Raw genomic sequence first — 72089 nt, forward strand, 5'->3', positions numbered from 1 at the left:
ACAGTTGTACAGTGTTCCCCCCCCAACCCCTCCCTACCTAACCCCCCCCCCCCCCCCCCCCCCCCCACAACCCCACCCAACCTCCTCCAATGTACAGTTTTTACGTCAAATGTATATACTCCCTTTTCTGGACTCTTTTTGTATCACAAACAGTACTGTATTTGCAAATCTGGTATGTCAGAAATGTATAGATGTAGCAGTACTGTCTATCTGTATGTCATGTATGTCATATATGTCCAGATGAATTGAAAATGGGGGACCCTGATGTAAACAAGACGAAAGTCTTTCTCTGGTCTGCATCCCCTTAACAATTGTGTGTATTGAGCTGTACTGTATTGTACCCATTCTGCAATCTGTTAATAACGTTTTCAATCAATCAATCAATCAATCAATCAATCAATCAATCAATCAATCAATCAATCTTTCCGGCCATCACCACAGGATGTCCACCACTCCGGTCATCACCACGAAACATCCACTCACAGGGAGACAGGGAGACGGGGACAGGCGTTTGTGTGTTTGTGATGGGCGTACATAGCAATAGATACATGTAGTAAGCATATATGTGTGAATAGAATCAGAGTATATAAGAGAATAGCGAAATCAAGTAATAAATAGAACTAAGAACAACTGCAAGCGCAGGATGGGATACAAGACGATGGCTCAGGGCCATATGCCCCGGGATTGTGGGGGCCATTACATTTACATTTAGTAATTTAGCTGGTGCTTTTATCCAAAGCGACTTACAAGTTCTGTATGACAAGTCATCGGGAAGGGCACAACTATCAGCTGAGTAACAATGTTCATCAAAGTGTTGAGTGAGTCCTACAGTGTAGGTTAGTATATTAGGACAAGTGCATGACAGTAAGGTTAGTTAGGGTTATTATTATTATTATTATTACATTTACGACGGCGAAAGATTGGACGGGTTTCGGCTGTCCTAACTGTGGTGGGCAGTTCATTCCACCATTGTGGGGCAAGGACTGAGAATAGGTGGCTTCTCCTTGATGACCCTCCCGGAGCTCGGATAGGGGTGGGTCTGAGACGGCCAGAAGTTGAGAGCGTAGGGGTCTTGAGGGTGTGTAGTTAGAGACCATTGACCGGAGGTAGGCGGGAGCGATTCCCTTTGCCGCACGGCATGCCAGGTCGAGGGCCTTGAAGCGGATTCGCTTTTTCTCCTCCTTTTTTCTGTATTTTTCTCCCATCCCAATTTAGTCATTATGCCAATCCCCCCCCCCCCCTTGTCATTGCGTGCATTTTCCCCCCACTTGCTGTCTAAGGAGGGTTGAAGCCTATCACATATCTCCTCCCATACATGTGGAGGCAGCCATCCGCTTCTTTTCACCTGACAGCGAGAACTCTCATTGGGTGAGTGTAATGCGTGGGAGGATCACACTACCTCACCCAGATCCCTTCCTCGCTGAGCAGGCGCCCCGACCGACCTGTAGGAGTCGCTGTTTACAACGACCAGGGACCCACCCCACCGGCTTCCCACCCGCTGACACTACCAATTGTGTCAGTATGGACGACCGACCAAGCCGTGCTGCAGAATATGTCGAGCTATTCTTCACATGCCTCCAGTCATGAATATCTAACAAGAGAAGAGAAGACTGAGGCCTCAGTGGCCGAGAAAGTGAAGGCCACAATCTAGCGGCAAGGCGGGATCGGGGTGCTGGTCCTGAGGGGTCCTGGGGTGGGAATGGGGGAAGAATAGCCTTTTGTTGTTTTTGTTTGTGAAATGTCTTTGGATGTAGTTTTATGTTTATATTATTTTTCATATTCTGTTTTATTCAGCTTTTTATTATTTGTATTCTATTTATTGTCATTTTGTTGTTGTTGTTGTATTGTGAAGTCTTGTTTATTATTATTACTGTGTTGAGTTTAGCCTTGTTTTGTGTGAAAAAGAAAGTGAAATAAAAAAATGCATATGAAAAAAAAGAAGAGTAGACTGAGGAAACTCCTAATATTGTGTTGTTCGAGTGCATCTTGTGTCCCCACTCAGCATCCCACTGATGGAAATCTTTGTCGGTTGAATTTTTGGTCCATAGGCCAGTATACTATACAGTAGACCTATACACCAAAGCTCATTTGACATCGACCTACACCTACACCCTTGATTTTCTATCTATTCAAACAGTGCTGATCCTTGGCTGAAGCTATTCACTATTCAAGTCTGAGCCAAATCAGATGATACATGCGGAGTTACGACATACAACGCAGACATGAGTAATTACAACAATACCCCCTATTTCCAGAAATGCTCATGAATTCCTGGTTCCTGGTGCCGCAAGCCTAATTCAACTAAACATGAGTGACGGAGGTGCCCCAAAGCCAAGCCCCGCCCTCCCCGCTGATAGCCCACGAAGTTGCAGCTAGATGACTCACCTGCGCTGCTGGCAAATGGGGACCGACGTTGACACAATGGTGGCCATCTTGCCACAGGCAGCACGCCCACTCATAACAAGAATGTCTATGGTGCATGTACTATTGAAATATCCACAGCTTGCTCAATTTTCAACCGATTTTCAAACGGTTTGGTTTGTTATAAACATCAGAGATGTAGTTATCATACTGCATACTTATAATGGACTTTTATGAAAATAATTTCAACATGTCCAAGCATCCTGAATCATAGGATGTTAATAATGTTAATAATAAACCAAACTGTTTGTAAATCGGTTGAGAATTTAGCATGCTATGGTTATTTCAATAGTACATGCACCATAGACATTCATGTTATGAGTGGGCGTGCTGCCTGTGACAAGATGGCCGCCGATGAACTACGCTGGAGACTCCACCTTGCACCATCTAGTTATATGGTTATAGCTATTAAACCAAGTAGAATACCTGATTTTGATGGAGCACTAACACCTTAATGTTTTTCGTAGGGTGAATGCTATGCCGTTTCTTTTATTTTTGTATTGTTTGACACCGCATCATTGTCTGTTTAGCTGTTATCTATTTTATGTCTGCACTTTATGCATTGCTCTTGATCTGCCAATTTTGTACTCATTTTATGCCCGTATTTTACAGATGTGAAGCACTTTGAGCTGCAATACTTTTTTTTTTATCTACTTTTTTTCTCCTCCTTTTTCTCCCATCCCAATTTAGTCGTTATGCCAATTCCAATTCCCCCTCCCCTTCCTGGTCATTGCGCGCATTTGCCCCCCCCCACTTGCCGGTCTAGGGAGCCCTGAAGACTATCACATGCTTCCTCCGATACATGCAGAGTCAGCCAGCCGCTTCTTTTTCCACCTGACAGCGAGGACTCTCACTGGGGAAGTGTAATGCGTGGGAGGATCACGTCGCGTCACAGTTTATTATCGTGTAACATTGTTTTGGATGGTAAAAACGTGCAGGGGACAATAACTGCATTCTGAAAACATGCAGGGGACATGTCCCATGTGTCCCCCCCCATAATTACGCCCCTGAGGCAGACGCTTAGTCTGCTGTGCTACCCGGCCGCGCCTTTGAGCTGCAATTCTTGTATGAAAGGTGCTATATAAATACAGTTTTATTATTATTATTATTATTATTATTTATATTTATTTTGTGTTATTATTAATGTATTATCTATGATGATAATTTTGTGTGTGTGTGTGTGTGTCTGTGTGTGTGTGTGTGTGTGTGTGTGTGTGTGTGTGTTATAACTGTGGCTGCCATGTAATCTACATTAGACAGATGTCCTAACTAAGGAATGGTGCAGGTGGGACACTTTGACTGACAGTGCCGAGACAGAGGCCCGGTGAGAGAGACACACCTTCCTCTCTACACCACATGCTCTGACAAGCATGACAGCTTCATGAAAAGACGGAGAGAGGGAAAGAGAGGGGGACAGAGAGGAGAGTGAGAGTTGTTACAGGGGGAAGGAGAGAGTTTACCGAAGAGGAAGAAAGACCAACCTCGCCGCTAGCTTAGAACCAGCGTTCTTTTAACTGGCCCAGACGTCGATGATTCCGTTTCTCTCTCCGTTGCCATTCGGTTGATTTAAAGGTGAGTATACGACTCGTTCTCTCACTCCTTACAACTGTCAACGAGCGTTCGGGGATGGGGGGGGGGGGGGGGGGGGGGGGGGGGGGGGGGGGGGGTTTGATTGGAAATTGTATTAACAGATTGCAGAATGGGTACAAAATACAATACAGTACAGCTCAATACACACAATTGTTAAGGGGATGCAGACCAGAGAAAGACTTTCGTCTTGTTTACATCAGGGTCCCCCATTTTCAATTCATCATAATTTCGTCTCTGTGTATAGAACAGCATCCAGAAACGGACATCGGATCTATAAAGACAAAAATAAACAGAGTGGAAACGAGATAAATTGTGTGCCACATAGATGTGAACAGGCGTGTTCGGTGGAACTGTGGATGAGTCACGTTCAACAGCAGCACACCTTTTTTGTTTTGTCAGTCAGGTTTTACAGGCAGTTGATTACAAAGCCCCGTCCTGTGTTTTTGATGCCGTATCAGTGTAAGGGATATACAGAGTTGACTATATATCAATGGTAAATACGCAATTTGTAACTTTATTAACCCATTGTAAATCAGAATATAGATCTGTCTTACTCCAGTGTTTATAAACATAACCGGTTACAGCCACACATTACAGCGAATACAATAAAAACCTCTTGCCTATATTAGTCCTTGTATCAAGAGCCAAGTCAATCAAACTAGTCAAGTCAAGTCAAGAGTTTTAATTGTCACGGCATACAGGTATACAATGAAATGCGGGTGGTCTTGCCCGCAACGATGTGCAGTACAGTGGTACATATAATAGAATCAAAAGAAGGAAACAACATTGTGCAGTAACAGGTAGCAGGTAACATGGAGTGACATCTCGGTATCTGTACATAGTTATTTACAGAGCATGTGGGACATGCTAGTTAGCTTTGGTAGTGCAATACACTGTTCCTGTTATTCTAATTTAAAGTGTCCTTTCCTTTGGCCATAAGTGTGCGTGTGTGCGACATGAGTGTGTGCCCGCTCATGTTAAAGTGTTAAGTGGCTGCTCGTGTGTGAGCGTGCACAGTGTGCGTGTCGTGTGTGTGTTCATGTGTGCTTGTGTGTGGACAGTTCAATGTTCTGAGCACTCAATGTTCATTGTTCATGGCAAACTAGACTTATTCCTTGTGTTTTGGTTATGGGGTCTATCCCTTTGTTTATGTTTGGATCACTGATGCGGCCTTTAATTAAAGCTGCTCCCACTCTCAGCCCATTCTGAGCATTAAATCTCTGCTTTTCTAAGGTAAAGCCATCACTCAACAAAATTACACAGTATCTGTATATCTGCCCCCCCACCCTCTCTCTCTCCTCTCTCGCTCTCTCTCCTCTCTTCTCTCCCCTCTCTCTCTCTCCTCTCTCCCTCCTTTCGCGCTCTCTCTGGTTTGGTTAGGAGGTGTTTGTGTGTGTGTGTGAGAGAGAGAGAGAGAGAGAGAGAGAGAGAGAGAGAGAGAGAGAGAGAGAGAGAGAGAGAGAGAGAGAGAGAGAGAGAGAGAGAGAGAGAGAGAGACAGAGGGAGTTCAAGATTGAGTATTGTCATGTTTGCATGCATATGGCTGTAGGGCGTGTTCTTTTAACAACGTAATAGTTAAGATATGTTGGACAAGCACTGACATGCTACTAAGAACTAGTTCTTATGGCAACCAGTATGTGATACATGCAAATACGTATAAATTGATGTACTGCAAAAACATCCTGTATACATTTTGCTGTATAATTCATTCAAACCTTTATTTATTCTCAAAGGACAATTGAGGTCACCCTCATTTTCAATGTCGTCGAGACTTTACAGACATTTCAATGCTTACATTTATAAAAAAAAAAATACAATATAATAATAATAAATAATAATAACTATCTAGCACCTTTCACACATGGACCGCAGCCCAAAGTGCCTCACAGCAAATAGTATAAAATGAACATAGGTATAACATTTGTATACAGTTGACAGAATAAAAATAATGCATGAAGTGCAGACATAAGAATAGGTATAAAAAACAATAATAAGAGATCTGGAGATCTATCGGGATTTAGGATAAATTGGCCGAAGTCGGCCTTCCTCCCACTTAACGCCCCTGCAAAAAGAAACATAACCCTTCCAAAAGAGATACAGATGGTAAAACAATTTAGATGTTTGGGAGTTGAGATATTCCCCACCATAAGCCAAACGGTGAAGCACAATTACATAAAATCCAAAACAAAATCAAATACGACCTTGTCAAGTTCAAGTTCAAGTTCTTTAATAGTTGTCATACAGAAGTACAGAATACTTTCATACAAAATGCTTCTTACTGTTACGCTCCAGAGACTGTGCTAGACAAGATAGTATCAAATAACATAATAACATAATATAGCATGAATTTAGAAGAAGAAAATGAGGTCACAGTGTTCGGTATAGACATATGTACAATGTTCTGAGTTACCATATAATATACAATACACAATACTATGCAGTGTACTAATGTACAGTACTATCTAGTGCAAAGCAGAAATGGGACGAGGCACAATTTTAGGTACAATTTACAGTAAGGTGTACGAGTTGTAGTGCAATCCTTCATCCATAAATATAAAGTGTGGGGAGTGGGTGCTACAGTGTGTTTGTTTAAAGTGGGTGTGTGCTATAAGTGTGTGGAGTGGGTGCTACAGTGTGTTTGTTTAAAGTGAGTGTGTGCGTGTGGATGTGTGTGCTATGTGCGTTTGGTGGTTGTTGTTGTGTAGTGTTCATTCATTGTTCGTTTAGCAGCCTGATGGCCTGGGGATAGAAGCTTCTTCTGAGTCTTTCTGTGCTCGCCTTGAGACTCCTGTATCGCTTGCCTGACCGCAGCAGTTCAAAGAGGCAGTTGTTCGGGTGACTGGAGTCTTTAATGATTCTCTTAGCCTTGCCCTTGCAACGCTTGTAGTAAATGTTCTGGAGGGTGGGGAGCCCCCCTCCAATTGTGCGTTCGGCTGAACGTGTCACTCTTTGTAGTCTGCTTTGGTCTTGTGCAGTGCTATTCCCAAACCAGGAGGTGATGTTGCCGGTCAAGATGCTCTCTATTGTACATGAGTAGAAGTTCTTAAGGATCTTCTGGCTGACTTGGAACTTCCTTAGGCGCCTGAGGAAGTAGATGCGTTGTCGTGCCTTCTTCACAACACTGTTAATGTGTGTGGTCCATGTCAAGTCCTCGGATATGTAGGCTCCGAGGTACTTAAAGCTGTTGACTCTCTCAACCGGTGCCCCGTCGATGCTGAGGGGGCTGTAGTCCTTGACCCCCGACCTCCTGAAGTCCACAATCATCTCCTTTGTTTTGCTGACGTTCAGGGAGAGGCTGTTTTCCTGGCACCATCCCGCCAGGACCTTGACCTCTTCCAGGTAGGCCCTCTCGTCGTTGGCAGAGATCAGGCCCACCACCACTGTGTCGTCAGCAAATTTGACGATTGTATTGCTACTCCGCTGAGCCACACAGTCGTGTGTGTACAGGGAGTAGAGGAGGGGACTCAGAACACAGCCCTGGGGGGCCCCTATGTTGAGGGTGATGGATGAGGAGGTGCAGTTGCCTGCTCTCACCACCTGGGGTCTGCCAGTCAGGAAGTCCAAGACCCACTGGCAGAGGTCATAGCCCAAGCCCAGGTCCCTGAGCTTGGCTATGAGTATGGAGGGGACTATGGTATTGAATGCCGAGCTGTAGTCGATGAATAGCATTCTCACATAGTTCCCCTGCCTCTTGTCCAGGTGTGATGCTGCTGTGTGCAGCACATGGGATATGGCGTCCTCCGTGGACCTGTTGGGGCGGTATGCAAATTGCAGGGGGTCCATGTTGATGGGGAGGGAGGAGCAGATGTAGCCCTTTACTAGCTTCTCAAAGCACTTCATGGCTATGGAGGTGAGAGCTACAGGGCGGTAGTCGTTGAGGCAAGCAGGCTTGGATTTTTTGGGTACAGGGATAATAGTGGACTTCTTCAGGCAGGTGGGGATGACAGCCTGTTCTAAGGACAGGTTAAATATGTCAGTGAATACTGGGGCCAGTTGGTCGGCACAGACTTTTAGGACGCGGCCGGGGATGCCGTCTGGACCTGCTGCCTTCCTGATATTCACTTTTTTAAAGGTCCGCCTCACCTCATGCTCTGTTACCCTGAACACTGCGCCTCCATCAGCAGCCGACCCCCCCCCCCATTGCCGAGGCTTGTGAGCTGGTGTTGTTATTACCAGCATCAAACCTCGCATAGAAGGTATTGAGGTCATTTGCTAAGGAGATGTCACTGTTCAGTTTGAGGGAGGCGCCTTTGTAGTCTGTCATCGTTTTGAGCCCCTGCCACATAGCTCTAGAGTCAGCTTGTTCAAACTGGAGTTCAATTTTATCCCTGTAGCGTCGTTTGGCCTCTGACACTGTCCTCCTTACGTTGTATCGCGCCACCTTGTGGTCATTCATGTTGCCTGCCTCTAGGCCGTCGTTGTATGCTTTGGTGCGCTCTCTCAGAGCTTCACGGACGGATTTGTCTACCCAGGGTTTTTGATTTGGGTAAACTTTCATTTTGGTAGTGGGGATTGTTTCTTTCACCCTAGTACAAACATAGTCCAGCACTGTCTCCGTGTAGACATTAATGTTATCTGTGTCGCGGAACACATTCCAGTCTGTGTGGTGAAACACTGACCGGATCGTCTCCTCTGACGTCACATCCCATTTCTGCACCTCTCGCGAGACTACGGGAGTACTTTTAATTCTCTGTCTGTACTTTGGTGAAAGAAAGATGGATGCGTGATCTGACTTACCAAAGCCACTATCAGAATGAGCCTTGTCAGGTGGTCGAAACTTAAAAACTCATTACAGGCACGTATATCAATAATCAAGATGGACGTCCTACCTAGAATCAACTTCTTCAGCTCAATGCTACCGTTACCCCCTCCAAAGGGTTACTGGAAAGAATTACACTCCTCCACATACAAATTTATTTGGAATAACAAACCACCACGTATAAAAAGATCCACCGCACAGAGAAACAAAGCAGACGGAGGTATGGCATTTCCAGATTTCTACCACTACTTTAAGGCGTACACTTTAAGACCACTAACAACATGGTTTGATCCCCAAGCATTAGTATCCTGGAGAAATTTAGAAGAAAATATAGTAGCTCCACATAAGCTGAAGGGCATAGTATACACCAAATTACCAATTAAGCAATGCGAACGGAAATTTGGCCCCATAATCACTCATGCGATCCGGATATGGCGCGAAACACAAAAAAAGGATTCTACCCTACATAAATGGCATAATCATACTCCCTTATTCAATAACAATGCACTCTGGATAGAAAAACAACCTATAAGATTCCCTAGATGGGAAAAGCAAGGCATACACTCATTAGGAGACGTCTTCAATAAACATGGTTTTTGTAGTTTCAATGAAATACGCAAAAAAAATTATCTCGCCAAGTCCACATATTACTTTTACGCACAGTTATTGGCATGTTTGAAGGCTCACGGTGTTCCATTAAATATACCAATTGTACACCACAGATACCACAAATTCTTCTATGAAAGAGAGACATCAAGAGGTTTTGTTTCAGATTTTTATCATCAATTACTAACGTCCTCATATGAAACCCTCCACCTAGACTCCGTCTGGAGGAGGGATATACCAGACCTGGAAAGTGATTTTGATTGGCAAGAAGCCTGGGCAAATATTCGATTCACATCAAGGAACCCGGACCATCAACAAATCAATCTTAACTATATTCACAGGACATACTTGACTCCTATAAGACTGAAAAAAAATGGGTCTTATACAAGACTCCAAATGCTCCTTATGTACAAATGGGGACGAGGGGACATTTATGCACATGTACTGGGACTGCCCACCAGTTAAGATATTCTGGAAAGAGGTGACCCAGCAACTATCAAACCTCTTAAATTGGAATATACCTGTACACCCCTCTGTACTACTGCTGAATGATGTTTTTGAGTGTGCAGTACATCCACAGCTAAAGAGGGTATCACAGTGGCTAAAAAGCTGATAGCATCACGATGGTTCCAACCGGAAAAAAATTGCCGAAAGGTCTGGATTATTACATATCTCGATGTGATCTATCAAGAAATATCTACAGCAAGAATTTTGGGTCTCAATGAATCCAAAATTACATTGTGGTTAGAAGTGGTGGAGAAAATAAAAGCTAGCATATAATGGTAATGTCTGGTTAGGAGCGAGGGAAAATGGATGGATTATCCAATGGGGGGTCCGGAAGGGGGGGGGGGTACGAGCTGGAGCATATGTGTGTAGGTTTTTAGATAACAGGTATTAGGGGTATATCCTATATAAGACAATTAACTAAAATGTGATTTCATTGGATGTGCACTGACAACTAATGCTTGTATATCTTATCGTGTGTTGTCATGTTTGTTTATGTGTTTGTTTAAAAAATAATAAAAAAATAAAATACAAAAAAAACAAAAAACAATAATAATAATATATTAATAAATGTATATATATATCAAAATGGTGAATGGCTCAGCCCTTGAATTTAACAGCCCTCATTACCAATATGCAGAGGTCTTTCATGATCTGGGGCGGTAGCTCTCACCTCCATAGCCATGAAGTGCTTTGAGAAGCTAGTAAAGGGCTACATCTGCTCCTCCCTCCCCATCAACCTGGACCCCCTGCAATTTGCATACCGCCCCAACAGGTCCACGGAGGACGCCATAGCCCATGTGCTGCACACAGCAGCATCACACCTGGACAAGAGGAAGGGGAACTATGTGAGAATGCTATTCATCGACTACAGCTCGGCATTCAATACCATAGTCCCCTCCAAACTCATAGCCAAGCTCAGGGACCTGGGCTTGAACTATGACCTCTGCCAGTGGGTCTTGGACTTCCTGACGGGCAGACCCCAGGTGGTGAGAGCAGGCAACTGCACCTCCTCATCCATCACCCTCAACATAGGGGCCCCCCAGGGCTGTGTTCTGAGTCCCCTCCTCTACTCCCTGTGTGGCTCAGCGGAGTAGCAACACAATCATCAAATTTGCTGACGACACAGTGGTGGTGGGCCTGATCTCTGCAAACGACGAGAGGGCCTACCTGGAAGAGGTCAAGGTCCTGGCGGGATGGTGCCAGGAAAACCGCCTCTCCCTGAACGTCAGCAAAACAAAAGGAGATGATTGTGGACTTCAGGAGGTCGGGGGTCAAGGACTACAGCCCCATCAGCATCGACGGGGCACCGGTTGAGAGAGTGAACAGCTTTAAGTACCTCGGAGCCTACATATCCGAGGACTTGACATGGACCACACACATTGACAGTGTTGTGAAGAAGGCACGACAACGCCTCTACTTCCTCAGGCGCCTAAGGAAGTTCCAAGTCAGTCAGAAGATCCTTAAGAACTTCTACTCATGTACAATAGAGAGCATCCTGACTGGCAACATCACCTCCTGGTTTGGGAATAGCACTGCACAAGACCGAAGCAGACTACAAAGAGTGACACGTTTAGCCGAACGCACAATTGGAGGGGGGCTCCCCACCCTCCAGAACATTTACAACAAGCGGTGCAGGGGCAAGGCTAAGAGAATCATTAAGGACTCCAGTCACCCGAACAACTGCCTCTTTGAACTGCTGCGGTCAGGCAAGCGATACCGGAGTCTCAAGGCGAGCACAGAAAGACTCAGAAGAAGCTTCTATCCCCAGGCCATCAGGCTGCTCAACGAACAATGAACACTACACAACAACCATCAAACGCACATAGCACACACATCCACACGCACACACTCACTTTAAACAAATACACTGTAGCACCCACTCCCCACACTTTATATTTATTGATAAAGGATTTGCACTACAACTCGTACACCTTACTGTAAATTGTACCTAAATTGTACCTCATCCCATTTCTGCTTTGCACTATATAGTATTGTATATTAGTACACTGCATAGTATATTGTATATTATATGGTAACTCAGTTACGTCTATTCTGCATCGAACATTGTACATATGTCTATACTGAACACTGTGACCTCATTTTCTACTTCTAATTTACATGCTATACTATGTTATTTGATACTTATCTTGTCTAGCACAGTCTCTGGAGCGTAACAGTAAGAAGCATTTTGTATAAAAGTATTCTGTACTTCTGTATGACAACTATTAAAGAAACTTGAAACTTAAACTTGGGGATTCAAAATCATAATTGTAAATGGGAAACTCAATCAGATTTTTTATTCTTGAGGCATTTGACTATCATGTACTGCTAATCCCTTTAGAGCGAGTACAAAAGCTCTGTGTATACGCACGTGCACGTTACACATGGGTTTGTGCTGTGTGTAAAATGCTGTGTGTAACATGCTGTGTGTAACATGCATGTATGAATATGTATTAAAAATAGATAGATAGATAAAGAAAATATCTTCAGCATCTCTAGAATATTTGCTGCCACACGCATGTCTGGTCTCGTTGTTAAGGAATTAGGGAGTTCTCGTTTAAACCTGTTCCACTTGCGCCACCCTCCCACTCACTAATCGGAAATGTATACTTCTGTTGTTCAGAGGGAGATCTATGCCCAAAAAATAATAATAGTGTCGGGATCAAAATCTGTGATGTCCTCTCATTTGGTTTATATTTAATCTGTGGCTATCTACTGTATCTACCTACCTCCCTCTCTCCATCTCTCTCTCTCTGTGGCTATCTATCGACCTACCTCCCTCTCTCCATATCTCTCTCTGTGGCTATCTATCGACCTACCTCCCTCTCTCTCTCTGTCTCTTTCTCTCCCTCTCTCTCTCTCTCTTTCTCTCCCTCTCTCTCAACCCCATGCTTGGTGTGTTTGCTCTAGCACTGACACATGCTTCTTGCGTGTGGCCATTCCAAGGTTATTATAGTTAACTCAAATGAAATTAGACCTTAAAAAACAAAACAAAACAACGAAAACTAACTGGAACGATATAGTGTACTTACAAGACTAACCAAAATAGAATGAAAATATACAGAAAATGTCTTTAGTTTTGGTCAAATTTGTCACCACGGCAACCATGGGGAGGCATTGGTGCATGATACTTATAGAGACTGAGACGTCTACATGACGGTTAGTCAATTGCCTTCACAAAGTGATGTGTTTGTATGACACAATACCTATTCTGAATACCCCTCATATCACACAAACAACTAAAACAAATACTGAAACTAATAAAAACTCAAGGGATAAAGACAAAGCTAACCCACTCTGGAAACTGAATTGAAAACAAAACAAAAATAAATAAACTGTAACTGAGGGGTTACAATACCCTGACTGTATTAAAGATTGTGATAGATTAAACCACTGCTAGGTATGTACTTAATTACTGGCCAGACAGTACATCGAATATAGATGGTGAACACTCATAAGAACACGGCATTGACAAAGAAATAGTATTTGAGGGTATTTTATTATTATGCAACATTAGGTTACAGAATGAGAATTAGGGTCGCGCTTGTATGGTGAAGAATATGCATAAAGTCAGTCAGTAGCATGAGTCACTGGGAATAGCAGGATTCCTACGATGGGTCTAGGTTGACGCCACCTGGCGTATAATAGCAATTATAGAAGGCAACGCTGGTACCGCCTGGAGACACTGGGTTCCTCTCAGAGTTGTAAGTTCTAGAGGATAAAGGAATGTTCGGATACTCAGTCTGATTCAATGAAGAATAAAGGGACTCCACGTACAGAAGTCAGTCCTTGTAAATCCAACGATCAGCAGCAAAAGCAATAACTGTAATCCAAAATAAATGCTCGATAGCAATGATGACAGCTAGCCGGCCTCTGTCCATGAGGCCAGCCCGAGTGCAATCCTCACGAGGTTGAATCCCAAACGATAGTGGAAATCAACGATGCTCTTCTCCGGGTAACACGCTCCAAATCAATACAATCCAACCAGCAATGGTTCTGCAATCGCCGCCGCTGGTTCTCCTGTGCACATGTCCAACGGCTCTCCGACTAGGCCTCCCCGGGTGCCGGCGACGTACCTAGGCCACACACCCTGGCTAAGGTTCACTAGCTAAACACGACGAACCGCCGGGTGATGCTACACACGAACGAACTGGGTTGCACGACATACAATAAACGAACGACCATTTACCTCACACTAAACTAGGTCGAACTTGACGTTACTGCACCAAACTCCGACACCCCACCATTCTATTCGCACATGTTCTCAACGCACGGTTGCTCACTTCACACAGACAGACTTTAGACGAACTGCCACACTGCTTGTTTAGACGAACGAAGTGCTGCTGTGCGCACCTTGCGCCGTATATATACTTAAGTGATTATCTAGTCCCAGACCTCAGTTCTTGTCTGGGATCAATACGCTGTCTCCGGGCATGTTACGACATGCCTGAGCTTGTCTTTGAACCTGACGTTGGGGGCTTGCGAGCTGGCGCCTAGGGCGCTATCCAATAAGGAGAGCGAATATTACTATGGTTCGAACGCAGGTAAAGGGATATACCGTGTATATATAAATAATATACAAAGTATATAAACAATAAAGGTAGATTCTCAGCTTTAATCTGGCCCTTCACAACAGCCGCCTCCTAATTAGTCCGCACCTAATTAGTTAAGGGAGACAGATTAATAGTCCAGTCAACTGCTCAATGTCTGTTGTGAGGAGTAGGGCAATCTACAAAGTCAGTGGGTCATGATCGTCATCAGGGGAGTCAGGGAGCCTCGGCAACTCTATCAGCCTCGCCACGGGTCGGGTGTAGGTCCGCCCTTGGACAATAACTTCTGCCGCTCTGACCTTCCCGTCGGCACCAGTGATCACTTTGCTTACGCGGCCGGCCGGCCACATAGCTCGGGGTAGTGACTGGTCTATGATCATAACGACTGTGTCCACTTGTAAGTTGTCTCTGTCCTTTACCCACTTCTGACGGGTTTGGAGAGACGGTAGGTAGTGGAGGAGGAAACTGTTCCAAAACTTGTCAGCCAATATTTGACTGTACCTCCACATTCTTCGGCCGTTCGCTTCTTCAGGTCTGTACACCGTCTGTGGAAGAGCAGGGTCCAGCCACCCCATCAAGAGAGTGTTGGGGGTGACTGGGTCGACATCTGCTACATCACTTGAGACGTAACCGAGGGGCTTTGAGTTCAATACTCCCTCGATCTCCGTGAGGACTGTCGTGAGGACTTCTTCCGCCACGGTCTGGGCCCCAAGCACGGCGTACAGAGCTGTCTTTATGGAACGTACTTCTCTTTCCCAGGTTCCCCCGAAGTGAGGGGCGTTCGGGGGGTTAAACTGGAATTCGATCTGATAGGGAGCGAGGTGGGTCTTAAGTTCTGGGCCCATGGCCTGGAAGCTCTCTCTCAGCTCTCTTTCTCCGCCTTTGAAGTTTGTCCCTTGATCAGACAACAACGTAGACGGTTTTCCTTTTCTTGATGTGAATCTCCGGAAGGACATGAGGAATGAATCCGTACTCATGGTCTGAAGGAGTTCTATGTGTACTGCTCGGGTGGTCATGCACTTGTATACAATGCCCCACCTCTTCTCTGTCCCTCTTCCTTTCTTCACGTAGAGCGGGCCGAAGCAGTCCACGCCCGTGGAGTGAAAGGGCTTCTCGCCGAGTCGGAGGCGGCAGGGAGGCAGGTCGGCCATCATGGGTATACTGGGCTGTGCTCGCCACTTGCGACAGTCTAGACAGGTCCGCTGGAAGCGTCGTAATGCTTCTCTTCCTTGCAGTATCCAGTAACGACGTCGGATCTCAGCGAAGACTCTCTCTGCCCCAGCGTGGTGCACATCCTCGTCGTATTTCTTTATGATGAGCTCAGTGACCTTGTGTCGGCTGTTGAGGACGATAGGATACTTGACGTCATCCGCTAAGTCCGGGGCCCGTCTCAGACGACCACCCACCCTGATGAGGCCATGGGTGTCGCGCTCAGGGGCCAAGTGGAGCAGTCTGCTGTCTGAACGGATTGGCTTTGTTCCCTGCAGGCAGTCTAGCTCATCGGGAAACGAGTCTCTTTGGGCTCGCTGTAGCAGAAGGAGTTCTGCCTCTGCGTAGTTCGATGCGTCAATGTCTGTAGTGGGGGGAACCTCAGGGTGGTGCCACAGGAATGTTTTTAGCTGCGCACTCTCAAAGGTTAGGCAGTCGTCTATGTTAGGGTCAGTGGGGACTGGGATGTGCGTCAGCCCACAGAACATAGATTTCTTGATCTCTGCCTCCTCTTGACTAGCCTCCCGTGGGGTGGGGGTAGGCCACTCCTCCTCCGGGAGCTTGAGGAACTCAGGACCGTCACTGTAGATATTGGGACGTGTGAGGTCATCTAGGGACATCCCCCGTGTGATGACATCGGCTGGGTTCTGTTTGGTGTCAACGTACCTACAGCACGCTGATCCTACCAGGTCTTGAATCTCTGTGACTCTGACTCCCACGAAGACCTTGTATCTACAAGAATCGGACTGGATCCATGTGAGTACGGTCATGGAGTCTGACCACAAGATTGTTCTTTGCACCGGGATGGTGAGTTCACGTTGGATTAACGTGGCGAGTTGCGCGCCTACCAGAGCTGCGCAGAGCTCTAGACGCGGGATCGATTGTTGCTTGCGGGGGGCTATTCTTGAGCGAGCCAGGATGAAGGCTGTGTGTATTTCTCCTCCCTCCTCTCGGGCCCGCAAGTAAGCCACCGAACCGTAGGCTACTTCCGAGGCGTCACTGAAGACGTGCAGGTCCATCTGGCACGTCTCCAGCCGCACTGTGGGTGGGAAGTAGCTCCGGCGTATGTTCACATTTTGGAGCGAGCTGAGTTCTCTCTCCCACTCTCTCCAGGTGGAAGCTAGGTGGTCAGGTATGGGGTCGTCCCAGCCCTGTTCCTTGTCCCACAGCTCTCGTACAATCATTTTCGCCCGAGTGGTGTAAGGTAGGATACACCCCAGCGGGTCGTATTGACTTGCGAGTGTTCTGTATACGCTCCGTCTGGTGGTCGGTAGAGGGGTCGACCTTCCCTGCTCCGGGGTCAGGGGTGTGTGCTTGTAATGGAGCGAGTCTGTTTTGAAGCGCCAGACTAGGCCCAATGTCATTTCCTGTGCTTCACCTGGGGTGGTCGCCATCCAGGTCTCGCTGCTTGCTGCCTTTGTCTCTGGGGAGAGGCTGCGAAGTACTTGAGGGTCACTGTTGGCCCACTGCCGGAGATCAAAGCCGCCTTTGATCAGTGAGGCGCGGAGCTTGAGCAGGAGGGCTTCGGCTTCTTCTGGCGTCGAGACGCTTTGCAGACAGTTGTCCACGTAGAAACTCCTCTCTACACTTTGTCTGACCTCCTCGTCAGCTTCAGGGTCTTCTGTCACATGTTTTTGTAGTGCGAATGTAGCACAGCATGGACTGCATGTGGTGCCGAAGGGGAGGACCTCCCATTGGTAGATGGATGGTTGCTCATCGTTGATCCTCTCTCTCCATAGGAACCGCAGCAGGGGCTTGTCCTCCTCCACTAGTCGCACCTGCAGGAACATCCCTTTGATGTCGCCGCTGATGGCCACCTTGTCTTGGCGGAAACGTAGTAGTATGCCGAGGAGAGAGGGGCCGAGTGTCGGGCCGGGCAAGAGTTCTTTATTCAGGTTCTGTAGTCCGATCTGGTAGCTGCAGTTGAATACAATGCGATCCTTGCCGTTGTGGTGGACCTTGTGGTGGGGCACGTACCAGGATTCAGTCGTCTGGTCGGCCTCTTGATTGTCAATTTTCTTTATGTGTCCCGCTGTGATCAGCTTGTCGATCTCAGCGCGGTACACAGTGGCTTGAGTGGGGTCCTTGGCTAGACGCCGCTCGGTGTTCAGTAGATAGCGTTCTGTCGCTTCTTTTGAGGCGTGGAGGGTGGGCATCCCCTCTCGCCTCAAGAGTGGAGTGGCGTATCTCATCACTCCGTCGACCTCGACTCTCTTTGTCTTCTGCTCGAGGAGGGCTATGGCATAAGTGTCTTCCTTTGAGCGAACAAGTTTCTTTTCATTCTTAAAGGGCATCGCGTCTAATGTCCATAGCCTCTCGACGTGCTGCAAGAGGGTGGTGTCGTCTTCGTTTATCCTCGTGTAGAGGCAGCGAGTGACAGGCCTATGTCGTGGCTGGTGAAGGCGTTAGTAATGCTATACCGCTTCTCGGGCTGCTCGACCGCTGCTATCGTGAAGGAGACATTTTCACCCTTTATGGTCTTTAGGTCTCTTCTAATGGTACGGATTGTCATTGTTTCTTCGGTACCCCACAGACCCAGCTGGGCTGCGGCGGATGCGAGGAGGAGAGTCTTTTCTGACCCATCATCTAGGACGGCGTAAGTGTCCATGACCTTGTCCTCGTAGCTTAGGAGCACTCGGACCACCTTCAAGAGCACTCGGGAGCTCCCGCTCTTCGCAGGGTCTATGTACATGACGTTCACTCTCGAGCTGCTTTGGGGTACGGGTCTCCTCTTGTTGCTGTCGTGCAGGACCTCCAAGTGGGCGCCGTCGCACTTGCTGCATCTTTTCTTTAGGCGGCACTCAGCTGCCATATGGCTGCGCGCGCAGCGGAAGCAGCGGCGGTTGGCTTTGATCCACTGACTCACCTCTTCAGCGGTCAGCTTCTTGAAGGTGTCACATTGAGACAGCCAATGTTCATTTTCACAGTACTGGCATGCAATCTTCCACTTTCCCTTCACGTGGGGGGTGCTGTGGTTCTTGTGCTGCGGCACTGACTCGGCCTGGTGCATAACTGTCACTGACCGGCGGTTATCATTGAACCTCCGCGGTCCATCTCTTGGGCTAGAGCCACTCCACACAAATGTGTCCAGTCGTAGACTGCTAACTTCCCTTGCGAGGAAAGCAGCCAGGTCTAGGAGGGATGGTTCTGGGCCGTTGGGGTCACGGTGGTCTTTCTGCCGCCGAAAACGCTCTTGACGGGCTGGAGGGAGCTTCTCCAGTAATCGCTCCACGTTAGAATTTGCATACAGTTCATATCTCCCCTTCTCCTTTTGGGACCCCAGCATCCCCACGAGGGATTGTACCTTGATAGAGAGGTCATCCAGTGCTCTATTGTCTTTGGCTGGGGGGAGGCGGTCGATATCTCGTATTTCTTGGATCACGTAATCCCATATGCGTCCATAGCGCGCGTCGAGGGCCACCAGAGCAGCGGAGTATGGGGTGCTTGAGTTGGAATATGCCAGCGCTATGTTATGCGCTCTGGGCACCTTGAGATGCTTGAGGAGGATGGCATATTTGTACGACTTGTCGTGGACATCGGACATTATAGTCTCTAAACACATGCGTAATTCTGTGTACTGTGCTCTGTCCTCGCGCGTAAAGTCTGGGAACGTCGGTGTGCCAAGGTAAGATGCCATGGATGGCTGGGACACCGATGAGCGTAGGGGGAGAGGCCTCCTGGGCGAGTCTCCCCGTACGGGTGGTCGTGGGTTAGTACTTGGTGGGTACCAGAGGCCGGGTCCCCAGGTGCTGTTCCTCGGTGCTGACTGTACGTCAAACTCACCCTTGAGTTGGGTCGGGGGTTTGTAGTGCAGTGACTCGGGGCTGAGGTCGGGGCTGTACTGGGCCTCCTGGTCCAAAGTATGTTCGTGCTGGTGGGCTTGATATCCCTCCTCTTCCTCTTCTAGGTCTTGGAGTCTTCTAGTTAGTCTCTCGGCGATGTAGGCCGATTCTTCCCGTTGGCTGGGTCTCGTATGGACCGGTCGGGGAGAGGGCTCGGAGACGTAGGCAGGTTCTTCCTGTTGGCCGGGTCCCGGGTTGCTTTGTCGGGTAGGGGAAGGTGCCCTAGACCCTTGTCGTGATGATCTCCGGGAGCTCCGTGCGGAGAGAGGGGGTGTCGCCCTGGCGATCAATTGTTCTATCATCTGCGCCTGCAGCCGGTCGCGCTCTGCTTCGCGCTGTGCATTGGCGTGTTCTCGCTGGATGTTCTCTTCCGTCTGAAGGCGCCTCTCCTCCAGTCTGATGCGGTCGTACTCACTCCGTTGTTGCGCCTGGAGGCGCTCTCGTTCCGCTGCAGAGTGTTCGCGCTCGCTTAGTTGTTGCGCCTGGAGGCGCTCTCGTTCCGCTGCAGAGTGTTCGCGCTCGCTTAGTTGTTGTGCCTGGAGGCGCTCTCGTTGTTCGCGCTCGCTCAGTTGTTGCGCCTGGAGGCGCTCTCGTTCCACAGCAGAGTGTTCGCGCTCACTTAGTTGTTGCGCCTGGAGGCGCTCTCGTTCCGTAGCAGAGTGTTCGCGCTCACTAAGGGCTTGTGCTTGGAGTTGCGCGTGGAGGCGCTCTCGTTCCGTTGCAGAGTGTTCGCGGTCACTAAGCGTCTTTGCTTGAAGCCGGTCGCGCTCACCCTGGAGTCGGTCTCTTTCGGTTGAAGCTGTCAGCGTGGCGATCAAGGCTTGCGCCAGTCTCTGGTCCGCCTCGCTGGGGGATGACACTGACGGAGGTGATCGGGTGCTGACAGGGCTTGGTGGAGATCTGTTCTCCTGGCGCGCTCCGAGGTCTATCTCCTGAGGGCGGTACTCTTCTCTTGGTTGTGCGTCGGGGTCTATCCCTGGAGCGCTTTCTTTATCCTGGAGCGCTCTGGGGTCTATCCCGGTGACGCTGTCTGGAGGTATAGTCACGTCATGTCCCACTTGGTCCCCCCCGTGAGCTAAGTCAGTTTCGTTTGAACCCACTGGGGTCTCTACTGGCAGGGCCGCCAAGTCGATAGGATTGGGCATGCTTAAACTATCCGTTTTATCCGTATTTAACCCTTTTAGGTCGCAGGGCTTGTTTGGACCCGTGGGCGGAGAACAAAGGGATTTAGAATGACTCATAAATGCTCTGGAAGTCGCGCTTTTCAGAAATCTGTAAAAATAGAAAAATTACAATTTCGAGTGCTTTGAGATTTACTATATATGTCTCCTTACTTGCTAAACATAATACGATTTGTAAATACGTTTAATTCTTGCTAGATGGTATGCTTGTAATTATCTGCGTTTGCCAGAGAACTACAGCGCGTCACGAAACGCACGTCACGCACGCGCGCACACACACAAGAGAAGCGTGTGCGCTGTGAATAGGTGTTAGACCCCCGTGCAGAGGTGAGAGGTATCAGAGACTCGCTACCCCCCATCCAAATTCTAAACAACAGATCGGCATCGGCTTTTCATAATATGTATGAAATATCTCTTGCAATAATATCCACGGGACACTGAGCTGCTTCGCAGAATAATGTGGTGTGTGTGTATGTGTGTGTGTGCGCTGAGACGCAGCGTCAAGACGAAACTTGTGTCGAGTCTGCTTCTATGTGCAACAGAAACTCTGCAGCATCCTCGACAGTCCTGTATACCCACGTCGCGCTAAACATTAACTAAGTATGGCAGAGTGCGTTGTGTATATGAGTTATGAATAGCATCGATGCGCTTTGTGAAGGAAAGATGACGTCGCCTCTCTCTCTCTCTCTCTCTCTCTCTCTCTCTCTCTCTCTTCTGTCTGTCTGTCTGTCTGTCTGTCTGTCTGTCTGTCTGTCTGTCTGTGTCTGTCTGTCTGTCTGTCTGTCTGTCTGTCTGTCTGTCTGTCTCTCTCTCTCTCTCTCTCTCTCTCTCTCTCCTCTCTCTCTCTCTCTCTCTCTCTCTCTCTCTCTCTCTCTCTCTCTCTCTCTCTCTCTCTCTCTCTCTCTCTCTCCTCTGTTGTGGGTGTGGTTTTCAATTGCAAATATAGCACTTAGAGGGAAATACCAGAGTCAATGGCCCATGATTAGTTATGCAGATAGGTGTATATTTTCTTTGGTAAACAATATTGTCACAAGGAAAGATGCAGACCAGAGAAAGACTTTCGTCTTGTTTACATCAGGGTCCCCCATTTTCAATTCATCAGGACATACATGACATACAGATAGTCAGTACTGCTACATCTATACATTTATGACATACCAGATTTGCAAATACAGTACTGTTTGCGATACAGAAGGAGATGTTTGAGTAGAAAGCCTTGGTCCAGTAGAGTATCCAATGTAATAAAAAAAGTAGAGAGGTGAATACATACCTGTTTTCCCAGTTGGAATGTTCTTATTATGATGCCACTGTGAAGCAGCTTAGATTAGACTCTCTGCCCAGCATCCCTCATAGTCATATTTCTCTGAATCCATCCATGTGGTACTGATACAATAGTGCATATTCAGAGAGAGATATAGGGAGAGGGAGAGAGAGCAAGACACACACTCTCTCGCTCTCTCTCTCTCTCTCTCTCTCTCTCTCTCTCTCTCTCTCTCTCTCTCTCTCTCTCTCTCTCTCTCTCTCTCTCTCTCTCTCTCTCTCTCTCTCTCTCTCTCTCTCTCTCTCTCTCTCTCTCTCTCTCTCTCTCTCTCTCTCTCTCTCTCTCTCTCTCTCTCTCTCTGTTGTGGGTGTGGTTTTCAATTGCAAATATAGCACTTAGAGGGAAATACCAGAGTCAATGGCCCATGATTAGGTATGCAGATAGGTGTATATTTTCTTTGGTAAACAATATTGTCACAAGGAAAGATGCAGACCAGAGAAAGACTTTTGTCTTGTTTACATCAGGGTCCCCCATTTTCAATTCATCAGGACATACATGACATACAGATAGTCAGTACTGCTACATCTATACATTTATGACATACCAGATTTGCAAATACAGTACTGTTTGTGATACAGAAGGAGATGTTTGAGTAGAAAGCCTTGGTCCAGATCGACAGCAGCCATACGCTGGAATGAACCCTGGAAAACAGAAAAGGACCACGACACAGCTCCGCAGCCTATACGGTTCACACCAGCAAGAGAACCTGGACATAAACTCAACCCAAGCTGCAAGTATACACCACTGGACCTATTCAAATTGTACATAGACAACGATGCAGTGGAAACACTTGTCAGGAACACAAACAAAAAAGCTGCAAAGAGCAAGGCAAGTGGCAAAAAATATAAATGGACTGACATCAACACCAATGAGTTGTACACATTTTTCGGACTGATTCTCTACATGGCAATTCTGAAACTGCCAGGAGTACAACAGTACTGGAAAAAGAACACCATTTTCAGCATATCATTTCCACCCACTGTCATGGCAAGGGACAGGTTCCGAACGATATCTTGGAACGTCCACATGAGTGATCCGGACGAGGATGTTGTGAATGACAGAAAGAAGGGGACAGCAGACTATGACCGCCTGTTCAAACTGAAGCCCCTTATGGACACCATCAGGTCTGCATGCAAAGCGCTCTACCACCCCAGGCAAAACATTTCCATTGATGAGAGGATGGTTGCAAGCAAGGCCCATACTTCTATGAAGCAGTACATGAAAGCCAAGCCAACGAAGTGGGGCTTCAAACTTTTTGTTTTGGCTGACAGTAGCAATGGCTACACTACACTTCGGACTTTGCTGTTTACGCCGGGAAGTCAAAGTTCAAATCAGGCATTGGACTGGCGTATGACTCTGTCATGTCCCTGATAAAGCCAGCACACCTCAAGCAAGTACCCATGGGCAAGGGATATCATTTGTATGTCGATAACTTTTATACAAGTCCAAAGCTTTTCAGGGATCTGCATAGCCTAGGTGTCGGAGCATGTGGAACGTACAGAGACAACAGAAAAGAATGCCCCCGCACAGAGGTGAATGCTCTCAAAAAGAAGGATGCTAGGGGCACCATCAGGTGGCTACGTGATGGCCCACTGGTCTTTGTGAAGTGGATGGACACACGTGAAGTCTCTGTTTGCTCCACAATCCACGAGTCATTCGCTGGAAAAACTGTGCTGAGGAGAATAAAAAACAAGCGCAGTGAGACCTGGTCCATTGAGAACATTGCATGCCCAACACCTGTCCTGGAGTACAACAAGTACATGGGAGGCGTTGATTTGTCTGACCAACTCATCCAGTACTACTCTGCACACCACAAGACCATGCGATGGTACAGGACTTTGCTCTATCATTATCTGGACATTGCCGCCACTAACTCCTACCTTCTTCACATGGAGCTGTGCAGAGAGCAGCAGGTGCAGCCGATGACCCACCTGGTCTTCCAGCAGGAGCTGGTAGCTGAGCTGTGTGGCATCACAGTTGTACAGGTGCCAGTGGACAATCTACCCACAGCACCAGTGGACCGCCTACCAAGGAACCATTCACCTGTTGCGATCACGCAACAGGCAGATAAATCCCAGAAGGCCACGGCTGGCCGCCTGTTTTGCGTACATTGTAAGATGAAGACCCCCTGGAAGTGCGGTGAATGTGGTGTGGCCCTCTGTCTCATTCCAGACAGGAACTGCTTTTTCACATATCACTTAGTGTGATACAAAACAGGCAGATACAACCATGAGGAGACACCTATTTTTTTTTATACATGTGCATAATTTTATTTTTTTTGAGATTTTGCCTAAATTCATTGTGGTCGCGCTCTCTGCCAAATATCATATGAGGCACCTTGTATTACTATTGTAATCCAAAAGTGATATATAGGGTTGTTCATTGTACAATACAATTGATACAGTTGATGTTTCTTGTTGATTATTATTCTCTATGTGTTTTTAATAAAATTGTGTGATATTCTATTCCAGTTGTCTTTGGTCTTGTTTTCTCTGGTTATGATCATGTTATTAGTGTGTGTGTGTAAAAAAACTAATTAATAATATAATTATTATAAATGTCGCTCTCTCTCTCTCTCTCTCTCTCTCTTGAAATCTACAGTTACACATTGCTGTATTTAGTGAGGTAAATGAGTACAAGACATGTTTCACAGACACACACACACACATACACACACACACATACACAGACAGACAGACACACACACACATTTACATTTACACATTTACACATTACATTTACATCTAGTCTAGTTTGCTTATTTTTTTTTGATATGGTACAGTACTGTAGATACAGACACAGACACACACACACACAGAAACACACACACACACAGGCTAGGCCTCCTGCTGGGTCCATTCACTGGAATAACAAAGGAATGACTGGGCCTTTGCTCAGGTGTGAAATGGTGCTAGTGACAATGATCACATTGAATTCTGGGAGTGTAGTTCTCTCATCAGATAGCTGAATGAACTTGATTCTACTTCAAGTCCTATATTGAAAAGGTGTTAGGATTTTACCAGAATGTTTGATAGGACATTGATTGAAAACTATCGTCTCAAATTTGACAATTGATGGCTTATTTTGAAGGTATGAATCTGTAATTTTATATTATGTAACAAAAAAAAAGGGGGAAATTCTCAGGAGGAGGAGCTATTTAGGTTAGACTTCTAAGGGTTAACGTCTGTTTAGATAAGCTAGGGGGCAAAACGAAAGCGAAGTCCTCCAGATATGGAGGTAGCCGACATTTGCGCTGCGGGCGTTCTAGCTTGGGGGAGCCGCCTGGAGAGTGTTCACCGCTGGCCATGTCAATATTAATATTATATTAAATATTACTGATACCCTCCGGCTCGAAGGACCAATTGTAACTGAGGGGTTACAATACCCTGACTGTATTAAAGATTGTGATAGATTAAACCACTGCTAGGTATGTACTTAATTACTGGCCAGTAACTCTCCGACTAGGCCTCCCCGGGTGCCGGCGACGTACCTAGGCCACACACCCTGGCTAAGGTTCACCAGCCAAACACGACGAACCGCCGGGTGATGCTACACACGAACGAACTGGGTTGCACGACATACAATAAACGAACGACCATTTACCTCACACTAAACTAGGTCGAACTTGACGTTACTGCACCAAACTCCGACACCCCACCATTCTATTCGCACATGTTCTCAACGCACGGTTGCTCACTTCACACAGACAGACTTTAGACGAACTGCCACACTGCTTGTTTAGACGAACGAAGTGCTGCTGTGCGCACCTTGCGCCGTATATATACTTACGTGATTATCTAGTCCCAGACCTCAGTTCTTGTCTGGGATCAATACGCTGTCTCCGGGCATGTTACGACATGCCTGAGCTTGTCTTTGAACCTGACGTTGGGGGCTTGCGAGCTGGCGCCTAGGGCGCTATCCAATAAGGAGAGCGAATATTACTATGGTTCGAACGCAGGTAAAGGGATATACCGTGTATATATAAATAATATACAAAGTATATAAACAATAAAGGTAGATTCTCAGCTTTAATCTGGCCCTTCACAACAAAACAAATAAAAAATACAAAACTATAATAACCCTGGCATTCTGCCTCTGCTTCCTGTCTGTTTCACGGGTTAGACCTACTGTCTGTTTCAGGGGTTAGACCTACTGTCTGTTTCAGGGGTTAGGCCTACTGTCTGTTTCAGGGGTTAGACCTACTGTCTGTTTCAGGGGTTAGGCCTACTGTCTGTTTCAGGGGTTCGACCTACTGTCTGTTTCAGGGGTTAGACCAAGGGCGTAAGCTCTGTTGTGGGGGGGACACATTTGGGGGCATGATCAGTGGCGGAGGGGTGCTACGTATAGTTGTATGGTCGCGGGGGTGGGGGTAGAGTGGGTGAAGGGGGGGGGGGGGGGTCCCCCCCTTTTCGTAGATTTTTTTTAAATCAGTTGTGCAAGTCAATTTTGGTGAGTTGTTTCTATATAATTCACTTATGACAAGTCATAATGCCGTGCGAGACTCGGAACGTGCGTACTACGTTGTGTGTGAGAGAGAGAGAGAGGGAGAGAGAGAGAGAGAGAGAGAGAGAGAGAGAGAGAGAGAGAGAGAGAGAGAGAGAGAGAGAGAGAGAGAGAGAGAGAGAGAGAGAGAGAGAGAGAGAGAGAGAGAGAGAGAGAGAGAGAGAGATCGCGATCGCGATCGCGCTATTTATCACAGTTTCACACCAAACTGGGGAGGGGTGTTACAGTATGTAGCCTTTTTGAGCACACCTGAATACTGGGCTGTTGTTGATATGCAAAGACAGCTGTGGTACTTAGCGCCGGGTGCTCACCCGGCTACTTGACTTTGCATGACAATGGCTCAGAGATGGCCAAGCAGCCGTTTTCCTATAATAATAATAATTTAGGACCTGCTCCGAGGTCACCATTTGGCACACATGCGAACCATGCATACAATGCGTATCTGCGATTAACCCATCCCGTCGTCCTTCCCCCCCAAGGGCAGCCGGGAGCAGACAGGCGCCACGTGAGCCGCGCCAGGGGACCAATCCAAGTGCTCCTGTCCGTCTTCGTCAAGGACGCCACAGCGTTAGCGATCTTGTTGTTGTGCATGTTTTTCCATTGGGTTTGTCTTATCGGGGGGGGAAACCCTTGCGAGCACGGGGAGAACATGCAAACTCCACACAGAAAGGCCTGGGAGATACCCCACCTGGGTAACTGGCATCATGGAAACCTGGTCCCCAAGCGGGATTCGAACCCTGGACCTTCTTGCTGTGAGGCGACAGTGTTAACCACTACACCACCGTGCCGCTATCACGTCGCGTCACCGTTTATTATCGTGCAGGGGACACTAACTGCATTCTGAAAACATGCCGGGGACATGTCCCCGGTGTCCCCCCCCATAGTTACGCCCCTGGGTTAGACCTACTGTCTGTTTCAGGGGTTAGGCCTACTGTCTGTTTCAGGGGTTCAGCCTACTGTCTGTTTCAGGGGTTAGGCCTACTGTCTGTTTCAGGGGTTCAGCCTACTGTCTGTTTCAGGGGTTAGACCTACTGTCTGTTTCAGGGGTTAGACCTACTGTCTGTTTCAGGGGTTAGAACTACTGTCTGTTTCAGGGGTTAGGCCTACTGTCTGTTTCAGGGGTTCAGCCTACTGTCTGTTTCAGGGGTTAGACCTACTGTCTGTTTCAGGGGTTAGGCCTACTGTCTGTTTCAGGGGTTAGGCCTACTGTCTGTTTCAGGGGTTCAGCCTACTGTCTGTTTCAGGGGTTAGACCTACTGTCTGTTTCAGGGGTTTAGCCTACTGTTTGTTTCAGGGGTTAGACCTACTGTCTGTTTCAGGGGTTAGACCTACTGTCTGTTTCAGGGGTTAGAACTACTGTCTGTTTCAGGGGTTAGACCTACTGTATTTTTTTTAGGTACTGTAGCATTTTTAATTTTTTATTGTTTGTGTAAAACTTTTATTGTGGGGATTGTATTGCATGTATTCTTGTGTTTTTATATTGTATGTCTGTACTGTATGTGGCACCAAGACAAATCCCAATCAACCATGTGTTGAAATGGCAATAAAGTTTTCTATTCTATTCTATAATTAGCACCGTGCAATCCATTCTTTGTGGATCTAGCCCTGAGACTTGTTATGTGCGATGCTAGTCAGTCTCTGAGTTGTCTCGGAATGGATTTGGTAGCTTTTTTCTGCGTCTCCGTAGACCGTGCCGCCCCACCGTTTTAATGTCTTAGTGAAGATTGATTTATATGAAAACCGATTTATGTATAATTTAGCTAGCTCGCCAACGTTACTGTGATTAAAGCAAACTTAAAAAAAAGAATAAAAAAAGAAAAGAAAAATAATGTAAATTTTTTTAAATACATTTTTTTATTATTATTATTTTTTCTGGAGGAGCGGGGCGTCCCGTTGGCAATGGTAGGGGAAACACTGATACAATATACAATACAGAGTAAAATGAGTAACAGTGAGGTACAATGCAGAAATGAGATGAGGTACAAAACTTAGGGTAGGGTGATGTATGAATGTAGTGCAAATCTCTTTAATAATAGATACATATAAAGTGTGTTAAAGTGTCTAAAGTGAGTAAAGTGAGTGGTAAGGTGAGTGTTTGTTTAAAGTGAGTGTGCACATGTGGATGTGTGTGCACTGTGCAGTGAGTGTAGATGATGGGTTCTTACATAGTGTCATTGGGTCTCATTCCCTAACGAATTTAAGACAAAAAATTTCCTCTTAGGCAGATTTCTGCCCATTTAAGACATATTAGGGCTGGGAGCGCGAGTCCCCAAATTTTCCTGAGATCAGATTTGAGCGTGGCTGAGAGCAGATTTAAAGGCCAACTTGCAGGTTAAACCCTACTCTGCAATTATGGGTAGTTTACATCATTGGTATCTAATTTAATTATTTATTTTCTTCCATTTGACGCCGGAAATGCCACTCAGAAAGGGTTAAAAAGGTCCATGCACGAATAACATGCACGAGCAAATCTAAAAGCTTATCAGACGCTAGCACAGTCGTGACGTCACTTCAGGCAACTTATGCCTTATGCCCGTCCGGGTCATAGTACTACTGGATATATGGCGCTGGCTAACGTTAGCATTATGTCTACTGTCGTGAACCATTTTAGATCGGGGCATGTAGAGGAGTTTGGGGAACGAGTAAAATCATGTGCAGGTCCTCTTCTCAGACCTGTGGGGCAGGCAAAGCACTGCACACGCATCATGCAAGCTACACGTCGCTGCATGTTGATCAATAGTAGCCCACTCTGTGCATCACAGTCAGTGACTGTGATGCACCGAGTGGGCTACTATTGTGCTAACAACATGCTGCGACGTCTAGCTTGTTAGCCGGCATGAATGCCAGATTTAAAATGGTTCTCTCCTCTTTGTATACCTTTGTCCTCACAAGTAGTCTGCCAGGGAACTTATGGACACAACAATAGTAGTAGTTATAAGGTGTTTGAGCTTGTAACGTTAGTTAGCTCATAGCTATCGTGGTACACATACCAGATTTGCAAATACAGTACTGTTTGTGATACAAAAAGAGCCCAGAAAAAGAGGGTATATACATTTGACGTAGAAACTGTTGGAGGAGGTTGGGTAGGAGGGGTGGGTGGGGGACACTGTACAAGCAAAACTGTACATTGGAATATTGACAAAACCATACTTGGTAATTTACTGTACATTGGAGGGGGTTGATATTGCTATAAACCTGCATTCCTTCGAATATATCATTAATCAATTAAACTTATATTGAAATACACTATATAGCCTATACATCAACACTGAAATGACAGTGGATAAATAAATAAATAAATAAGAACTAAAGCTAATCGCATGGAAATAGCAAGTCTTGTGTGCGCGGAGAGTCAGCATTGCCTTGGCTCGGGCTGATCGCTATACTAACTCGTTTGGCTGAGTTAGGGGGAGGGGAGCCGTGGGTGGGTCCTGGGCGTTGTGGACAGCGACCCCTACAGTTCGGTCGGGGCGCCTGCTCAGCAAGGGTAGGATCTGGAGAGAGGTAGTGCGACCTTCCACACGTTACACTCTCCCGGTGAGAATCTGCGCGGCCAGGCTGGCTGCCGGCTGGCTGCACATGCGTCGGAGGAAAGCATGTGACAGTCTCCGGCCTCTCGGACCAACAGTAGGGGAAAGTGCGCAACAACCAGGAAGGGGGTTGGGAATTGGCATAACGACTAACAGTGGGATGGGAGAAAAATCGGAAAAAGAAGGAGGGGGAAAAAGATAATAAAAAAAAAATAAGTCTTGTGTGCGCCAGTATGGCCTACGTGTCTAATGAACAGTATAGGCTTAATATATTCTAGTTACTTGTTTCATTAGGATTTAGTAGATACTATATATGCTCTGCCTCTGCCTTACGTACAGTATAAGTACAGACTGTACTGTACTATACTGTATGTAGCGCAGAGCATATAGTATCTACTAAATCCTAATGCAACAAGTCATTAATGGAATAATAAGCCTAGGCATTAATAGAATAATAAGCCTATACTGCGTTCATTCATTTCACCGTAGGCATTAATGAAATAATAAGCCTATACTGCGTTCATTCATTACACCGTAGGCTACAGTATACTGCGCACGTGTGTGTGTGTGTGTGTGTGTGTGTGTGTGTGTGTGTGTGTGTGTGTGTGTGTGTGTGTGTGTGTGTGTGTGTGCGCGCGCGCTGCGGCAGGTGTACCACAAGCTGTATTATGATGACAATACATTAATCTAATCTCATTTCGATGGGTCGCAAGACTTGCAAAGCGCTTCCGCATCCATTTCCACACAGCTGCGTCATTACTTTGCCTTATAAGGAGCTCTGGAGGCGTTGTTTTGTATGCAAATGACCTGATCGGGAACGCGCTTTTGAGTTTAAGACAGAATCACATTCGCCAAGCAGATATCAGATCATATCATTTGTGCGACCGTTTCAGCCACTTAAGACATATTACCAGCACGTTCGGGAACTTGTCATTGATTCTGTCTCAGTGGTTCCAAGATAAGTCTTCCAAAATAACTCTTTGAAAAATTTTGGAGAATGAGACCCATTGTCATTGAGCATCCTGATGGCCTGGGGATAGAAGCTCCTTCATGTGTTGTAAATTATGTTTAATGTGAAATGATTCATATCTTAATACAGTGCAGAGCTATTGTTTTATCTTTTTTTTTACCTTAATGAAATATCATTTCTTATCTCAGGTATATTATTTGTCTAAATAAGTTTATATATTTTACAGCAGATTTAGGCTTAATCTACACAGAAAAGGAGAACATGTACAAAAACAAATCTAGCTTTATTTATTTAACCCTTTCACTACCACACTACAGAAGGTTAACCTTTCACTACCACACTACAAAGGGTTAACCCTTTCACTACCACACTATATAAGGTTAACCCTTTCACTACCACACTACAGACGGTTAACCGGTCACTACCACACTACAGACGGTTAACCTTTCACTATTTAAGCATTACATCACGCGCAGGAGTGGTTTGTGAACAATAAACCATGCCTAGGGGTGGTCGTTAGACCCCCCTAGGCATGGTTTATTGTTCACAAATCACGACTGCAAGTGGTGTAAAGCTTTTATACAACTGCCACATTCATCCAACCTTATTTCTATACAATAAACACACATTAATCGAAGATTTATTGAAAAAACCATCCGCCAGAAAAAGTAGTTCCCACAACTACAAAAAAGACAATTTGCCTCCATGTGGAAGCAGATCGGAAGTGCATCCAACCAACTAACACATCCAACTGTGTATTATTGGAATGATTGAGAGAAGTTGCCTCATGTGGAAGCAGCTTGAAGTGCATCCAACCAACTAACACATCCAACTGTGTATTATTGGAATGATTGATTGAAAATTTTATTACCAGATGCAGAATGGGTACAATACAGTACGGCTCAATACACACAATTGTTAAGGGAATGCAGACCTACTTTCCATAGAACTTCATTCTTAGATGCTTCTATAGAAAGTAGGTAAAACAAATTAAAAAGTTTTCTTTGCCCTATAGGAAAAAAACGTTTTCTTCGCCCTATTTTTTTATTTATTTTTTTAAACCTACTGTAGATGGCCTAAACTTAACCAGTTGGAAACCAAGCGTACAGTAATAAAATTAGCAATCAATCAATCAATCAATCAACTCAATAGGCCATGCTCACTAGAACAGCGCAGCACCCAGCTCTCTCTCAGTCTGACCCGCGTTGCAGACAGGAGTGTGTGTGTGTGTGTGTGTGTGTGTGTGTGTGGGGGGGGGGGGGGGGGGTGGCGGTGGGTGGAGACTAGAGCTAGCGCTGACAGTCAGAGAGGAGGAAAAATAAATTGAAAAGAAAATGTAAATTAATCAATCAATCAAATCGCGATTTTTCTTTTGTTACACAATTATTCAAGACCCATCAATTACATCATCCAACATTGTTTAAACGACTAAGACATTCGCTGTGACAGAATCGCTTGATATTTAGTCGTTTAGTCGCTATCAACATATCCATTTGTAAAGATTATTGTCCACCTTCTTGTGATCCGGCGGATTGATGTGATGTGATTCGGTTGTGGGCGGGTCCTGGGCCAGCAAGCGTGGACTGATCGCAATACATACGTGTAAATGGACTGTTTCAGCCAATCAGAATCGAGAAATTTGCATGCCGTTGTATAATTATGGTTAAAACAGCTTTTTATAAAGCAATTGGGATGGAGGGTTTGTCCTCTTCCGAGACCCTATTACTGGTTCTCGACGGGTTCCCGTTCATGTCTGGGGGATGTTAGCGGAATGAGATCAAAACATAGGTAGAGGGGTCTCACGCCCTTGGGGTGGGCCACCGTGACGGTTCTCTCCGGTTGTCCGCCGGGGATGCAGATCTGCTGTTCGGGTCGGCCCAGGGTGTCACAAGGTTGGGCGCTATAGAGACCCTTGTTGGGTACACTTTTTTGTACCTGGCACTATCATAAGGGGCTGGTTCTCTCTTTTTCTTCGCTCCTCTCTCTCTCGCATGGCGGAGGGAGGGCTGTTAGGGTGGTCTTCTGGACCTCCTCTAGTAACCCTGTGTGCTTCCCGAGCCGCCGGGCCCGGTCCGAAGTAAAGTTTTGTTGATACCGTAGACCTGGAATAACCCTTTTTTGAAAACTGAAACACTTGTACTGCGGTATAGCCAGTGTATACCTGCAGGTGTGTTTTGGAGTTTTTTTCTTGAGGGGTTATAGGAACAACCACCGCATGTGGTCATGGGGGTGGTTGGTTCCCTGGTGTGTTGGAGCAGAGTCAACTCCCGGGTTGCCCAGTTGAGTGTGCCCCTGCACGTTCATGACGTCTGCCAATCATGTCAGCCTTCTCTGCCTCGACCCCTCTGGGTGGGTTTTTTTTTGATAGAGGCTTTGTCATGGTGATCAACAACGCCAGCATGCGCCCCTTCCGCCGGAGGGGCTGTTTTCAGCTGACTCCTTGGCGCCTGTCTCGTCCGCAGTACTCCAGGCTCAGGTTACAGCCTGTTGCCTGGTTTCCCCGGTGCGCTGCCTGCTTCCGTTGGTTAACCTTTTTTGTGTGCTTATGGCCATGCTGACTGCCTGTTCTGCAGTGTCAGTGTGCCAGGCGGTGGGCTATTGGGGGGAAAGGGCCTGCTCTTGGAGGGACCCTATCCGAATACGCTGGCGATGTGGGGGGCGGTGTCACTGAGTGACCGCCTGGTGGGGTCTTAATGCCTGGTGTCATTGACCTCTCCGGGCCCCCTTTTTCCAGGGGATCCAGTCCCTTAAGTGGGACTGGGTCTTCCTTCGCGCTCCGCTGCTACGGCCTTGCCACAGGGTTGGGTTTGCTCTTGACCCCGTGATTTTGGGGGCAGTAACAAGGTTGTTCCTTCGTTCGTTCCCGGGTGGCATGCGGGTTGTGCGTGTGTGTAGTCGTGGGGTCAAGCCACGGTCTGCTCACCCTGTGCGTTGGGTTGCTTGAGTGCCTCTTCGCACGGTCGGATCCGTCGCCCTCCTGTGAACCTCCAATAGGGGGGGTATCCTCCATTAGGGAGGGTCGGGTGGGCTCGGTCCTCCCCGGTCTGATGGTTGTGGGGGGCCTCAGCGGGGTACATTTGTCGGGCTATGGCTCCCGCTCAGCCCCTGTTGCAGACAGGTGCTGAGCAAGCCATTAACGACATAGAACGGAGGGTTATGTATATAACCCAGTTCTATGAGTTATGGTGCGCTCAGCACCTGGACGCCGCTGCGGCCCTTGATCTCACCTTGTGGTGAAAGTTTGGGAAGGAGGCGAGTAGGTGACCACACACCTGCTTATGAAGGTAAGCGGAAGGGGGTGTGGTCAGACGGATGTTGGGATGTAAAGGTACATGGTGGAATTTTTTATTCAGTGCTCGTGCACGAAGTGAAGTACAGTGCAGACAGGTGCTGAGCGCACCATAACTCATAGAACTGGGTTATATACATAACCCTCCGTTAACCTTTCACTACCACACTACAGAAGGTTAACTCTTTCACTACCACACTACAGAATGTTAACCTTTTCACTACCACACTACAGAAGGTTAACCTTTCACTACCACACTACAGAAGGTTAACCTTTCACTACCACACTACAGAAGGTTAACCTTTCACTACCACACTACAGAAGGTTAACTCTTTCACTTGATTTTTCTTGTTTATATCAGGGTCCCCCATTTTCCTTATAATACATTTACATTTAGTCATTTAGCTTTTAGACTTACAAGGTCTGTACGACAAGTCACACTATGAAACAAAACACAGTTATTTTGATGTAGCCTTTCCTTCCTGGTTCAGCCAATACCTTGACCCCCAACATTACATGGCTTATGTGAGGCTTCCAACAAATTGACATAACAAAAGAGCTTGACGCAAGGTGTTAATGTCCCCAGAGAGAGGGGGGCCATCGAATACAATGCATTCTGGGTAGGGTTGTAGTTGTTTAACTCACCGGTGTGAAACTCTCCACAAAGTTCGAAGGCCATTCATCTCTGAATGCGTTTTCTGATATCACCATGATTCATAGGAAGTAGCTTGAAAAGTATCCCACCAAAATGTGATGGCTTATTTTGAAGGTATGAATCTGTACTTTCACAATATGTAAAAAAATTAAATTTGACGTTGCCTCAACAAGTCCCTCCTATCCACGGCTAGCCGTATTTCTCTCCCACCCAAACGTCTTTCTCTGGTCTGCATCCCCTTAACAATGTGTATTGAGCCGTACTGTATTGTACCCATTCTGCAATCTGTAATCTGAATGAAAAATAAAGTTTTCATTCATTCATTCATTCATTCAGAGAGCTGATTACCAGCACATCTGTGTTCAAACGATGTAACTTCATATTGAATATGTATTTCAATGAACAAATTAATTCAAATAAAATACTTTATATTCCAGAAAGGCCTGCTTTCAGTCTATGAGCAATGTTTCATCCAACTTGGCCCTGTAGTTGGCACCACCCTGAGATTAGCTGTGGATAGAAACATTCAGTTACAGTATGTTGTTATGGATGTGTTACTACACTATTATTACAATGTTACTACACTGTTATTACATTGTTATTTCACAAGCATAATAACCTTAATGGATGGGTAACGAATGTCTAGTTAATGTAAGTCATTACCATTTATTTGACATGGGAGAATGAAAAGGGAGCTAAGAGAGGGTTAGGTGAAAAGGGTTTTCAAGGGGCTGGGGAGAGCAAGGTATAGCTATGTGTCGATGAAGGACTGTGGGATTCAAAAAGGAGGCTATCCGTGGAGTCGTTGAGTGGAAACTGTGTTGTTTTGTGGGTGAATCTGTTCTGTATGTGAGTCACTGTGTAGGTGTCACACAACTGCATCCCACTCACTCACACATTCACACACATTGACGGCGGAGTGCAGTTAGGGGTTAAGTGTCTGGCTCAAAGAGGGGAGGAGCGGGAATCGAACCGGGATTTCCGATTACCAGACGACTGCACTACCTCCTGAGCCACTGTCGCCCCGATGTTGCACACACACACACACACACACACACACACACACACACACACACACACACACACACACACACACACACACACACACACACACACACACACACACACACACACACACACACACACACACACACACACATACACACACGAATGAAAGCTTGTGATCACTGAGGTGACAACATGACAACACGTTGTTTGTTTTGCTCACAGGATGTCTGGAGTGAACGGCAGCGGCGGTCTGACCTCTCTCCAGCCCCCCTGTCCGCCTCAGGACAACGCCGCCTCCAGCAAGGTGGGGGCGCTCATCCTCGGGCTCGTCTTCCTTGTGGGCGTCCCCGGCAACTTCTTCGTCATCTGGAGCGTGCTGGTGCGGGCGCGCAAGCGCTCCGTCACGACCCTCCTCATCCTCAACCTGGCCTGCGCCGACGGCTCCCTCATGGCCCTGACGCCTTTCTTCATCGTCTACCTGTACAAGAACACGTGGGCGTTCGGCAACGTGCTGTGCAAGGTGCTGTTCTACCTCTGCCTCGCCAACATGTACGCCTCCATACAGCTCATCATGCTGATGAGCGTCCACCGGCTGGTGGCCGTGGTCTGGCCCCAGCGGCTCGGCGCCATCACTGGCCGGAAGACCGTACTGCAGGTGCTGGTGGTGGTCTGGCTGCTGGTGCTGACCGCCTCCGTCCCCGCCATCGTCTTCAGGGAGGCGGTGCCCAAGTGCCACAACCGCTCTGTGTGCGAGTCGGTCCACTATCAGGATAACCACGTGAGTGACTGGTGGGGAGGGGGGTAAGGGGGGGAAGCTTAGAGAGCTGACGCTAAGTTCCATTGCAACTCGGACAAATGGAATGAGCCTCGTCTGAGTTCTTATAGTGTCAGATCCCCCGCTGGGGCTCGAACCGGGGGGTTTCAGATTCAGATTCAGATTCAGTTTTATTGTTGCATCTTGTCACATTCTCATACAAAAAGAGCAAAGTTCTTGGGTCTTGCCCCCTCAACCTACAGCATGTCAATAAAATACACAATAGAATACACACGAAATAAACACAATAAAAACCAGCATAATAATGATTTAAGAAAAAGCTGAGAGTGGTGATATAAAAAGTGCAACAGTAGAATAAAATGTACATACAGTACTTAAAAATACTTTAAATACTAAATACATTAAAAAAAACACAGGGTCAAATCGAATTGTTTAGGTATTGTTCATGAGTCTGATGGCTTGATGGTAGAATGAGTCCTTGAGCCTGCTGGACCTGGCCCTGAGGCTGCGGTAACGCCTCCGGGAAGGCAGCAGTTGAAACAGACTGTTGTTGGGATGGCTGGGGTCTTTTATAATCCTCCGGGCCTTGCTGATGCACCGGTTGTTGTAAATGTCCTGTATACAGGGGAGCTCACAGCCGCAGATTTTGCGGCTATAAGAACTCAGATCTCATTCCATTTGTAGGAAGTCGGAATTTCCGACATGGCCGCCCACATCGTGTAAACGTTAATGTATTTATTGGCTGTTTTACGAGTACATTTGTCAGTATATTAGCTATCTGTCGTTGTAAACCGTCTTTGGGAGTTGTAGTTCATGCGAGAGAGAAATTATAGGGAAAAAATTGCTAAAAAGGTTTAGCGTAAGCTGACGGAACAAATGCAGCGTTATTATGAGTCATGCTTCATAAGTTTGGCTTCACATTTCAGAAAAAACAAAACATTCATACTCTATACATTCATACACATCAATAGGAACAGATTAAGCTCATAATAATTCTGTATGCCGTATATAAATATAGTATATAGTGTACATCCAAACAAAGAGTCTAGTAGTTCGCCTCCTTTTTCAAGCTGTTCATTTGAACTAACACCTCATTTAGAAAAAGCCACTCCCAGCTTCTGAGTTTTGTCAGACCACAGTAACTCAGGATGTTTGCTCTGCATTGCATCATACATTGGTTGGTGTCAACTTGTCATATAAAGTACAATAAAACATAATTACCAATTCCTTTTCAATATCTCCAAAGACCATACACATTCACTTACAGCATTACACCTGCTTCTATAGCCAGATGTAGGATACTGGATAGTGGTAGAACGTTTGACATATTTAGGTATTTTCCTGGATAACACCATGAGCTTTATAGCTAACACAGAAATGTTATAGGGAAATCACAAAAACAATGTAGCCTATGTATTTCGGAATAGGGACTCAGCAAATATTGTCTGATCCTTTGCATCCCCTTCATGGTGAGTTTGACAAACTTCCATCTGGAAGGCGCTATAGAGTTCCTCTAGCCCCAAAAACATATAAAGTCCTTCATCAACACATGCCATTGCTCTGATGAATTATTTTTAGATTTTAATTTTAACCATGGTACTGGTTAGGTACCTGCAGCTCTGTCCCTGTTTTTGTTGTTGTTGTTTCTCTTTTTGTCTATGTATTGGGCTGTTTTGGACCAATGTCTTTTGTATTGAAATTATATTGAAATTCTTTATTTGGAAAACCACTTGAGATACAGTATCTCGTTTTCCAGAGGGTCCCACATTTTGTGCAATGTAATACAGTGTAATTTGTGCCTGCGTGGTGTTTGTACTGTGTTGTCTTGTTGATTGCAACCATGGTGAAGCCAAAGACACATTTCCATGAACGTGGACAAATACAAATATCTATCTATCCTACTTGTATAGCCAGAAGTAGGATACTACTTCTATAGCCAGGTAGGATAATACTTTTTTTTTTGCCTTTTCTTTCTCCCATCCCACATTTTGTGGTTATGCCAATTCCCTTCCTGGTCATTGCGTGCATTGCCCCACTGTCGGCCTGGGGAGGGTGTAGAACTACCACATGCCTCCTCCGATACATGTGGCCAACCGTTACCTGACAGCGAGGAGTTTCACTGGGGGAACGTAACGCGTGTGGAGGTTCATGCTATTTCCACCAGATCCCCTCCCTGCTGAACAGGCGCCCCGACCGACCAGTAGGAGTAGCTGTTTGCAATGACCAGGACTCATATCCCACCCGCGAACACTGCCAATTGTGTTCGTAGGGACGACTGACGAAGCCGGAGTTACCGCTGACAGCTGGATTCGAACCGAGAGTCTCTGCGGTGGTAGGCGAGTGGTTAGACCTCTACGCTACCCCACCGCACCTATGTTTTCATGCTCTTGACATGTTTTGTCATTCACTATTAACACCCTTCCTCTCACCTGCTTCCACGCAGGTGATCCTTCAGTACACCATGGAGCTGGTGTTGGGGTTTGTGGTGCCCTACCCCGTGATTGTAGGCAGCTACATTGGAATTCTGCGCAGGATCAGACAGACTAAGTTTCAGCGTCGGATACGCAGCGAGAAGCTCATCCTGGCCATCGTGGTGACCTTCTGTGTCTTCTGGTTGCCCTACCACATTATCAACCTGGTGAAGGTATTTGTCTTCTGGTTGCCCTACCACATTATCAACCTGGTGAAGGTATTTGTCTTCTGGTTGCCCTACCACATTATCAACCTGGTGAAGGTATTTGTCTTCTGGTTGCCCTACCACATTATCAACCTGGTGAAGGTATTTGTCTTCTGGTTGCCCTACCACATTATCAACCTGGTGAAGGTATTTGTCTTCTGGTTGCCCTACCACATTATCAACCTGGTGAAGATATTTGTCTTCTGGTTGCCCTACCACATTATCAACCTGGTGAAGATATTTGTCTTCTGGCTGCCCTATCACATCTGGTGAAGGTACACAGTAAATTTCGCAGAGTAAATTTTATTCAAACTGAGTCCATTTGAGCCCAAGTGAGTAAAACTTTACTCAGTTTGAGTAAAATGTACTCAGTTTGAGTCAAATTTACTCAGCAAAATTTACTGTGTATTTGCTTTCATTCTCGATGACATTTGCGCCACCCAATCAAATTCAAACACTATCAAATCCAGACACCTCTTAGCATGCAGGGGGCGGGTTACTTGGTTTATCAGTCTTAAATCAAACTCTTTGGTTTAACCGCGGAATAATCACTAGATCATAAATGCTAGGATAAGATTTGGAACAGATTCAAACGTAGATACTTAAAACCTCTTAACATGCAACGGCAAAATCCATTCAGCGGTTCTCGAGTTACATGCAGATATGTGAGGCATGCGCCGAAGTAGACGGCAGACTTAAAAAAAAATCAAATACCACTCCAGACTCTCGAGCCTCTACCTCCGTTAATCATTTGGCGATGATTGGACAGGGTTGTAACCAATGAGTAGGGCTTTCCAATGGTACCCCACATGGGAATGAGCGAATCAGGGATCTAGGTGAAAAGTCACAAGCCAAAACAGGAAAAGAATTCTCTGTCGAATGCATTGAAGTCTATGAGAAAATCGTTTTCTGAGCTTTTACCAAAACCGCTTCTAATCCCTCATTTCTGAACGGATTTGTATGAAATTTGGACATGTACTAGGGTGTTTTTTCAGCCATACCAATTATTTTTGGAAATACTACTTCTGGACTACTAACTACTACAGAAAAACGTGAGTAACAAGTTTTTCTACAACTCAAGTTCAGACCTATGTTACTCTATTTCATTAGCACTATTTATTGTATCAGAAACTTCAGAATATCATCTTTCAGAAGAGATCAGACCCATGCATGTGCTATAAGTATAAAGTATAGTATTTTGGTTTGCAAAAAAAGTATGCAGTCCTCAAAAACGAAAACTAAAAGGGCCACTTTTGTGGGCGATTGTTAAGAGGTTAAGATGTCACATTTTCAGAGGGGCAGGGCCCTAGCTAAGATTTTAGAAATACTGAGGTCATGGGTCGTAACCCCGCCAGGGGCATGCTCCCCCGAGAAAACATTGAAGACTATATTATAAATCTTTTTATACTATATTTTAAAAGTAGAATCTGTAATGCAGCATAATGCTGTCAAACTGTTTGAAATGTGATTTGGAGTTTCGTAACTTATCACACTGTGGATTTCTCCAGACCTCTCTTGGCAGAGTCTGATTTGTGGCCCAGCAGTAGCAACCCCTCCCCCCAACCTAGACATCAGACCAAAACTAAACAATGTAAATGTGAACAAGCAAGGGAAATAAGGAATTTGAAATGTGGTGCGTTGCTGCACCCACCAGAAATGACGTGTTCAACACAAGGGAAGAAAGAGGTGCTGAAAATATAATAGAAATATATACTGAGAAGACATTGGTGTATAATGTTCATTGTTCATTCATGATTTTTGCAATGTATTATAATAAACAAAACGAATTCTGAAACCAATAAAAACGAAACCAAAACTATAGCAAACCCACTTTGGAAATGAACTGAAACTAAACTGAATTGAAAACAAAAAATGAAATACAAATAAAAGACGAATGAAATATACAAAACTATAATAATAACCCTGGTCAGAAAAAAACAGTTGAAAGGTCCCACGAGAAGCGCTTCCTGTATCTGTGTCAAGGATCCTGATCCTTCAATCCGTCTTTCCATAGGTTGCATCGGCACTGTGCCCAACGCATCCCATACGCGACCGGTAAGTGATTGGAGAAAATGTAATATGTGTTTTATTATAGTGATGCCAAATGCCATAATACATCCTATACAAACCAATCAAATCATCTGCATTTCATCCACATTATCCCCTTTCAGAGGGAATCCATTTTGAGGGGTTCTTCTCAGTCTGGTAAAACAGCTCCGCTCTGGGAAAACCACGAGCAGGCTGACTATTCACCTCAGGGTCTCGGTATACTTGCTTTTAACCGTGCGTACGAGTAGACAAGCGACTGCGTTGTAATAATACATACAACATTCTCGTCTGAAAAAAGTAGCATGGCATAATTTTTTTGTCACCATGATGACCGTAGAAAATGCCATGATATTACCATTGGTGACCAAAAAATTTTGCCATGCTACTTTTTTCAGACGAGAATGTTGTTTGTATGTATTATTATTGTGCTTGTATGTGTATGTGTCTCTTTAAAATAAAACTGGATAGGAACTCCGCAACATGTTCTCTCCACTCTTAAATGTTCTCCTCTCTCTCTCCCCACGGTCCTCTGTCCGCTACAGCTTGATAGCCATAGCGCATCGATTCCGCCCCATCACCTCCGCCCTGGCTTTCATCAGCAGCTGTGCCAACCCTGTGCTCTACACCTTGGTCGGGAAGTCCTACATCCGTCGGGACGGCCTGTCGTTCATGGCCCGCCTGTTCGAGGGCACGGCACTGGACTCAGGGCTGCGCAAGAGCCGACAGAACAGCCAACAGAACAGCCGAGAGAAATACAAAGACGCAGACGGAGTTATGCTCAAGGAGAGAGACCCGGACTCCTCGGCTAGCGCCAACACCAGCTCCAGCCTGAAGATAACCGTGAAGAACGGCAAATAGGGGACAGAAGAGGCAGCAGCAGGATGCAGTTGGGTTTCTTTTGGACACATAGGATTATTATAGGATGCCAGGAGAGCGGGAGGCTTGGCGCGCTATAGGTCTTCGATGGGAGATGTCCACCCGTGGCCAGAGGATCCATGAACACGCGCATGGCCTTTGAGATGCCCGCTGGCCATGCGCTTTGTGTAAAAACTGAACCATCTTCCTGTCGGTCAGGGAAACTATACAAGAAGGAAGGGTCATCACGTCAGAATACCAGCGTTCTGTGCTCTGCTTGGTGCCAGACTTTGGTGCCAGTTCTATACAAATTCTAAATATACAAACTATCTGAGGAAATATGCATCAACCAATATATCAAACGTTAGCTAGTTAACAATGCAACAAATTACAGATGATTCTGACATCCGAGGTAATAACCTGTTTAAATTACAGGTTTAAATGTCATTCAACTTAATGTCAGCCAAACTGAAGGTTTCCACACGTTCACGCGCTACACAGTGACATGATGACCCATCCTTCTTTTATAGTTTCCATCTGGTGTCAGTGCTGAAAACTAGGATGATCACACCCTGATTCCTTTTCAGTAATGAGACTCAGAAGAGTGGTTCAATTAATTGATTACACTTGGGAAGTGCCTCGACTGCCGGCTGCGTCATTCAGGCCAGATTGTGAGGTCAGCTGTTGAGCTCCTTGGTTTTGGAGGGAAATCAAAAACCACTTGCCTTAATTGCTCCTGCAGTTTTTCAGTCGACCACTAGAGGGCAGTACTAGTCATAGATGTGTTCACTGCATGAACCATCCTTGTGGTGGGACTTTTGTGTGTGTGTGTGTGTGTGTGTGTGTGTGTGTGTGTGTGTGTGTGTGTGTGTGTGTGTGTGTGTGTGTGTGTGTGTGTGTGTGTGTGTGTGTGTGTGTGTGTGTGTGTGTGTGTGTGTGTGTGTGTGTGTGTGTGTGTGTGTTGTGTTGTGTGTTGTACTTGAATATTTTCATTTGATGGAACTTTGTACTTTTACTCTACATTTGAAAGGATGTATTGTACTTTTTACTCCACTGCATTTTTCTGAAGCCATCAGTTACAGTACTAGTTTCTTTGAAGAAAATTATTTTGCATAAAAAAACATGGCAGAAATGTATGAAGATAATGTTTTTTCAAATCTGAAGCCTGCCAACTTCCAATGGAACAAGGTTTGAACACTTCCAAGCACTGGAATACACAAACATCACGTAGAACATACTTTTACTTTAGATACTTAAGTACATTCAATATTGAATACCTCTCAATAATATAATTTTGAATGGAGTTACCTTTACCAGAGTGCTATTTTATCTGGGTATTTCTACTTTTAGATAAGTAAAGGAACTGTGTACCTCACTGTGTACCTCTTCCACCACTATCAACAAGACACGTGTACATGAATACATGGTCAAACCCTTCATAACAGGTACTGTGCTGAATCTAACAGGATCCTCACTGTTGTGTATTGTATAAAGACCAGGGAGAGCAACAACTGGACACCCCCCCACCCCCCCCACTGCAGAGTGCTGATCTGTGGTCAGTGACCAAGGAAAATTGGTCTAACTGGTTTGTATGCAGAAATGTTATAGATAAATAGAATATAATTCCAATATAAGAAGATTACTTTATTAATAATAATAATAATACATTTGATTTGTTTAGCGCTTTTCATTGAGCCAAAGTTGCTTATTGTCAATGTACACAAGGCAATTCAAATGTGTCTTTTAGCATATCCCTCCTAGTTACACAAACACACAGTCCACCACGCGTTTCATCATCTGAGACGTCAGAGCGCAGGTGTAACGGAGGTACCGCAGTATATCCACAGTCACGAGGTACAAGTCGTGAAGTGGCTGTGGACGTTAAGCGGTACTGCAAGTAAACTCACTCCCCAGAGGCATCCAGACCCGGAAGCAAGAAGTTAATTCACTTCTTGCTTAGTGGTCTGTGATGCCGCCCACGACGCGGGCGTCCGGGGTTCAACTCCCACTCAGGGCGATCCCTTAACAGGGGTCGAATCGACTAAACACACAACGCAGACAAGATCACACCGGCTACATGTGGTGCCGTTAGACCCGGATGCCCTGGGTGGAGTGAGTTTAGAGGGGTGAGTGTAACGGAGGTACCGCAGTATATCCACAGTCACGAGGTACAAGTCGTGAAGTGGCTGTGGACGTTAAGCGGTACTGCAAGTAAACTCACTCCCCAGAGGCATCCAGACCCGGAAGCAAGAAGTGAATTCACTTCTTGCTTAGTGGTCTGTGATGCCGCCCGCGACGCGGGCGTCCGGGGTTCAACTCCCACTCAGTGCGATCCCTTAACAGGGGTCGAATCGACTTAACACAACGCAGACAAGATCACACCGGCTACACAGGGTCGCATGCAGTGCAGCGCCCCCTGGAGCAGTTTTGGGGTTCAGTGCCCTGCCTAAGAGATGGCAGAGATGGTGGGCAGTTCGGCGTATTTAGACCACTTTCACTGGGGCACGTGCCCCAGTGTTGATTGTGCCCATGGCCGTAGCCAGCTATGAGGTCACCGAGGTCCGGACCTCGGTAACTATTTGCTAGTGGGCCGTTTGGTCAACGACCGGGGCCGGCCCAATAATCACATCTCTTACTAAGCCCCTCCCCCACTAGGCTGGGAACAGCGGCCCATTATGCGTGCTGCGGCCCAATCACATCTCTTAATAAGCCCCCCCCCCCCCCCAATAGGCTGGGAACAGCGGTCCATTATGCGTGCTGCGGCCCAATCACATCTCTTAATAAGCCCCCCCCCTCTCTCACCTGTTTCTCGTGTTAAAAGAACAGATGCGGAAACAGGAAAAATGGAGAAACAGAACATGGAGAAATTGCCGGCGGAAAAAATCTGAAAACTAGAGGTGGTCGTGGATGCTGACAAATATAATAAAATAACAGACATGTTTGCTGCTTCAACGTCGTCATCCACAATAATACTAGTGTTATATTGACAAGGCTTAACCCGAGGTTCAATAAGATTCCTTTATTGACTCGTTCGTATCTGCATCCATTCATGTCGCTCACGTCTGTCACGTTCAACTTGTCTGTCTCGCCTTCCTGGTGACGTCACAATAACAACGGCAATCAAAGAGGTTCAAACCCGAACCTAATACATCACATCCTTCTCTTTAACATATTTTTTTTTTCTCAAACAGAACTTAGTATTCTACCTTTGTTTAGCTTGAACTCTTGCTAACACGTCCTATTTCGCAAAAACAAACTTAACAAACATTTCCCAACTTAAATGTTTACTCAGAGCATCCACCTGCTGTAAATGAAATAACAATGTTAGTCACAGACAACTTTCACTTTAAAGGATCCTGTAACTTAAACTTTTTTTTTTTTTTTTTTTTAATTGATTGAAAACTTTATTAACAGATTGCAGAATGGGTACAATACAGTACGGCTCAATACAAACAACTGCTAAGAGGATGCAGACCAGAAAAAGACTTACATTTACATTTAGTCATTTAGCTGACACTTTTATTCAAAGCGACTTACAAGTTCTGTACGACAAGTCATCAGTGTTATATTGACGAGGCTTAACCCGAGGTTCAATAAGATTCCTTTATTGACTCGTTCGTATCTTCATCCATTCATGTCGCTCACGTCTGTCACGTTCAACTTGTCTGTCTCGCCTTCCTGGTGACGTCACAATAACAACGGCAATCAAAGAGGTTCAAACCCGAACCTAATACATCACAACTAGTGCAGCCGGTGCAGCAACAAGTTCAACACAGCCTCAGGTAGCCAGCCAGGCAGAAGGGCAGAGGAGGGACGGTGAGCTGGAGGAACCTGAGGTAGTTTGTGTGTGCCATCTCTCTCTGCCATGGTGATGTTGATAATAATATTAATTATAACGTTATTTGGTGAGCATCGCGTTGGCTAAAATAAGCCCAGGTTACTGTCAGTGACCGTCACATCTAAGCTGATCAGCACTTCTAATGAGCCGCTGCCCCCTAGTGGCCGGCTGTAACAAACAAGCACACCATTGATTTAATTGCCATATAACTCGCATACAAAGATCTAACTTACTCCTCTCTGAGCATGAATATAAAACAAACAGGTGATAACTGTGTAAACCTTATGCAATATTCATCATTGATATTTGGATACTTGAAATCTGTATGAACTGAGTAGTTAGTACCAAATGAATGAATGAATGAAGTTAGTATAAAATGGAACAGCTCCATGCATTAATTGAATAAACAACTATTTGCTCATTACCAGTATGGTATTGTTTAAATTGTACAGCTTTTTGCACATATTTGTCAGGGAACTCCAACAATTCTGGACCTGAATGTACCAGTTCATTGTAATCATCTCTCTCTCTCCTTAATGTCTAGTCAAGCCAGAAATGGACCTCCCTAATTTCTAAACCCTGGCTGGGTGGTGTCCGACCGATTATAGTGGGCCGGTCTGGGCCAAAAAAAAAATGGACCTCCCTAATTTCTAAACCCTGGCCACGGCCCTGGTTGTGCCCCAGTGATCAATGTCCCCAGAAAAATAATAATTATTATTATTATTATTTTTTTTTTACTTCGCTTTGAAATATTATAGTGAAATATTTTGCACTGTTGTCGCATTTATCTTGTTGAAATCCTCCAACAGGCTCTTTTTTGTAAGTTGACTGGTTTGCACACCCCTATGACAGCTAATACATGGTACATCCCATGGTGCTCAGCTGTCAGCAGTCAGCTGCCCTCCCGCAGTTCACAGGTAGACTCACACAGTGCTGCGGTTGCATTCTGTCATGATGGCAACCCCCGCTAAGAAAGTTAAAGCAAAGGAAATTCTGGCATTCCAGCCCTCGTGGACAGACTACTACGGGTTTGTGTGTCAGAAGGACCGTGCTGTGTGTACTTATGTTTAGAAAATGTAGTTTGCCGAATGTCAGGTGTGAAACACCATTTTGAGACGAAGCATCAAAAAAGTTTCAAAGATCAGGCGGATAAGGCAGAATCTATTAAACGTGCCGTAGCCAGGTATGGGAAGCAAGCCAGCACCCTCAAAGTGTTCACGACTGCTAAAAACCACGCAACTGAAGCAAGCTATCGCATTGCTTATTGGATTGCGAAATGTGGAAAGCCATTCACTGAGTATATCAAGGATTGATTGATTGATTGAAAGGAGGCTTTTCTCTGTAGCTCAGATGTTTTGTTTGAAGGCTTGCCAAACAAAGAGACAATCAAATCAAGGATAAAAGATATCTCCATGTCAGCTCGAAGTGTCGACCTCTCTCTCTCTCTCTCTCTCCTCTCCTCTCCTCTCTCTCTCTGGCCTTGCTCCGGTGGAGGGATTGGAGGAGGGTGTGCCATCATGTTAACGTTAGCCTCAGTTAAACCTTGCGACGACTGAGCTGTGTTCTGGTCATGTGACACTACACCTATTTAATTGAGACCCTTTATTATTTAAATTTAGCTGGAAATACATTGATGCATCATTCAGTAACATTTTCAGAGCCTTATAACAAAAACATTATTACGGTCACCATTGTGACCACTGACCAGTGGGATTCTTTTTACTCAAAATGTGAGTATTACCAAGTCACCTTGTGTTCTTAAAACAATGACAATAAACATAGTTTTATTAGGTTGAAATAATGTGGTTGTGTACTTATTTTTTCTGTTATTATGGATTGAAAACTGAAAACCAAACAAAATGTGCTATATATAGCCTACCGTCTGCGTCGAATATGAAATAAAGGCATCTAAATGATACATTTTTTCTTTAAAAAAAAACAAGCTCAATCAAAAGATTCTACATGATTCCAAAATAGTGAAGAAAATGACTTTAGGAAGAACAAAGGCAGAGGCTCTGGTCAAAGACATCCTTGCTCCAAAGGCAGTGGGTGATGTTCTCAATGCCTTAACATCAGACAAACCCCTCCCATTCTCCATACAGATGGATGCATCTAATCTAACCCTAAAACCGAAAAAAAGTTAAAAATAAAATAGTTACAAAATCTGCCCATTTTCGCCCAAAAACCGGGCAAATCGGCCAAAATTGTTTTTGCGCGGTTCGCGTGCCCGCTTCACATCCCTAGGTGCCCCCCTGTGTCCCAGTACAGTGCTTGGTCTAGATACGCCCCTGGTGGGCACCGTATATTTCATACGTATAACAATCAATTAAAACATGTACAACTTGATTGACAAAGGTTGGAGATCAAGGTTTTAAACTCTGCAACAGAGGAGAGAATCTCATGCTTCAAGGACTGTTGGAGTTCATTCCATGAGCTAGAGGGGCATCATAGGGAAATGCAGACTTACCCTGTTTAGAGCAAACTCAGGGGACCTTAACACATTGGCGACCGCTGGGATGCGTCTAATATAGTGGTTGAGGACCAGCTTTTGTCAACCGACCGGTGTCTTTTTGTACAGCTAAATCTATACTTTATAGTATTGCTATCTGTCCATTCTCATTGTCAATTGAGTTCATAAACCGTCCCTTCAAAATGGCTTAAAGAAAAAAAAATGCATCAATAGGTTGTCATTTTATAGCGCCGTGAATATGAGCATTATAGCGGGTTTTGTCTTGTATATTTTCTGGAAGGCTAGTTATAGGGCTAATAGCTGCTAACGTTATATTCAACAGCATTTCCGTTTTACATATGCTAAAGAAATAACTCAAACTGCATATCATCGGTACTGTCCCAAAGCATGTATGCATCAAAGGGGGGGGTGGGGGGCGGGGGACGTTGTTTAGTATTATTGATTACCAATAACAGTGTCCGTGTAGCTAGCCACATACGCCGATCGGCTGGTTGCGTATCATAGCAAGCTCTGATCCGGCTGTAATCTATGTGAAAAAGATCTTACCATAAGCCGGTGGGATACCCCGAGCATTTCCCCATTATCGATCGGCATCTGGTAGATCGATATGTCCATTGGCTGATGATAAATCCCCTTATTCCATGGTGAAATCTGCGATTCGAAACGTAATCCATGGCACATGCTGCAGATCCAGGATCCGGGTACTAAAATACTCCATTGAAAGGAAAAAAAAAAGTTTTCCATTCGCCCACAGGGCATACTGCAGTGGAGCGATGGCGCCCCTAAGAGGATCTGGCCGGTATTGCACGTTCTCGATTTCACAGACTAGGGATTATATGCAGTGCCGATCCGTGACCTTGACCCGGTTATTAAGTAAGGGATAATGTATAGCTACGAGGTCATTGTCGCAAAATAATAGACTGACACGTAGTTTAAAATACCGAGCCGCTTCGGTGAGGTGTTTTAAACGTCAGTGAAGGTCAATTATTTTGCGACAATGACCGAGTAAAGCTATACATTATCCCGCTTATTACATGGCTAACTTACTAACAATATACCTAATTCATTTGACAAATCGCAGTTGTTCTGTGGCTCTGTCAGCCCAAATAAAGTGATTATTATTATCGCGGGCAGCCTCCGCTGTGTTCTGGCTCCGCTCGTCGCTCCGCCCCCTGTCATCGCCGGCAGCAGACCACCGGCAGTGTCTAATTGCACTGAAACAGTGTGTGTCAGTGGGCTTGATTGCGAACAGCTGCGCTCTGCGGTCATTATTGAAAAAACAGCGGTCATTATTGAAAAATAATGACCGCTGTCGGGGGGCTATTGACCAATCACAAGCAAGCATTTCGGCGAATGTGAAAACGCCATGTAATAAAATGGAATAAAAGCAATAACAACTTGCCACGGCTTTATACGTGATTCTGTCCACAACGCATGGATTCGAAACCCGAATTTATACGTGGTCGGGCGGCAAAGTGTTAAGGACCAGCCAGTCACTAGAACGGGTTGTACCAAAATACAATTCCAATAATGATGTAGTATAAGGAGGTAGCTTACCAGTAATGATGTAGTATAAGGAGGTAGCTTACCAATAATTATGTATTATAAGGATGTAGCTTACCAATAACGATCTAATATAAGGAGGTAGCTTACCAATAATGTAGTATAAGGAGGTAGCTTACCAATAACAATGTAGCATAAGGAGGTAGCTTACCAATAATGTAGTATAAGGAGGTAGCTTACCAATAACAATGTAGTATAAGGAGGTAGCTTATCAATAATGTAGTATAAGGAGGTAGCTTACCAATAACAATGTAGTATAAGGCAGGGGCGGGGCTAGGGGGTGGCTACTTGGGCTCAAGCCCCGAATGTTTTCTGAAAAGCCCCGAATCTATCTAAATTTTTTTTTTTTTTTTTTTTTTGACAATTCATCATTGTTACATGAAAATATGTTTGCACCAGATTTAGCAGAAGCTAATTTCCATCTGTGGTCTATCCAGCTGCTAACTGTATTTGAGTGAGTTAAGTCTTGGTGTTATGGTAGACTCAGACCTAAGCTTTAAATCACAATCAACAAGTTGACAAAAACTTAATTCTTCCACCTTAGAAACATAGCTAAAGTACGGCCATTTATAAATCAAAAGGACGCTGAAAACCAGATCCATGCCTTTATCTCAAGCCAACTCGACTACTGTAATGCACTCCTTACCGGCCTCCCGAAAAAATACAATGATAACTATTTTATTGCAATGCACTATTGCATTATTTTATTCTATTTTACTAACTATTTTATTGCACTGCACTATTTTACTTTGTATCAGTGAATCATAGACGCCTGGCCATAAGAGCATTCGGAGCATCTCTGCTCTCCCACTATTGAACTTGGGGGAGCAAAGGTATGCTCTTGCTCCACCACTTTTTGATCATATGAAAAATATGATATATCCCCCCCCAATATATAAATCTAACCATAACTATGTTATGGTTAACTGAGTTTTATAGTGAAAAGAGCAGCTTTATTGGTCAAGATTGAAGGCTCTATATTGCAGGAAATTGCACGTACAGGTTCATTAAATAAAAAAATAAATGTTTTTAAAAAGGGCACCTATCTGGGCTAAGCCCCGGATCTCCTACAATCCTAAATCTGCCCCTGGTATAAGGCATTGTGTCCACCGGGGAAGTTTCTTTCAAGACGGACCGTTTTGAAAAACAGTCGCGGCTCCGCCACTTGTTCGATGTTGATTGGTCGCTCGAAAAAAGTGACCTTGATGAGCGGCGCTCCTCTCCAAAAGTTGAACTAGTTTCAACTTTATGCGCTGGGAGCGCTCCGCCTAAAAACGCTGCCGCCGAGAGCGCTAAAACGCGAGGCGCGGCGCTGGGAAAAGGAGCGCGCCTGTCGTGTCTGTAGCATAGAAATTAATGACAGAAAGGGGCTGACAACTCATAAAACGTCCCCGGTCAACACAGGCCCTAAGGAGGTAACTTACCAATAACAATGTAGTATAAGGAGGTAGCTTACCAATAATGATGTATAAGGAGGTAGCTTACCAATAACAATGTAGTATAAGGCATTGTGTCCACCGGGGAAGTTTTTTTCAAGACGGACCGCTTTGAAAAACAAAACAACAATGTAGTTTAAGGAGGTAGCTTACCAATAATGATGTAGTATAAAGGCCTCTACATGCTACAGCAATTTCTAAGCAACTTCAACACAACATCAGCGCGATTTCAACGCGGTTGTTGCAGAGGGTCTTGTAGACTGTGTTGCGAGGACGTTGCGTACCTGTCTCCAAAATCGAATCTAAACAACGGTTGCGTTGATATTGCGTAGCAGTGATTGGTTGGTTAGCGAATGGGGGCGGGGCTGTCATAGAATAATATTGGTCCCGCAGAGAATACCATCCTCCATTGTTGTAGCCAGCCAGCGTTGATGCTAAATAATTAGCGTCACATAGCTGGCCTTTTTCTGAAAACCCAAGCACATATTGTTCCATAGCATACGCCTTCAGTTGATCATGACAAATCCTCTCTTACCTTGACGATTAAAAAGCCTCCATAATTTAGTAAATAAAGCTGTAGCCAGCCAGCTAGCATTGGTGCTATTCAAAATGCTATCCACATTAGCTACATAGCTAACCAACTACATACAATGGTATCCTGAGGTAACATTAAATACAACGTTTGCTAGTCGAAATGACTGGACACACACAGGGAATCAATTAATTTATTCCAACAGGTAGTTTGAGCTGCATGTGAGCCGAGGTCTTTCTCTCCTCTCCATTGGAAACTAATGACGTTACGTTAGCTCGAAAAGTACAGAAACGGGCGACAGAAGTTAAGCTGCTAGCAACAGACACTATAACACCTCCAGTCGGGGGATTTCAAAATAAAAGAGCGACGTCTAAAAGCACCGGAAATACGTTTATTTTGTACATTATCTAACGTTAACACGAACCTAAACTAACTTTAGTTAAACTAACTTTGCGCGTCGATGTTGCAGAAGCATAAAGGCAGAGTGTCTACAACACTGTTGCTTTGTTGATGTTGTGTTGAAGTTGCTTTGAAGTTGCTGTAGCATGTAGAGGCCTTAAGGAAGTAGCTTACCAATAACATCGTAGCATAAGGAGGTAGCTTGTAAGATTAAGTTACAATAGCTTACTGGCAATATTTTGCATGACTTTTACAGTAAGATTCACAATAATTTACTGTGAATGGCTTCACAGCAATGTGTTGTAATTTCACAGTAATGGTAGTACAATACATTGTTGTAATTTCACAACTTCTTACTGTAAGAAATTACTGTGATATCACATTATTTTGTTGTATATATATTACAACAATGTGTTGTGACTTCACAACATCAAATTGTAAGAAATTACTGTGATATCACACTATTTTGTTGTATATATATTACAGCAATGTATTGTGACTTCACAACATCATATTGTAAGAAATTACTGTGATATCACATTATTTTGTTGTATATATATTGCAACAATGTATTGTGTATTTACAATAGCCTACATGTATTTTTGTAGTCCAGTACACTTCCTGAAGGTCACACTTTGGTTTCCTGTCGTGATTAATCACATCATCCTATTGTATTTTGACATGAAACTATTGTATGAGATTCCTCCAGAAGTATACTGGAGCTGGGGACTATAGAGTTATGCATGTCTATCATTGTAAATTGACTGTTATTTTGCCAAATTATATAATATAATAATTATTATTTTTCAATTATTTTGTTGGCAAGTCTTTTGCATTACTTTTCAGACTTGCCAACAAAATAATTGAATAATAATAATAATTATATTATATAATTATAAATAATTTGGCAAAATAACTGTCAATTTACAATGGTATGCATAACTGTATAGTCCCCAGCTCCAGTATACTTCTGGAGGAAGCTCATACAATAGTTTCCTGTCAAATACTATTGGATGACGTGATTAATCACGACAGTAAACCAAAGTGTGAGCTTCTGCCAGGAAGTATACTGGAGCTGGACTTCAAAAATGCACGTAGGCTATTGTACATTAAAAACAACAGTCCAAATGCACAAATGAGGTAAGCCGGCATTTATTGTCAAAAGACAGAATTATTACAAAGAATTATATACAAAGAATTACAAAGAATTATATTCTTATTCTTGAAATAGTAAATGGCTGTTTTCTTTTTTACAATTTGTGCACATTTTACCCATAGGAAAATCCCGCTTGTTGTACAAGTATCGCAGAGAAAATTCAAAGGTACTCACAGTTGCACGAGAGTTTCGGACAGAGAAACACAATGGTTTGAAAGCTCGGCGTTGCTAATAAACATTTTTAAACATTCTTTTATAAACTGCTGGTCAACACTGCTCAAAAAGGCTTTAGCTGACTGATGCGCCTTGTACAACGAGCGTTTCGCCAGTTCTTCAGAGTTAATTATGGGATTTTATTGTCAAAAGACAGAATTATATTACAAAGAATTATATTCTTATTCTTGAAATGGTAAATGGCTGTTTTTTTTTTTTTTTTTTTTTTTTACAATTTGTGCACATTTTACCCATAGGAAAATCCCATATTAACTCTGAACAACTGGTCCTCTGCGAAACGCTCGTTGTACAAGTATCACAGAGAAAATTCAAAGGTACACAGTTGCACGAGAGTTTCGGACAGAGAAACGCAATGGTTTGAAAGCTTGGCGTTGCTAATAAACATTTTAAATATTATTTTATAAACTACTGGTCAACACTGCTCAAAACGGCAAAACTAAGACAAAGTAATCATATTCGTAAGTAAAATGGTAAATGGCTGCTTTTATTTTTTTTTACAATTACAGCGGCAACCATGCAAGGTGCAAACCTGCTCATCGGGAGCAAGTAGGGGTTAAGTGTCTTGCTCAAGGACACATCGACACGCTGCCCGGGGAGGAGCGGGAATCTCCGGATTGCCAGACGACTGCTCTACCTCCCGAGCCACTGTCGCCATGAAACGAGTACTTCCAGGTCTTACCCGAAAATGGAACTAATGAATACACTTTTCATGCACTCACTCAAAAGAACAAAAGAGGCACTCAAAAGAACAAAAGAGGCGCAGGGACGACAGGAGCACGACAATTGTCTTTGCAGACCATTCAAAGTCTATGAGCTTCCGAAGAAGGGTGTTCACGTGAGGGGACGACAGGAGCATGACAATTGTCTTTGCAGACCATTCAAAGTCTATGAGCTTCAGAAGAAGGGTGTTCACGTCAGGGGACGACAGGAGAAGGACAATTGTCTTTGCAGACCATTCAAAGTCTATGAGCTTACTTACGAAGAAGGGTGTTCACGTCAGGGGATGACAGGAGAAGGACGATTGTCTATGCAGACCATTCAAAGTCTATGAGCTTACGAAGAAGGGTGGTCACTTGAGGGTTGATGGCGCTTCGCTTCTTTGCCCTGGAGCCTTTCTCCGGGTTGATGCCCAAGAAGCACCTGTTAATAAGCAAAGATACGTTTCAGTTTTAAATAGACTCAGCATTTATCAAGGTGCTCACCTGTGTCTTTTCCCACACCACACCCTGATGAAGACTGCTACTAGTTCAAACTTGTTGGATCATCCTCACAATAAAAATATTTTTTTAGCCTAGCAGAGTGCCTCATGGTACCTCTAACATAATGTTTACTTATCTGAATTTTGAAGCCATACTATAATGTGAATTAAACCATTATGTCAATTTCTTAACAAGATAGCACATCAACATCAAGTGCATTCCTGCAAGGACATGACACAGAACCCTGCAGTGCAGGTGGACAGCACTTTTCTACTCCACCATCAGATGGGTATAGGCTATACTTATCAGCCTGTAAAAGCTTCAGAGTCCCTGTGCAGATAGGAAAATCCAGCTAAAGGACAAAGCAACTCCTAGCCCTCCGGTTACAAGCGCAGATGGAATGGAGACATGCCAGCTCAGGATATTATTTATAAGCGTCATATGTGTGCCGTATCACAAACTGGACTTGATGGGAGTGCGAGAGTTGCAATGCCTTCTGTCAGATTTCCCCCTCGATGCAAAGGAACACATAAGCTCTTTTTTAGTATCCTATACCTCATTGATAGTGGAGCAGAGTCTATAGCAGAGTATATAGCCACGCAGGTCGCGTGTATGCTTTACCCAACACAGTTGTGTTTCCGGGTTCCCGTTTTGCGCTCTGATTGGCCACTGACCTACATGCGTACACCCCCCTCGCTATCGCCTTTGGGGCGTGAGATATGAAGACAGATTTAACTGGGTATAGGAAGCGAGTACCATACGAGCCGCAAATTGACTGCGACAACAACCCAATAATAAACACTCGAAACAGCTATTACCAGACAATTGGTGCCTGCTTCAAATGTCACGTATTATAGGCTATAAGCCCGTGTAGATCTATTCGGAATAATAAACCTCGCCACCCTCTAGCAAAACATGACACAATGTGATCCTATCTCCGATAGAGCGGCTGGTCGCAGAGACGCGAGTTGAACGAACACATCAGGAGGAGAATGAAAGCCTGTGTAGATCTATTCGGAATAATAAACATCGCCACCCTCTAGCAAAACATGACACAATGTGATCCAATCTCCGATAGAGCGGCTGATCGCAGAGACACGAGTTGAACGAACACATCGGGAGGAGAATGAATGAATGAATGAACCTGATGTAAACAAGACAAAAGTATTTCTCTGGTCTGCATCCCCTTAACAATTGTGTGTATTGAGCCGTACTGTATTGTACCCATTCTGCAATCTGTTAATTCATTCTCCTCCCGATGTGTTCGTTCAACTCGCGTCTCTGCGACCAGCCGCTCTATCGGAGATAGGATCACATTGTGTCATGTTTCAGCATCGACGGGGCACCGGTTGAGAGAGTGAACCGTTTTAAGTACCTCGGAGCCCACATATCCGAGGACTTGACATGGACCACACACATTGACAGTGTTGTGAAGAAGGCACGACAACGCCTCTACTTCCTCAGGCGCCTAAGGAAGTTCCAAGTCAGTCAGAAGATCCTTAAGAACTTCTACTCATGTACAATAGAGAGCATCCTGACTGGCAATATCACCTCCTGGTTTGGGAATAGCACCGCACAAGACCGAAGCAGACTACAGAGAGTGACACGTTCAGCCGAACGCACAATTGGAGGGGGGCTTCCCACCCTCCAGAACATTTACAACAAGCGGTGCAGGGGTAAGGTTAAGAGAATCATCAAGGACTCCAGCCACCCAAACAACTGCCTCTTTGAACTGCTGCGGTCAGGCAAGCGATACCAGAGTCTCATGGCAAGCACAGAAAGACTCAGAAGAAGCTTCTATCCCCAGGCCATCAGGCTGCTCAACGAACAATAAACACTATGCAACAACCATCAAATGCACACAGCACACACATCCACACACACACACTCACTTTAAACAAACAACACACTGCAGCACCCACTCTCCACACTTTAGAACACCTAAACACACTTTATATTTATTGGTAAAGGATTTGCACTACAACCCGTACACCTTACTGTAAATTGTACCTAAATTGTACCTCATCGCATTTCTGCTTTGCACTATATAGTATTGTATATTAGTACATTGCATAGTATATTGTATATTGTATGGTAACTCAGTTACTTCTATTCTGCATCGAACATTGTACATATGTATATACTGAACACTGTGACTTCTATTTTTACTTCTATTTTTACTTCTATTTTTACATGCTATACTATTTTATTTCACACTTATCTTGTCTAGCACAGTCTCTGGAGCGTAACAGTAAGAAGCATTTTGTATAAAAGTATTCTGTACTTCTGTATGACAACTATTAAAGAAACTTGAAACTTGAACTTGAGAGTGGCAATGTTTATTATTCCGAATAGATCTACACAGGCTTATAGCCTATAATACGTGATATTTGAAGCAGGCACCACTGCTGTTGTAATTGTCTGGTAATAGCTGTTTCGAGTGTTTATTATTGGGTTGTTGTCGCAGTCAATTTGCGGCTCGTATGGTACTCGCTTCCTATACCCAGTTAAATCTGTCTTCATATCTCACGCCCCAAAGGCGATAGCGAGGGGGTGTACGCGTGTAGGTCAGTGGCCAATCAGAGCGCAAAACTGGAACCCGGAAACACAACTGCGTTGGGTAAAGCATACACGCAACCAGGTCAGAAAAGCAGGAAATCCTGTATAAACAGGAAAAATCAAATGCAGATAATCCGGCTAAAGGACAAAGCAACTCCTAGCCCTCCGGTTACAAGCGCAGATGGAATGGAGACATGTCAGCTCATAAGCATCATATGTGTGCCGTATCACTAACTGGACTTGATGGGAGTGCGAGAGCCGCAATGCCTTCTGTCAGATTTTCCCCCTCGATGCAAAGGAACACATAAGCTCATCCCTGAACCAGGGTTTCCCATTAATTACCTAGACTGTGGCGGCCCGCTAATTAGTCTAATTAGTCCCGTCACAGTTGTATAATGAACCAAAAAACAAAATTTATTAAAAAAAACTAATTTTCTAAAAAAATATGTATTTATTTATTATTATAATTTTTTTTACAATTTTTTTTAATATAAAGTTTGCCAATAGGGATCTATCAGCAGTATTGGCAGTGGTAGTAGTCATAATAGTAATCCACTATATTTTTTTATTTTCTAAAAAATAAACCAGTTCAACACAGGTAACCACTTTTGCTTAATTTCTTTGATGGCTCAAATGTATGCTCTAGTCCAGGGTTTCCCAAACTTTTCAGGCCGCGACCCCCGAAATAACAGTGTCAGAGAGCCGTGACCCCCACTATTACAGGAGGTAAAAAATAATTTTTTAAATGTATAATTTTTTTTATAAATGGAAATGTATGGTTGAAACATGCAAACGTTCAAACGCACACACACTAATAAGCATTGGAGGCTTTTAACCAGGGCCGGACTGGGGAAATCATTCAGGCCAGGAAATATAGTGCGAAATATAGCCCCAGTCAGGCCACTTTTTAAGCGGGGGTCCCCACCAGGACATTTTGTTACAAAGACTAGGTTATCTAACTATTGGCCTGGCCTGACTCTAAGTTCAGTGGCCTGACTGCCTTAAAACAAAAAAAAATTAAAAAAAAAATTATCATCTGGCGACCCTCCCCCCCACGGCGGATCGCAAGCCCCCTAGGGGTCGCAAACCCCACTTTGGGAACCCCTGCTCTAGTCCAGTGGTTCCCAAACCTCTCCTCGAGACACCCCAGCCGTTCCATGTATTTGTTAAATTCCACCACCAGCACACCTGATTCAACTAATAAAGGGCTAGTTAAGTTAAATCAGGTGTGCTGGTGGTGGAATTTAACAAATACATTGAACGGCTGGGGTGCTTCGAGGAGATGATTTGGAAGCACTAGTCTAGTCGATTTTGTGTTTTGAGCACAAAGTTCATCATAGATCTAGCCTCTTTATTTTGCTCTCAAAGTGCACCAGATTGATGCATTTAACTTTAAAATGTACACACAAAAAAAAGGTTCCGGGGGGGGGGGGCATGCTCCCTAGGGTGTGTCAAGAAATGGAAAATAGAGAAATGAGATGTGGCCCTATGCTTTCAAGTTGTATTACGATATAATAAACCATAATCAAAAGCCAAAATGTGGGTTAGACTTTATTTACCTACCCCGTTTTTCGATTGAAAATTAGCATATTTTTTGGCGGATTCCCACCATTTCTGCCAAAATCACATTTTCATATATATGGCTGCTTGTCTACATCCTGGGACCTCATTCAGACTTACTACCCCTACCTTAAGATTGGTATGGTAGCCCATACTACAATGCCATACCATACAATACCATGGTATAGTATACCATAAATAAATAATGAATTAATCGGAAGTGTGTGGTACTCTGATACTGATAGACCCTCTAAACACTGATAGCCCTCTAAACACTGTGACAGACCCTCTAAACACTGACAGACCCTCTAAACACCCTCTAAATCACAGTTTTTAGAGGGTCTATCACAGTGTTTAGAGGGTCTATCACAGTGTTTAGAGGGTCTATCACAGTGTTTAGAGGGTCTATCAGTGTTTAGAGGGTCTATCACAGTGCTATCAGTGTTTAGAGGGTCTATCACAGTGTTTAGAGGGTCTGTCACAGTGTTTAGAGGGTCTGTCACAGTGTTTAGAGGGTCTATCAGTGTTTAGAGGGTACATCACAGTGTTTAGAGGGTCTATCACAGTGTTTGTCGGGTCTATCACAGTGTTTAGAGGGTCTATCACAGTGTTTGTCGGGTCTATCACAGTGTTTGTAGGGTCTATCACAGTGTTTAGAGGGTTTATCACAGTGTTTAGAGGGTCTATCACAGTGTTTAGAGGTCTGTCACAGTGTTTAGAGGGTCTATCAGTGTTTAGAGGGTCTATCACAGTGTTTAGATGGTCTATCACAGTGTTTAGAGGGTCTATCAGTGTTTAGAGGGTCTATCAGTGTTTAGAGGGTCTGTCACAGTGTTTAGATGGTCTATCACAGTGTTTAGAGGGTCTATCACAGTGTTTAGAGGGTCTATCAGTGTTTAGAGGGTCTGTCACAGTGTTTAGAGCAGGGCTATTCAACTGGCGGCCCGCGGGCCAGATCCGGCCCGCGGGATGATTCTGACCGGCCCGCCAAAGATTACACGATAATAATTTTTTTTTTTTTTTTTTTTTTTTTACTTTTTTTTTATGTCAACGTTAACACGCACAATTGAGCCAAAAGTCACTCAATTAATGACAGATTTCATTGATAAATTGAGGGAAAACTTTGCAATTCGATTTGAAAACTTTGCAAGTCGATTTGATGAATTTGACATGTCCAGAGAATTGATGCATTTTGTGAGCAACCCATTTGCCAATGTAGCTGCTATTTCCACAAAAGGACAAGAGTTCCTTGCATCACTTCACATTGATGAAGGTCTCCTGCAACTTGAAATAATTGACATGCAAGCATCATCTGCTCTGAAGCAGGCACTTGAGAATGAATCCACCACAACATTTTGGATAAAGTGTATTCATGTCAAGACATTCCCCAAAATAAAAACGCTGGCAATATCTGTGCTAACAATGTTTGGCTCAACATACACCTGTGAATCCAGTTTCTCTCACATGAATGCCATTAAAACAAGCAACGTGACTCCTTGACAAATGAGCATTTGCATCACTGTTTGCGGGTAGCCCTCACTTCCTATGAACCCTCTTTCTCTGCCATTGCCCAGTCAAAGAAGTGCAATCGCTCTCATTAGATGTGTGTATGTAGGCTAGGCCTGTCTGCCCCCCACCCCCCTGATGTTTGAGAGTTAAGAGTGGACAATAAGTGCTAATAAGATGCTGTGATTTGCTGTTGTTGCACAGACATGAAGCACTTTTTCATAAGCTCAGCTGCACTATAAATGTGTTTTTTTGTTCAAGTGTTGATGTTAGAATGTTCAGATGCACATCATGCACTTGTTTGTTTTTTATTTTATTTTTATATTGAAATGTTGAAGAGGAGATGTTGCAGTTGTTGCACAGTCATAAATGAAGCACTTTCTGCAGGAGATGTTGCAGATGTGGCACATAAATGAAGCACTTTTTTTGAAAAGTATACTACTTTTGCAATGTAGTTAAATAAAAGTTGTGAAAATGTGGTTGCGTGTTGTGTCAAGTGTACATATATTTATAGCACGGGGAGGCGCCGTGGCAGTCCGGCCCCTGGCCCCTTGGGTTTCTGACAATGTGGCCCCCTGAACAATTTAGTTGAATAGCCCTGGTTTAGAGGGTCTATCACAGTGTTTAGAGGGTTTATCACAGTGTTTGTAGGGTTTGTAATAACTCGTTTAGCATTTCAAATATTTTAATATTTAAATAAATAAAACTTACATCAACTCCGAGCAGCAGTTTCTCAGTAGGCTCCTTGAAGTACACCATGATAAGGAGTGTATATAAGCCTCTGGATCATATCTGGCCAGAACTTCCCTGATCTCCGGGTTGGCCAGTTTCTGGCAGAACTGCAGGATGGTCCGTCCTCTCTGACCCAGGGCATCTTGGATCTTTTGAAGGGCATCGGTGTCTGTCAGGAGGCCAAAGTGGGAGAAAAGCCCTGTCTGAGCGAAAAGAAAAGGCATTCCTCTTTGAGCTCCACCATCGTTGATGCAGGCATTTTGTTCAAGAACCGCCGCAGGATGACGTAGGTCCTCTCCATCAAAAGTTCTGCTCTCTGCCCCACCCATCCCTTCCTCTGTGTACAGACATACAAATACATGTAATGAGTACCCAAGTAACAACAATTAAATTTGATGTCGCCACCTCTGGGAAATTGAGTGGCAAACCTTTAATTTCATGCTCTCTCATCATTACTCATTCTGAATATTAAGGTGGCCTTTTTGCTTAATGTGGGATGTTTATTCATGTGTCAATTCACCAAAAGTAAAGTAGATTGCATTCCTGAGTAGATGTTCCGCAGATCCCTTTTCAAAGCCCCCAAGGCTTCCTCTGTCTCCCCGTCCGGTATGTCTGCTGGGCCCCACCTCACACACCTAGGGATAGGAAGGAATCATAGGTTAACTCAATACTATTGGGGGAAATTATATTTTACAAAATCTATACATAATTTAAACATTCAATCCAAATAACCTAAGTTAGTCCAGCATGGCAGTGCCCCTGTAACCCCTAATTGCTCCCAATGGAGTGTGAATGGAGAGGACACTGGCGCTGTTTTGCCACCCCTACACATACCCGTATTGGTTGACAGGACCTCTCGTCAGTCTGGACTCTCCTGCCACTCCAGTGTGTCGTCTTCCCTCTCTGCGGCGTCTAGCCTTCTTTAAATACAAGGAGACTAACACTAAACAGCAAAAAAAAAATTATGATGCTGTTAAATGATAAGTTCACAATTTGACTGTAGACCCCTCTACCATGAACCTGAAACACAGAACCAATAATTTCACTCATCACTGCAGTGTTGAGCTTACTTCTGTTCATCACCTATGGGACATAAGATCTCTCCCTGTGCAAGCTGTGTAAGGATGATGAACCTTCAACCTATTAAAGAAAATAATTTTATTTTAGAATCAGTGAAGCAAATGTGACCACTGTGTTTCTGTCCTGTGTGAATAACGGACACAGGAGTCGAGATGGATGCAGCACTTCTCTTTTACTGAGCTGTGAATGGGACACACAACCAGCAGTTTAACCTGCTCCACCCGAGTGTTGCATAAAATTTGCGTTTTTAATATCAAACATATTCAAGTATTAACATCACCAACATGTCACAAAAGCATGTAGAATGTATATTATCATCAATACGTTAGTTTAGCAATAGGTTAAAAGTGCCATTAGATAGATTAAACTTTTCGATTTGCTGAAGTATATTCTGAGAGGGCGACCATTTTGAAAATTTTGAAACGTGGGAATTTTTCTGAACTACACTTCCTGGAAGATTATAATGGAATTCAAGGTTCAGAGTTCTGTATAAATTATTTCAATAACTAATAATAATAATAATAATAATAATAATAATAATAATAATAATAATAATAATAATAATAATAATAATAATAATAATAGATTGGATTTGTAATGCACTTTTTGTTCGCTGGGATCCCAAAGTTAATGTTTAACATGGTTAAAACAGTTAAAAAAATAGAATAAAATAGTTATTAGTAAAACAAATAAAATAAAATACAGAATAAAAATAGAACATAGTTAATTAAAAACATAGTATAAACAGACAATTTAAAAACAAAGCGCAATAAAATTTAAATAAAAAGCTAACAGTCAAAGGCCTTTTTGAACAGATAGGTTTTCAGGCCTGCTTTAAAAGAGTCCAGGCTCTGTGGTGCCCTCAGCTGGATGGGGAGGCTGTTCCATAGGCGTGGTGCAGCCGTGCAGAAGGCTCGGTCACCCATGGTGCAGAGCCGGGTATTGGGGACCTGAAGGAGCAGGCTAACTGCGGATCTGAGGGTGCGAGTGAAGGATTGTGGAGTGATGAGTTCCTGAAGGTAGAGGGGTGCGTGTCCGTTTATGCAGTTATGGGTGATCGTAAGGATTTTGTAGTTGATCCGGGATGAGACGGGGAGCCAGTGTAGTGAGTGGAGGATGGGGGTTATGTGATCGTGTTTTCGGACTCTCATCAGGATCCTGGCAGCACTGTTCTGGATGTATTGCAGCTTTTGGATGCTCTTGCCAGGAATCCCGATGAAGAGTCCGTTACAGTAGTCCAGTCTTGAGGAGATAAAGGCATGGACAAGCTTCTCTGCATCTGACAGGGTTAGAATGGGACGGAGTTTTGATATGTTTTTTAGGTGATAGAATGAGGTCTTGCAGAGGTGTTTTATGTGGGTGTTGAAGGTCAGGTGAGGGTCAAATCGAACCCCCAGATTTGTGACTGAGGGGGAGAGGGGGATTACCTGGCCGTCAAAGGTGAGATGTGATATGGATGAAGACTGAACCTGGTGAGGGGTGCCAATTAGGAGTGCCTCGGTTTTCTTGCTGTTTAGTTGGAGGAAGTTGCTGTTCATCCATGCCTTTATCTCCCCAAGACAGGTGGTGAGGCATGACAGAACTGCAGAGGGGTTTGGGGCCGTTTTTATGTAGAGTTATTATTCGGGATAATAAGCCACAAAAGGTAACGTTTTTGACAAATTTTAAAACGCAGTTAGTTTCTCTTCCCTATTGTTAACATGTAGGAACAATTAGATCTGAAATTAGTTTCAAAACAGTTGCACTGTGGGGAAAATTAAAAAGTACAGTAGATTACAGTAGATTTCATTATCTGTTCTTATGCATGCCTTGTGATACTAAATCCAAATTGAACTCGGGCATTTGAAAGATAATATATGTATATATATATAAATGTGCGAATTGGCTATAATAAGGTAATTTATAAGCATCATATTCTATAATAATATTTCAAATTGCATTGGTCCGGATGGGAGAATTATCTTCTGTATCTACAGAAACTTCGGTTTAATCATCTTCCCTTCATTAATTTCCTTAGATTTCTTTTTACACGTGATCTCAAGAGGGGACTGAACGAGATCAGTGGCAGTTTTTAATGTTTGGTCATTATTAGCATGGTGTTATTCACTGTCAAAGATGCAAAGAAAAATCATAATTCATATTCTCCTTTGTTTCATCACAATTTAAGCAAGCCTAGTAATAGACACAATATTTCTGACACTGTGAATACATTCCCTGAGGTCCATAGATGTCCCTAGATACCAAGAATATGCAAATGGTCCTTTTGATTTTGATTACAGTATTTTATTGTGAAATAATAATTAAATTATGTGAAATATTGCTATGTTATTGTGAGATTACAAAATCTGATGTGATATTACAGAGGATTTTGATTACAGTATTTTATTGTGAAATAATAATTAAATTATGTGAAATCAAAGGATAGTGTATGAATGTCACTGTAATATAACACTCATAACAGAATTAGTTATCAATAACCTACCTGTATAAAGGTTAAAAGTTGTTGCAAATATTTTTTTCCCTCATAAATATACCACTATATACATTCATTTCTTATATTAGTTTTAAAATGACCATTTAACAGTGCTCTGAAAATGCTCTGACAACATCATTCACTGTTTTAAGCACGAACACATAAGGGAGGGAGGGAGAGAGACAGGAGGGAGAGACAGGCCCTGCATGCCTGCACCCTCCACAAATCATGTTAAACCCAGATTCGGCTCAAACAAGGGATTAAACACGTTTCGCAATTATGCCACATCAATGTGGAACGCCCTACCCAAAGCTGTAAAGGAATGTGAATCACTACCCACTTTCAAAAACACTCTCAAAGAACACCTAAGGGAGACTGCTATTCGAAACTGGCCCCTGTAAATGGCCTAACCCAACCCTAGTCTGGCTGGAGACGGAGCTACAAGCTAACATGGAAGCTAACACGATGAATATGCAAGTTAGCTTCTTTCTTTCACCATAGGATCGAGGCCTCTGCCAAGAATCTTCGCAAACTGCATGCTACCATGTCCTCCCTCCTCACTCCCCCCCCCACCTCCTCCTCCCTCATCTTTTTCTGCCGAAGACTTTGCGATCTTCTTTGAGGAAAAAGTGGAGAACATCCGCAGCTCCTTCTCCCAACCCCCACCCATTCCAAACGCTGAATCGAGAACCTCATCCTTCACTCTGTCATCTTTCTCTCCCATTACAGAAGCCGAGACCCTGACACTGGTAACGTCGAACCGTCCGACTACATGCCAGCTGGACCAGCTACCCTCCCCACTCCTCCAGACCATAGCACCGGACATCCTCCCATTCCTAACTGCAACCATCAACTCCTCACTCAACTCGGGGGTGGTCCCCACCTCCCTAAAACAAGCCAGAGTCACGCCCCTCATAAAAAAACCAACCCAGAACCCCACCGTCATAGCCAACTATCGCCCTGTCTCTCTTCTCTCCTTCCTTTCTAAAACACTTGAACGTGCTGTATACAACCAACTTACTGCTTATCTCTTACAGAATGACCTCCTAGACCCCAATCAGTCTGGCTTCCGGACTGGCCACTCCACAGAAACGGCCCTCATTGCGGTCACAGAGGCACTTCACTTAGCAAAAGCGAAAGGCCTCTCCTCTGTCCTGATTCTCCTAGATCTATCTGCAGCCTTCGACACAGTCAACCATCAGATCCTCCTCGCGGCCCTCGCAGGAATGGGAGTGGCTGGATCTGCGCTGACATGGCTGACATCATACCTCAATGACCGCTCCTACCAAGTGTCATGGAGAGGGACTCTGTCGGCCACCCGCCCCCTCCGGACGGGTGTCCCCCAGGGCTCGGTCCTAGGACCCCTTCTCTTCTCCCTCTACACTAAATCACTGGGTAACATTATCACGTCTCATGGCTTCTCATATCATTGTTATGCCGATGATACTCAACTCTTCCTCTCCTTCCCTCCCTCAGATATCCACGTCTCTGAGCGGATCTCGGCCTGTCTGTCCGACATCTCCGCCTGGATGACGACCAACCACCTCAAACTGAACCTAAGCAAAACAGAATTGCTCCACCTGCCGGCCAAATCCTCCCCCCTGACCGACCTCTCCATCACAGTCGAGAATGCAGCTGTGACCGCGTCGCCGACCGCCAAGAACCTTGGTGTTGTCCTCGACGACCAGTTGAACTTCTCTGCTCACATCGCAGCGACAACCAGAACCTGCAGATTCCTCCTGAGCAACGTCAGAAGGATACGCCCCTTCCTGACAAAAGAAGCCACCCAACTCCTCGTCCAATCAACAGTCATCTCCCGCCTCGACTACTGCAACGCACTGCTAGCTGGCCTCCCGGCCACTGCCACCAAGCCTCTTCAACTCATTCAAAATGCAGCGGCCCGCCTGATCTCAAAACTACCGAAGTCGGCCCATGTCACCCCACTTCTTAGGGACCTGCACTGGCTCCCCATTGCTGCACGTATCCGCTTCAAGGCCCTCGACCTAGCATACCGTGCGGCAAAGGGAACCGCTCCCGCCTACCTCCGGTCAATGGTCTCTAACTACACACCCTCAAGACCCCTACGCTCTGCATCTTCTGGCCGCCTCAGATCTACTCCTATCCAAGCTCCCGGAGGGTCATCAAAGAGAAGCCGCCTATTCTCAGTCCTTGCCCCACAATGGTGGAATGAACTACCCATCCCAGTTAGGACAGCCGAATCCCGTCCAATCTTTCGCCGTCGACTCAAGACTCACTTCTTCAACCATTATCTGAAATGATAAAAAAAAATAAAAATCTAACCCCGACTAACCTTAATGTCATGCACTTGTCCTAATAAACTAACCTACACTGTAACACGCAACACTTTGATGAACATTGTTACTCAGCTGATAGAGTTATACCCTTCTTGCTGTCTTGTCGCACAGAACTTGTAAGTCGCTTTGGATAAAAGCGTCAGCTAAATGACTAAATGTAAATGTAAATGTTAGCATTCGGATCATGCTAGGAACAATACAGAATGCTAACGATGCTAACATGCAAATCAACACGCAGGCTGGACTCGATGCAATACAGAATATTCAGAGGAACATGGAGGCTAATTCAAAAGAAATAAAAACGTTAGACAACAGCGAGGCTGGAGATGAAGCTACAAGCTAACATGGAAGCTAACGCGATGAATATGCAAGTTAGCATCCGGATCAGGCTAGAAGCAATACAGAATGCTAACGATGCTAACAGAATGCTAACAACACGCAGACAGGACTCGATGCAATACAGAATATTCAGAGGAGCATGGAGGCTAATTCAAAGCATATTTAGCATATAAGCCTTCTGACAACATTTTGAAACGTTACTCATAACATAATACTCATACAACATAATATCAACATTATTGATTACAAAAAGATACTGTCTTTTTTACATGGATTTGTTGGGATATTACAGGAGGCCTTAATTACAATATGTTACTGTAAGATAATACTGTTAAATGTTGTGAAATGCTGGTTAATTTTTACAGTGATAGTATAAGGAGGTAGCTTACCAATAACAATGTAGTATAAGGAGGTAGCTTACCAATAACAATGTAGTATAAGGAAGTAGCTTACCAATAACAATTATGTAGTATAAGGAGGTAGCTTACCAATAACGATGTAGTATAAGGAGGTAGCTTACCAATAACAATGTAGTATAAGGAGGTAGCTTACCAATAACAATGTAGTATAAGGAGATAGCTTACCAATAACAATGTAGTATAAGGAAGTAGCTTACCAATAACAATTATGTAGTATAAGGAGGTAGCTTACCAATAACGATGTAGTATAAGGAGGTATCTTACCAATAATAATGTAGTATAAGGAGGTAGCTTACCAATAACAATGTAGTATAATGAGGTAGCTTACCAATAACAATGTAGCATAAGGAGGTAGCTTACCAATAATTATCTAGTTTAAGGAGGTAGCTTACCAATAATGATGTAGTATAATGAGGTAGCTTACCAATAACAATGTAGTATAAGGAGGTAGCTTACCAATAACAATGTAGTATAAGGCGGTAGCTTACCAATAACAATGTAGTATAAGGAGGTAGCTTACCAATAACAATGTAGTATAAGGGGGTAACTTACCAATAACAATGTAGTATAAGGAGGTAGCTTACCAATAACAATGTAGTATAATGAGGTAGCTTACCAATAACAATGTAGTATAAGGAGGTAGCTTGCCAATAATGATGTAGTATAATGAGGTAGCTTACCAATAACAATGTAGTATAAGGAGGTAGCTTACCAGCCTTTACTGGTCGGCCTCTTTTACCTCTAGGACATCCTGCCCCCAATAAGCTTGTGACCTTAGGAAAATGCACCTTTCTTTAGATATAAAAAAGAAATCTATGACCTCATTCAAACGAACTGACTGGGGCGTCAAACTCAATTACCAGGAGGTCCGAAATAAAAAATGACGGTGATATTGGCTTATTATACATATATTTTTTACAGATTTTAATTACATATACCGGTATTAGGATTAAATTAAAGGTGCTATATATACATTTTGTATGTAGAGTAATCGTAAAGAAAATAATAATGAAAAAGTGAACGTTATTGGTGCTTTCCATTTCCCCACGTGGAAGGCACCTGATTGGATCAATTACATGCTGGTGCTCTAGTGCGACATCTAGTGGCTGAATGTTATCTATAGCACCTTTAATCATTCACCAACAAGAGTTTGTAAGATTAGCAACTCAAGGCTAAACTGGTCCTGCACTATTGTAGAACAAAGTAGAAAACACACACGCGTCTACAAGATACACTACGCGACCAAGGTACCCATGTACATGTCAAAATACTTCCCAAAGGTCAGTGAATACCACGATCACAACACCAGAGGGAGCTCCACAAATCATGTAAAACCCAGATTCGGCTCAAACAAGGGACTAAACACGTTTCGCAATTATGCCACATCAATGTGGAACGCCCTACCTAAAACTGTAAAGGAATGTGAATCACTACCCACTTTCAAAAACACTCTCAAAAAACACCTACGTGAGACTGCAATTCGAAACTGGCCCCTACAAATGTCCTAACCTAGTTGTACAGTAAATGACCAAGTAAGGCTTTGTCAGTATTCCAATGTACAGTGTAAAATGTGTGTGTGTCCTCTACCCAACCCCCCCCCCCCACCTCCAATGTACAGCCCTCACCCACCCACCCAACCCCACCCAACCTCCTCCAATGTACAGTTTCTACGTCAAATGTATATACACTCTTTTTCTGGACACTTTTGTATCACAAACAGTACTGTATTTGCAAATCTGATATGTCATAAATGTATAGATGTAGCAGTACTGTCTATCTGTATGTCATGTATGTCATATATGTTATGATGAATTGAAAATGGGGGACCCTGATGTAAACAAGACGAAAGTCTTTCTCTGGTCTGCATCCCCTTAACAATTGTATGTATTGAGCTGTACTGTACTGTACCCATTCTGCAATCTGTTAATAAACTTTTTGTTACAAAGGGTCAGATTAAACCAAATATATATATTTATTGCTTGATACCCCTTGTATAATATTTGTATATCGTCTGATATCCCTTGTATATTCTTTGTATATATACACAGAATATCCCTTTACCTAGGTACAAGCCAGACCATAATATTCGTTCTCCTATTGGACAGCGACCCCTAGGCGCCAACGACCATACCCCCAATGGCGAGTTCAAAGCCACCGCCAAGACATGTCTCAACATGTCCAGGTTTGCGCAGTAATACGAGACAGAACTGAGGTTGGCACTAGATTATTCACCTTACGTATAAATACGGCGCAGGTGGAAACAGCAGCACTTCGTTCAAAGTATCAGTTCATTCAGTTCACCATTCGTTCAAAGTAACGTCTAGTTGAGTTCATTACGTTAAAGCCTTCACCACGAGTCAACGACCAAGTGAAGTGAGCAACCTTGCGTCTAAATAGAGCACTTAGAACCGCGTGCGAATAGGATAGTAAAAGTGTCAGAGCTTAGTGAAATAACGTCAAGTTCGACCTAGTTAAATGTGAAGTACCGTGCACAGGAGAATCTACACCGGCGAATGCAGAGCCTTTTCCGGCTGGATTATATTGCTTTGGTACTGTGGCTGCTGGAGCAGAGAACCGTCTACCCCACTGCTGTGTGGGATCTACCCGTGAGGAGCATCACTCGAGCCCGTCTCTAGGAAGAGGCTGGCTGGCTTTCATCCATGCTGTCGCGCATACTGGATTATAGCTGCTGCTTTTGTCTGCCGATCGAGGGGAGTATATGTACCGCCTCCCGTAGCTGGAGCTTATTTATTCCTCGTTGACCCAGACTTTGCATTCGAACATTCCTCTCCCCTGCTGGCTTACAACCGGAGGGAACCCCCTAGTGTCTCCAGCTGACTACGAGTGTGCCTTATGTAATTCTTATGCTACAGGTGGAGTCAGTTATACCCATCTTAATATGCTCATGGACTTACGCTCTTGACCTACTTAAGTGTTCTTCGCCATATAAGCGCAATTCATAATTCTCAATATTGTAACCTATTGTTGCTGCTATGATAATAAATACTTCTAAATATAACTTTCTTTGTTAAGCCGTATTCTTGTGTGGGTGTTCACCAGATATACCGTGTACTGTATGGCCAGTAATTAAAGTACATAACTAAGTAGTGGTTTAATAATACCATACTCTCAATACCGTCAGGGAATTGTACCCCTCAGTTACAATTGGTCCTTCGAGCCGGAGGGTATCAGTGTAATATCTAAAATATAATATTGATATTAACCATGGCCAGCGGTGAACACTCCCCAAGCAGCTCTCCCGAGCTAGAACGCCTGCAGCGCAGACGTCAGCCACCTCCCTATCTAGAGGCATACGCTGTCAGTCTAATACCTAGCTTTATAAAGACGTTAAATGCGGATAAAATAAATAAAGCGGATAGTCAAAGCATGTCAAATCCTACCGACCAGACGACCCTGCCAGTAGAGACCCCAGTGGGTTCTAACGAAACTGACCAAGCCCACGGGGGGGACCAGGGGGGACATGACATGACTATACCCCCAGACAACGTCAACGGGATGGTCCCCGGAGAGCTCCAGGATAAAGAAAGCGCTCCAGGGACAGAACCCGACCCACTACCAGAAGAGAAGCGCGCCCAGGAGACGGACCTCGAGGCGCGCCCAGAGAACAGATCTCCAACGAGCACTGCCAGAAGCCGATCACCTCCGTCGGTGTCTTCCCCCAGCGAAGCGGACAAGATGCTGGCGCAGGCATTCATCGCCACCCTGGCAGCCTCCACCGAACGCGATCGACTTCAGGGTGAACGCGATCGACTTCAAGCGCAACAGACGAGCGAGCGCGAACAAGCTGCAGACCAACGAGAGCGCCTTCACGCACAACTCCAAGCGCAAGCCCTCAGTGAGCGCGAACATGCTGCAACCGAGCGAGAGCGCTTCCAGGCGCAACAAAGGAGTGAAGACGACCGCATAAGACTGGAGACCAGACGTCTTCAGACGGAAGAGAACATTGAAAGAGGCCGCGCCG

General features: G+C 44.5%; 1 protein-coding gene across 2 annotated transcripts; it reads left to right on the forward strand.

The window, feature by feature from the left end:
• Positions 1-3825: 3825 nt before the first annotated feature.
• On the forward strand, positions 3826-43181 carry ltb4r2a (leukotriene B4 receptor 2a). 2 transcript variants are annotated; one of them, XM_084312679.1, is made up of 5 exons: positions 3826-3993; positions 36164-36719; positions 39160-39360; positions 41408-41448; positions 41985-43181. In XM_084312679.1, exons 2-5 carry the CDS (start codon positions 36165-36167, stop codon positions 42298-42300), a joined length of 1113 nt encoding a protein of 370 aa, XP_084168805.1. In that variant the 5' UTR covers positions 3826-3993; position 36164; the 3' UTR covers positions 42301-43181. The 2 variants fall into 2 exon arrangements, with proteins under 2 accessions (XP_084168805.1, XP_084168806.1); XM_084312680.1 differs by lacking the exon at positions 39160-39360.
• The last annotated feature ends 28908 nt before the right edge of the window (positions 43182-72089 follow it).

Source organism: Notolepis coatsorum, assembly GCF_963971535.1.
Source record: "Notolepis coatsorum genome assembly, chromosome: 4".
Lineage (NCBI taxonomy): Eukaryota > Metazoa > Chordata > Actinopteri > Aulopiformes > Paralepididae > Notolepis > Notolepis coatsorum.

What these genes read in the sequence shown, in the direction of transcription:
- ltb4r2a (XM_084312679.1), top strand. Translation starts at nt 36,165, where the DNA reads ATGTCTGGAGTGAACGGCAGCGGCGGTCTGACCTCTCTCCAGCCCCCC. An exon ending in TCCACTATCAGGATAACCAC is followed by an intron (nt 36,720 to 39,159) that starts GTGAGTGACTGG and finishes GCTTCCACGCAG; the next exon opens with GTGATCCTTCAGTACACCAT. An exon ending in ACATTATCAACCTGGTGAAG is followed by an intron (nt 39,361 to 41,407) that starts GTATTTGTCTTC and finishes GTCTTTCCATAG; the next exon opens with GTTGCATCGGCACTGTGCCC.